Raw genomic sequence first — 72,089 nt, forward strand, 5'->3', positions numbered from 1 at the left:
TGAGTGAATATACAAATTCAACATACTACACCAAGGTAAGATTCCTCATTAGCCACTGAAATCCCTCAGAAGTGACAAGATAGGAGCTTTTGTTTACAGGGTGGAGCACAGCATTCTCACAAGCATTCACTATCTTTTACAACCTCCCATTGAAAAGTGTTTGGACAGCCAACAGTAGCATGGTTTAAATCCCAATCTAGGTCAGTGAGAAATTTTCAACCATTTTTTGGTTCCTTACTTTGTGGTTTCTCTTTTTGCCTTTCTTTTTGATCACGGTGACAGGAACAATGTCTTATTCATTTTTACCAGGGAAGAAAAAAAAAAAGTAACATAGCAGGAAAGGTAATGATTAATCCATTCTGCAAGAAAAAAGAAGTTCTGATTATGAACTTACTGGTATTATCTAACCAGTATAAATAGAAGCGTACTCAGAGAAGGCACAGGATGGAAAACGCATGATGAATTGTTAGGGCATGTTGAGTTGGTTCTGTCAATGCCTGCAGTCAGATGATTTCACTGGCTGTACAAGATGAAATCTCATATTTCAATGTATAAGTAAAAATGTCAAAGTTCAGCTGAAGCGGGGACGAATACAGAACAAATTTTGTGTGTATTTGTAACTAGGGCACCAGAGCAATAGAGGAAGCCAAAATGAGCCGGAAAAGCAAAAGGAGTTTAAAGGAGAAATTTGCCTTGAAGAACAGCTTGGTTAAAGAAGCCCTCTCAGAATTCCTGGGAACTTTTATATTGATAGTAAGTGTCAGCTGCTTTCCTTTCTTCCTACTAATCTAATGTTGGACAGTGCTTGTAAGGGGACATGTATGCTTTTTCCTGTACTGTACCAGCAGCGTGGTTACTGCCTGACAAACAGTGTACAGCCTTGAATGAATTGCTTCTATTTATGGTAAGTTTGTAATTCCTTTCTTCACCTGATGTAATTATCACTGGCTATTAAAACCAGATAGCTTTATGTATTACAATTGTCTGATAAGCATTTGATTTCATATAGGAGGAGTATTTCAGTAAACTACCACATTCTGAAAAATCTAGATATGCACAATGAATGTTAATAATACTCCTGCTTTTGTTTTTAAAAAACTCAGCAGTTTTTTCTACTTTCATTTCTATGCACAACTTCCAGTTGCTTTAACAAACATACTGTATTGCACATTAAGAACATTTTAGCTATTTTCCTGTGCAATATAGAAATTTAGCAGTGTGATTTGAAGTGAATTTATTGGGACCTGCATTGCTGAACCTCCAGAGATTTTGTAAGTTAACTATTTTTTTGTTTTGTTTTTAACTGTACTAAATAAATTATATACAGTTGCTTGGTCCTGTAGTACTGCTACAATTTAGGTAAATACCAAAAATCCCCATTTTCATAACCCCAGATATTTTTTTTTCTTAATTTCTTGCTCATTTTTTCTGTGCAGTTTGCACTGGGACACAGAGCTCTACCCTGTGATTTACCAGGGTAGAGAGCAGGCTCAGAAGCAGAGCTGGAAGTCGAGCAGCTGGACTATTTATGCCAAACTCTTTCTTCCTCCTTTTAGTCTGAACAAGACAGTCTTGCTTATTGCTAAATATTTCATCATAGTGAAAGGACAAAAAAATAAGAAGCAGGCATAGTACTGACATAGTATATTTTATAACTAACCATATTAGCTAAATTTCAAGTGATCTAAAAAATTCCAGTAGCTCATAAAATACATGAAAATAATGGTCTTTACGAAACTTCAGCCAACTGAAATGCACAGGCACTAAACTAACATTATTTTCAAATTTAATACCACCTATAAGACATTATTACACTAAGGAGCACATTTAGAAGCAAGGAGCACAAAGCACTTTACAAACATTAATGAATTAAGTGTCACAACACCCTGGTAAGGAGGGGAAATGTCATTATCTTCATTTTATATATTAGCAAACGTGATTACAGCAGACTGCACAGGAAGCCTGTGGCAGAACTCTGAATATAACCCAGATCACCTGACTTCCAGTACTCTGTCCTCGCCACAAGATCATCCTCCTCTTTCCATTAATACAATTAAGCAAGTGAAGAAAACGTATTAAAGTGCAGATTAGACCACAAATGCTATTATTTAATGTCCTGCTGCACAAGACTAAAAGGAAATGCAAACGCAGGGCCCATTTTCTAGTATATTCACCATATGAATATAGTAGAAAATGAAGCTACAAAAGCGTTGATAATCTGAGTTTCTCAATTCTATCTTACCTTTTCTAGTTTCAACCTTGTCTTAACGCAGAGAAGAGCCTCACATGGACTGAACTGTAGTTTTACTGTAGTTTTCTCAGTATGTGGATACCTCAATTTATGTTTAGACTGAGCAAGTTAGAGGCAGTACAAAGCATTTATTGTGAAGAAACTGTCTTTTCTGCTGTTATTTATTGCTGTTGCTTTTAGGCTTTGTCAGCTAGTAAGTAGTTTCTCTTTAAGAACATAAATATTAAACCCTTAACTTAAATTGGAGCTAATGAAAGGGGCACCCTGGTAAGTTGGAGGACAGAAATCCTTGAAAAACAGACACCATGTGTGCAAAAGAAGTGATAGCTTTCTTCCACCATCCTATTAGGATGTCTTAATCTTGTTACAAAGTGAAAGTGAGACAGGAGTTCCCGGCCTGCAGCACAGTTGATTCAGATCTTTGCTGAAAGCCGTTTCGTGTCACTGTGATGGGTTTTACAGGCTGTGGAAAGCACCTGTGTCAGGGAGCAAGGCAGGGACGAACCTTTTTATTACCCACAGGCTCTGTCTGGAAGTCAATGCTTACTGACCATACCTATATCTGCGACCAACCTGGCACCTCTGGAAGTTAGTTGGCTGAAATTCTGTCCCTCCAAATCACCTATTTCTGTTTTTTCTGGAGAACAACATCACAGACCACATACTATTAAGAGCATAAACTACTATCTTCAGTAACTCTCAAGCCTTGCAACATTATTTTCCAAACTGGAAAACGTACAAACTCTAAGATTAATTTCAGGACATCTAGAAAGTGAAATCACTCATCAGGCAAAACCCAAGCCTTCACCTGGGGGCAAGAAGGGCTCTGCCTGCAATGTTGAACAGATCTGAGACAACAAGCCTTGAGAAAGTTACTGGGTATACAGTTTGGATAACATCTCTTCTCATCCCTACTTAATATGCTGTGGTTTGCCTTGCAGCATGGTCTCAGAGCACGTAAACTGAATTCTTTTCAGATGAAACTAAAGTGGAAGATGAGCTCCAGAATCACAGCAAATGTGCTGACCATTAATGGATGCTCAGTCCAGTGGATCAGACTGCAGATACTCCTGAGTAACCCCTCCTGAGATATTCATAGTCAGGTTCTCTGAACAAGCTCTGTGCACTGCACAACTTGATGATACAGACATAGCCTGTGTGAGCCCCTCTCTCTGCTTATCAAAGCACCAGATTTCAACCTCTGAGGGTTCAGTGAGAAACACTAAACTCTAGAAACCTGGAAGTGCCCTGCTGTATAGAGGGATCGATGGTATAGAGAGCAGCTGCCATTATCACCTGTCTGGATAATCCTGCTGGTGATTGGGCTATTTTACTCTTAGACCTATTCTGCTAGGGGAACAAGTATTTCTTTCAGCATCAAGCCTTGAATTATTCCCCAAGGCATAGCACAGCTTCTCTAATTACACTCCAGAAGGAGAATTGGGGCAGAAACCCCAAAATGTACAGCCTATGTACAACAAAATGCAAATTGCATGTGGTTTTGGTTACACTGAGCTTTCAGTTACGGTCTTGAACTATATCGTATTCACTTTATACGGTTCCATCAAGCTGAAAAACTGTTGCACTTCACCTCTTAAGTGATTACTATAAAGCAAATTGAGTGATGCAGTTTTAACGTAACTTCCATTTGCAGTACAGGCAATGAGGAGCACACATTATACTATTTGTATTTGCGGATTATTTGTAAACTCCTGCCCATTTCTTGCATTTACTTTGGTGCTGTCACATGGTAAATCCCCAACCTGCAAAGTTTAATTGTGCCATTTGTAATTTAGAATAAGTTCCCATAACGTTTTCAGTGAACATTGGAAAGGATACAACTGTTTTTCAGGAAATGGATACTGAGTATCGTGGGTTTTACACCCTATGTTTGGAACCAACTTGCAGGACTGGTCCCTCCAGCCTACACCTATGCAGCAGGTCCCTGAGTGGGTACAAATGTGCCCGTTTGTACTGTGGTGGCTGAGAGGCCACTGTGCACACACATGTCCCACCCTCTGACACAGCCTCAGCCTTCTGTAGCTGGGGCTGCCCCTGAGGCCTCCCTTGAGAAAGAGCTCTCTGGAGAGTTTTTTGTTCTTCAGCATGTCTCCTGGTCTGGTACATTTCCTCTTGGGGCTCCTGTGAGTTCTCTGGGGGACAACATCTGGGTGCCAGCTCAAAAGAGTCAAGAAGCCATGCTGCGTCAGATAAATGACCTATGTGACTTTTCAGTGAGTCTGTCTGGAACTCACATATCCAACTGCCTCTCTGCTTTTCATCACGCTTCTCTCCATATTTCCCCTTTGGAACTTGGCTGCATTGCTCTCAAACAAAATGAGATTTACTCTGGCTTACACCATTAAGTATATCTGAGTTGGAACAGTTCCAAAAAGGGATGCCAAATGGGCCATGTGGCTTCCTTTACTGGCTACTGCTCACCTAACGTAGTTTGCATTTCATTTTCACTCTCAAAAGCGTCTTACTAAACACAGTTTCCCAGAAAGGAGCCAGTATCTCCTGAGTCCAGAGCGGCATACGCTTCCTTGCTGAAACAGAACACAGGCTTCCATTTAGCATATATAGACAAGTGGGTAAAATGTATATTCCTATCCCAAAGCTCGATCTCTAACTGGAGGTGGGGAGCCTCTTGTAAAACTCCCACTGAAGCAAATGTTTGTGTGTGTGTAGTGGATGCAGTGCATGAGCATGAACTGAATGCGTGACACCCCATGCTGCAAATAGTCCAACTACTGAGAAGGAAGGCTATTTATCTTTTGCTCATCAAAATCTTTTTGTGTGTTTTCCTATTCTGACCACTTCATTATGTAAGTTATCTCTCCTGCTTTGTTGTGGAGTTTAGTCTTGCCTGAAAAATCTTGAAGTATGACATTCCATGGATTTTCTCAGTCCAGAAGATTAAAATTTAAAGAACTTTTCCAGAGCTTTCTTTTTGTGGCCCTACATTCCAGTGCATGTTAATTACGATACTGTACAGTATTATTTCAAACACAAATTAGAATCCTCATTACATGATGTTATTACCACAATGAAAGCAAATGTAGCTTTTGATCATTTACTCCTTAAATAAGCTTTTAGCATTTAATACAAAATTACTGCTTAGAAATTTTAAACAAAGATAAATTCCACGTTCTAAATGTTTGTGAAAGGGAGACTCTTTCTTTGTATAGGATGAAATTGCTTACAGCGCATTTTGTATAAGGTAGAAAATTAAATAATCAGTAGCTTCTAACAGCTACCTTGTTTGCCATCAGCAGTGAATTTCCTGGAGGACAGAATCTTGCATAATTAGCTCTTAGTGAACTTAAGTTTGTCAAAGGTTATTAAAACTTACTTATAATTGGTATTTTGATATGTCACTTAACAGACTTTTAAATATTACATAAAGCTACAAATACTGTAGGCCTTAGCAACGTTTGCACTCTGAAAAGCAGCTCTTATATCCCAGAGATCCATACATTAGGGTCTCTAGCAGCAATACTATAGTATGAGCATTAAATAATAGAAGTCACTCATGAATCTAATATAACAGAATTTAATCCTGCACTTCCACACCAAAACCGCCCATCATAAGACGCTTCCTTTCCTTGTCATCACCAACTCAGAGTCCTTTCTGTTTCTGCAATTGTACCAGTTGCATATATTCTGATGACATGAAATTTTGCTAATGATTCTGCTGAAGGATGTGCAATCTCTTCCTCTTTTTTGCAACTGTATTAAATCGGCATCGCAAACAGAAGTCAAAGTGGTGACAAAGACCCTTAGGTAGTTAAGGAGGTGTTCTTCCACACTGGTATTATTTCTATAATTTTACTATTATCAAAACCAATTTTTTTTTTTCTAGACAACATTTCTGTTTTCCTGAAGTCGTTCTTTAATTCAGCTGAATAGTTAACAGTATGAAAGAACTGAAAGGAAGGTTACCTAATTGTTCTTTTACCCTGAAATGTTTATTACTGCAAATAATTCTGAAAAGTCACAGGAAATCTTTTGTTTTCAATACAAACTTAAGTTTTCCAGTATATGACATTTTAAACTTTCAGGTGACTCAGATGTTCTGTGTTGCATGAAAGTTTTAAAAGAGAATTATCTTCATCTTTGCAACATCAGCCCCAACACATAACTCAGCTCTCATTGTTCAACCAAGAAGTTCCAGTAAGTCGAACTTAATTTTCCAAGACCTTTTTCTGTAGATACACTTTTTTCCAGAAAGTTTGCATTTCTAGGACTGAAGTGTAGGCACTCTTCCTGAGCCTCACAGAAGAATTGCATCCTTCCAACATTCAACTGCAAGTGCAAAACTTGAATGTACATTTTACAGACACAAATTTACAGGCTGTTTTTTCAAAAGTTTCGCCAAATAAATAAAAAAAAGGTAATAAAGGTAATAGCTTTTTAAAACTGTCATAAACAGTTGGAGAACAGAATAAAAGATAGTAAGTGATGTTCATGCCATACGGTGAGTTTATATCTTTGTGATCTCAACACTTCAATAAACCATTCTGGCTAAAAGTGAATTCTAGTGAGCTCTCCAGTCCATGGTCTGGTTTAAAGGCAAACTTGACTCAGTTCTTCTAACCCATTCCTCAAAGGTTTCTTTATTATTAAAATCATTCAGCTTTTTTTTTTTTTTTTTTTCCAACAGAAAACAGCTTAGGAAGAGAACATACTGAGACTTTACTCATAACCGTGCACCTCCAACCATGAGGGCACAGCAAAGATCTAGCCACCCTGTTCCTGCACCCAAAGGAAACAGTAAAAGATACATGTACCCTCATACTCCTAAGAGAGGACAGAAAACCTCCTTCCTCAGCAACTGCAGTGCCTGCTTCTATAGTCTTTCTGAGTGGTACAATTCCATGAGCCCTGTTAGACTAAACACATTTTAAGAGTTTAGGAAGATTTTAATCTTTTCAGTTGATGTAGGAAGAAAAGCAGAGAAGCACATCTCAGCTCAAGAATGAATTAGTAACCTGGGAGGGAAGCAGGACCTGAATAGGCTCTTTTTCTCCTCAAGAAGCTACTAGGTAAGACTTTCTTCCCTTGCCCAGCCTTTTCTTCCTAGCCCCTTTGCAAGGGGCCATGTTTTACTCCTGAAAGTTTGTGTCTGAATAAGAAATGTTTCGTTTCCTTTCTCTCCTGAATTTTTAAAACTTAGTAAAAAAAAAAAAATCTTTACTGAAGAAACTGACTCAAGCCAGTTGCCCTGTATAATTCAGGAAAGAAAAGAATTTTATCATTTCAGGATGACGAGTACGCTATTAATCATAATAAAATATGAGAGAATGCAGAGCTTTGCATTCTCTCTAGGTGATTTCAAGCTCTTATGTCTCCTATTGCATGTGCAAAAGCAATAATAAAAATTTAAAAGCATCAGTTTATATAACACAGCATAGTCTGTCCCTCAGTATTTTCACTGTATTTTTTCCCACAGAGCAATCTGAACCAAATCTTTGTATGTTTTAAAAGCTTTATATACACAATTCATTCAAAGCCTTATTAAATTTACATTTATGTCTCCAAGTAGTAATGCTTTCTGTCATTAAAAAATGGTTTCAAAATGGCAATCATTTTAAGGCTTATGTCTCTACTATTTAATTAACTAAATGATATGGGGGTTTTTTTCAAGACCTTATTTTATTAGATAGCAAGCCTGAAAAAAATAAAGGGAAATCCATTTGAACCCAAGAGGATATTGGTTGTGTCCCAGGAGATCATCAGGAGAACGGATATAGCGATTTTTTTTATTACTTCAAGTTTGATTAAATCGTAGTGTATACAAATCCTCCCCACCCCCACCAAAATATGTAATTACTGATAAAATAAGAGCCATGTGCTTTTAAAGTATTTAAAAATTACTGGACTGGTCAGCTGTATTTTTATCTCACCTTAAAAATTTTAAGTACTATCTGATTTAACAAAAAATAGCAAATATTAAACATGAAATTAGATTAAGATTGTTCTTCCCTGGAAGAACAGGAGTTTCCTGCAACTTGAATTTTTGCAGAGCTAATGCCCCGAATTTTAGTAGATCTGATGTGTCTCTATTTTTGCTGCTGTTAGCATTACCATCCCTATCGAAAGAATGCTTAGGAGCCCAGTCTGAATTAAGGCCCTACATAATACAGAAATGTAGCAAACATATGGCTCGGTATGGAGGGTTGCTAATCCATTATAAAACACCTTATTATGAAATGCAATAGATAAATTCTTAAGCAGACTTGCTTTGTAAGTAAAGAGATTGGAAATGAAAGTGAGTTCTAAAATACACTCCAAATTAAAGACCTTTAGAAGGACATCAACAATTTAGTAATCAGCCTCCTATCTGAAAAGTTTACTCACTACTTTTATAAGCAACACCTAAACTAACCGTACGTGGAAATATTAATGGGGGGCAGGGAGAACTGTACAAGACTAAAGGAAACCACAACCAACCCTCTAACGTTTCCACAGGCAGTTTTGGTCAAAGAGATCCCTACCTGCATTGAAGGGCAAATGCAACCACTTCTCCCAACCCCCAAAAGACTCTCTGACTCTTCCCGCCTCTACCTGGCTTTTAAGGGACTAAATGTGCCTTGCTAAGTCCTACTACTTGGAGAAGGTACAGAGGGTTCCCTAAGAAGTGACATACCAGGGCTTGTTCTCATGTCCTCGAGTGTCCCAGCAGTATCGGTCTGCTTCCACACCCTCAGAAGGGTTCACTTTAGGACAGCAGAAGGACACCCACCGTAAGCACACAGCTTGAGCCTAACACACTGCGCTGCCCTGAGAGCCCTGACGGCACCGCGCAGCAACAGCCGCAGGTGTGGCAGAATCCAGAGCAGTACTGCAAGGCCGGCCAGTCTGAGAAAGGAGAGCAAAGTCATGGGCTAGCAGGAAATGCCTGTCTGGGGAACAGTAGGAGGACAGAGGTGGGAGTGTGGCGTGGGAAAGGGGCGGGGTTGCTGCCTTACCTGAAGAAAGGCATCCTTACAGAAAATTGGGAATTGGTGGAGGAATCCTTGGAGACTCTTCATAATTGTCTGTGGTTGTTTAAGTATGGTTCTGTCCTGAAAAATGACTAAAATAGAAATTCTGAACTATTTTTCTAGTGTTTCCTGATTGAAAGTGTACAGCTCATAATTAAAATGGTTTTTTTGTAACTGCTGACTCTGTATTCCTTGTAGCACACCACAATCTTGTATTCATGTAGAGCATCATCAGTTGTGTAGCCACTGAAGCCATACTGCAGGGACAGCTATGGTACCTCACTGTGGGGATGTAACGCACCACAGCTCCGCAGCTGGTGATGTACAAGATATAACAAAAGATATACCATTGTCTCCACACCGCTAAAAAGCGGGAGACTTGGCTGCTTCTTTAATGTTACAATAATAATGTGTAGCTCTGAATGCACACTACCACTAGATCTGTTCAATAAGAAGGGGCTTTTTTGAAATAAACATTCTGCTTTGAGATGTCTAAAGCTTTACAGGTCATGTAGAAAAATACACTCCCTAAAATTCTAGATTCAGATCTTGCAAGAAATCCTATTTACACTGAAAAAAGCTATTACAAGCGTTTGTAAAAAACTTGAAAATAGCACAGATAGAGGTAAATTATATTTATTCTCTCTGATGAGTGGGATAAAGTTCTGCAAGATTCCAGGGAGTAACAAGACATTACATTCATTGGAGGCCAGTTGTTTTCGTTTCCTAACATTAGCCTTGTTACCCAAGACAAAGAGAAGGATGTAATGTCTATGAAGCAAGTTTTTTGGCAGAGAATGTGCAGCCAGCTATTCCAAGTGAGTACTGAAGCTACTCCAGTAAATGTAAGCAGATCAGGCTTTAGACAACTGCAAAGATGAAAACCTGGTAATGTAAGATAAGATAAAGAGATCTGGCTAAATTCTGTAAATTAAACCCCCATCGACTCCATGTGCTTCAATCAATGAGTTTGTGTGGGTGCAGCTGATGGTTGAGCTTAGCCTAGAAATTTAGAATATTTAGTTACAACTTGATGATCTAGTTGGTCTCAACTCAGCCAAGCAAGGATTCACAGGCTATTAAATTGCTGCTCGTGTAATTACATGATTAGGTGATAGTTTCCAGTTATGTCAACCTAGCTACAGTAGGTATGAGAAAACACACCAAATGGGCCTGCAGTAGTGTTCATTCATCATACATGAGCAGGGAGTCTTTTACCAACGTCCACCAAGCAAGTGCAGCTGTGTTCTAGCTGGCTTGTACGCCGCCTTCTTTGCAGACTGAACTTTCTGAGACTGGTTAGCACAAAAGGGAGTATCTGGAGTTGCATATTTCACTATGACGTGGAGAGCAGAAGTTACTATGCAAGAGGACTACACAGCTGTTTCTGTATGATTCTCCTCAGTTCTGGTAATCAGGGAAGGGAGGCCACAGCCTCCTTCTGTTATTTCCTTCTCTCTTGTGAATTTGTAGTTGATACACACAGATGTGGTTACTGTCCCTTATCCTTTCTATACCCATCTCCCCTACTCCTCTTTTTTCATCATCCTTACAGAAAGGGGTAATATTTTCAAAAGAATGGCCTTTTCTTTGAATCTGCAAAACTCTGTCTATGCCATTTCAGAACACAAGTGCATACTTGCAGATCTAACTGCTTGCCTGAATGCAGACTGCACCCCAGAGTACACGGCGCCCCAGACCAACCTACTGAACTTGCTCCATATCTTTCATGAAATCTTGCTTGGTGCAACTTCTGGAATACTCCCTTTGAGAAGTCTGGAAAAGGAAGGCCAGCGCATGCTAACTCCACCTCCTCTAGACGTGCGCCCTAATTTTAAACTTTATAAATTCCAGCATACCCAGTCTTTCCATATTAATTAAACATACAGATATATGAGGAGTAGAATCGTCTCATATGAAGTTTGTAAAAAATGTTATTTCCGCTTCAAACAACTAAAAAACCATTTTGTTTTGGTTTTATATCTGTACGTGCATTTGGGCTTGCCAGTGCAATGGCTAGGAATGTGATACTAACAGCAATGAGAGAATGCCTAATATGTCATCCATTGCACAGCAGCTGACTGCGGCTTGGAATATGTCTCGTAACCTTCAATTATCCAGCCCAATAACCTACTGCTATCTAACACCACCCTACCCTTACCTAACCTGACAGCTGTAACGCTCTGGCACCAGACAGTGTTTTGTTTGCTTGCATGATTATAACCTCAAGGCAAGAACGGCACCTGGGTATATGACACAGTCTCAGGGCACTTTTATAACAGAAACTCCGTCTGCGTTGCAAAGCTGCTTAAGAGCGTAATTTTATTGAGAGCTTTTCTGTCACATTTTGGTATTAGCTAAAACCTGTGGGGAAACAATGGAAACAAAAGTATGATTTTGCCTGTTTAAATTATATCTATTCTAGCAGGACTTTCTTGTTAAACCTCAATCACCAAATATTTCCAGTACATTTCTAATGCAGGAGAGATTTTCCCATTACTTTGCAGTTTCTCAATGCAACTGCCTTGCAACTGAAAATAAGCATTTCTAAAAGAACTAAATCTTACATATTTAAATATGCATAGTTAGGAAGAATATTTGCAATACAGTCATTGGTGACACACACTATGGCAGAACACAGAAGCAAAGCAAGGAGATTAACCAAAGCAACTGCATTGGCTAAGATGGAATTAATTTGTAGGAAGAAAAAAAAAAAAACAACGGATTCCCATGTACCATCAAAGGAGGAATATATATATTTTTTGTATATCTATATATATCCAATTTAACATCCAAGTAATTAAGGTTGCTCAAGATAAATCTAGTCACATCCCAGAAATGGTATGATTCAGGTCACTTCTAGCTGCAGAGAAGCAAAAATTTTCAGACCGTAGATATTAATTGATATCTCCCATAGTGTGTTGGGTCCTTATTCAGGAAAGCACTTAGGCATATATTTAAAATTGAGATCTTCAAAGGCAGAAATTGATTTCTGGCAGAAATGGATCAGCTAGTCTATCTTAAACTAAAGTCCTTTTGTACCTTTGAAAAATCTTTCCTACCAACTTTAATAGGACCTAAACATATGCTTGAAGTTAAGCGGAAGCTTTAGGACTGAATAAACATCATCTTAAGCACACATTTAAATGCGTTGCTGAACTTCATTGTGAGGGGAACGAACACAAAATGAAAGCTAGTTTAAATCCACTGAGATCCAATGCGAATTATTCAGGTATTCCCACTTCACTTAAATGTTCAAGCTGCAGAGCCAGTGAAATATTTTGATAGACCAATATATGATATCAAGGCAGCATAACAGTAACACACACTCTAATCTCCAGAAAGTTGTCTCATCCAGAGTTTCAACGTTAAATATTAAAAGCTTTTTGAACTGCCTTTCATAACTTCTATAGTAATTATTTTCATTGCTTATAACAACAATCTGGAACTGAAAACTTACCACACAGAATTAATTCCCTCTTCACTTTCAGATGCAGAAATTTGTTTTAGAGGCTGTGGGATCTTGTTTAGGCTCTAAGTTCTGATGCGTATCCCACCATTGTACTTGAAAACTGTTTTCTGGGGGGGAGAGAGGTCCTTATTAGCAGACATTCTTCCTGGTCATAGAGCAGGGGAAAATAAAGAGCAAATGTTTATTGCAGCAAAGACAACAATGGCACACATGCCACTAATCTCAAATTCTAGCATTGTTTCGGTGCTTAACAACATTTTCAGCTATACCTGGACAGCAGCAGGAGTTGCAAACTAACCAGTAAGATTTGAAAGACACACTCATGGTTTCACATTTCTCTTTCCAAACACAGGCCCTTGGATGTGGGTGTGTGGGGCAGGCTGTCCTCAGCCGAGGAGCCCATGGTGGGCCCATGACAGTATCAGTTGGATTTGCAATAGCGGTCACCATAGCAGTGTATGTGTCTGGAGGGGTTTCTGGTAAGTGACTTTTTTTTTCTTATATGGCATTTATTGCCATGATTTTAAGGCTCTCATTAAATTAGTTCAATTTTATGATATAAACCATTATGTGTCTTGCAAGCACCATTACAGCAGAGCCTGGATCAGAATTTCTCTAGTAAATCTTTTGTGTTCTTGTTTCCTTCTATTCTTTGCGCTTGACAAAATCTTCCACCAAATTTTGACCTGAACTACAGTGTGGAAACCTTGGCAGACCCCTGGTTTTTATGGAAAGTGGTCCGTGCAAACCAGAAATCTGCTTGGTTTTGCTTTGAAAATTCTGTCAGTAGAGATGATCCTGGACAGCGCACACACCGTGTTTAAGGAAATAACCATGAAAGGCTTACAGAATCCAGCAGTCACCAGCTAAAATGGTTGCCAGCTAGGTAGAAGGTAGAATGACCCATAATGAGCAGGGTTCACCTTACAAAGTGCCATTTATCTCTTCATGTCCTATGACAAGCAGTAGCAAGTCTGCTCCTGCCTGCTTATTTGCAGAAGCAGCAGATCATAGAAAGCAGAAAGAGCAAAAAGATTCAGTACTAGAGATACATTCTGTGATACACTGTCAATGCACTGTCATTGCCCCTTGGTTTCTGCTATAACTTTTCCTCAATATATATTATCAGGAATCTTTCTTTTGTCTGCAGTTGGGCTACCTAATCATGTGCCATATTGGATGGTGCTTTGTCTCCTATTCCCACCATTAGTTTGGCCAAATTAATATCAGAAACACTAGCATAACTGCTTTTAACATTTAAATACTCCCTTTAAAATAGAAAATGATGGGTTGTAATAATACACAGTGTTGTGTATTATAATACACAATACTCCGTGTTGTATGTGGAGTTTATATTACCCTCTTAAAGGAAATGGTGTGGTTGTACTCCAGATCTCACAGAGGCATTTCTTACCCTTCATAAAGGGGGTAAAGCCGATCTGGGCAGGTATAACTAGGCTGTTATAAATAGTTGCTGTAGCAGAAATTACTGTGGCCATTTCTCTTCTCTTCTATAAATTCTTTTACAGAGACACCATGCATGAGCAGGTTTCTAAGTTCGCATTAGAAAGCGTTCAGAGTACTGCAAAACAGGCAGTCTTGTTACTGTCATTGAAACAGAGCAGAATGGTTTCACACAAAGTTAATTCAGCAGTACATTCCTATTATCTGAACAACTTTAAACTACAGCTTTTGGTTTACATGTAGGCAGGTAAACTCTTCTAATGCAGTATCATGAAAAAAACCTCTAAAGACACTAACCTGTCCTACATTTGTATCTTTAAGGGATATTAATCTCCATTATATAGAAGATTAGAGTTCAATCCCAGCAGGGCAGAGCAGTTGCAGATGTTGCAGTATTGTGCTTCCTGTGTTTTTCCCATGACAAAGGATTCTGCCTGCAGTGCGTTTTGTCTGTGAAAGAATAGGAACAGATATTTCAATAGGCTGTGACTATCCAACATACGATTACTGGTGGACACTTTAGAACATCAATTCCTATATAGGATTTGTTAGCAAATTCTGGGGCTCTTTGGCCATGAATTCTTATGTTTAAGTACTGCTAAAATGTTTTGCATCAGTTCTTTATGAAATTCTGAATTCACAGTAACGTAAAATATATAGTCTGCACACTTGGTGAATTTAAGCTCTTTCATCTAGAAAAATTCCCGGTTTTGCCCTTCCTCCATCTAAATTTCCTCAATGTCCAGATAATTTCCCACCATTTTTTCCAACTTAACATTTCAAACAAACTCAGGACTGCGATCACTGCAACTACAAAAGAATGGAGAACACACTGTCCAAAGCGGACTTTTTTTCTTTTTTTTTGTTAACCAGGAAACTACCAGTGACACAGGAACCAAGAATCTTTTAACTCCCCTATGTCAGCACGAGAGCCTTCAACTAGCCTTTTCCTTTCCAGATTTAATGTTAATCAGACATCTCTAATACTATTATGACTTGTCCTGGCCATCATAATCACCCTGTATTATATACAGGTGGGGAACAATATCAGGTGTTGAAAGAAAGGAAAATTATTCATTCCAACCAGAGTAAAGAACAAAAGACAAGACAACAATTTATCAAAATTCACATGAAGGGCTGTTAAATAAGGTGCCATCCATCTATTTGCTCTGTGCTGAAAAATTTGAAACACAGTGAGGAATTCAAAATTAATTCAAGACTGGTGCTACCAGGTCAGAGTTTTGGAAATGATACAAAGAAGTTTTTATCCAGCTTGTTATCTGTGTTTGTCAGTTCATTATGTATCAAAGGTGCCTGGATTTCATAAGATAATGACTCACTGACCTGAAGTGCAAACAAACACAGAAACTGTACATAGAGGCTCTTTCTCCATCACTAGCCTTTGACAGACAAAGGTCATGCTCTTTTAGTTATTTTCTTAAAGACAAAGGCCATTTTTTTCTGATAACCATACAGGCTGAAATGAGACTTTACCTGGAATGTAAGCAATGAATCTGCTATGTCCTTGCAAAGCTTGTGTTTTACTGTATTTTTACTGTGGAGTATCATTTCATCTGTTTATTTATCTGGCAATTTGTATTTCTTAAGTACCAACTACATATTTGTAAAAAATGAAGTTTTCCAAAAGCATTCAACACTTTTTCCATGTTGAAAAAAGATGTAGAGGGAAGTGACTAGCATGTGACATAATAAATATATTTTAGAAATAAAAATTGCCACAAAGAGTTCCAATGTTGTTGAAATCTTTTCTGTGTGTGAGTTCAGGTGTAGCTACTCTGAAATACAAAGGAAGGAAATTCCACAGGAAATAGAACTCTCTGTTTCAGCACAGCTACTTTATGAATTTCCTTATCATGGACCTTTCTCGGAGGGTGTAAGAGCTTGATGAAAATGAGTGATGAAGAACTACGCACTGCTGTTCCCAGATCCCATCTAGGCATAGCTCACCAACAGTCAGCATGAAGCTGGACAGCCCTAACATTATTTTATTTTATGTTCACGAAAACTGAGTTCCTAAGTAACCCCAGGTTGAAGATGGGGACATAAACATGACTTAAATCCAGGGTACTCCAAATCTGCCTCAAGATACGTGATCAAGCCAGTAACAGTCCTTAATCTTAATACATGCCTACTAAACTGAATGAATGCTCTGCTGCTCCAATCCTCCCTTAAAAATAAAAAGTCAAAGCCCTTGAGGTGAAAGAATATGTGCAGAATGATGGACCTTCTCATCAGAGCCATTAGGGCAGATTTAGACTTTTATCTAGAAAAGTTGTATATAGATCTATATATTATGCACTGCAGGACAGCAGTCTGATAAATAGCACAGTCTGCAAACATCAAGAGGGAAGCTGGATCTTTGTGGCTTTCCCCCTTCCTCCCTCTAATTTCATCCAATTTGTTTCAGTTTAATTGCAGTCAGCATTTAATTGCAAAATAACATCTAGAAGAGCATGTACTAGTCTCATACTCAAAAGTGCCCACATTTTTACAAATCCTTCATCTATTCTCATGTATCTGAGTAATCCATATGACTTATTTTGCGATTTATTTTTCAGGTGGTCACATAAACCCAGCCGTTTCGCTAGCCATGTGCGTGACTGGAAGATTAAGATGGACCAAATTACCAATTTACATATTAGCACAACTCCTGGGAGCATTTGTTGGAGCAGCGGCTGTCTTTGGGATTTATTATGGTGAGTACACCTTAGACATGCTCACAGGACAAACTAAAGGTTAGGCAGGCTCTAAGGCCCCAATTTTTTAGTGAATGCCAAGCAGGCAGAGGACTGTGTTCACACAGGGCTAATGACAGGACTGAAGCTAAAGCCATAAAGAAGAAAGAAAGAAGCATAAAGAGTTTGAAGGGAAAAAAAAAGCCTCAAGCATTCCAGGTATCCTACAACATTTCTGAAACACTAATACTCTAGGAAATGTTCTGAAATTTAGAAAAATTATTCATGGGAAATCAGATACTCTGAGATCATGTATTTCTCAGTAAGGATTTTAAATTACTTAATAGCCAGGATATAGGGCTATTCATCTTCCAAGCAAATTAGAAACATTAAAGACGTGATCCAAGTGCCTGTAGGCAAGTATCACCAACATCGTTCATTGAGATTACGGGATATGAGATCAGGTCCTTCCTGACTAAACTTCAGACCACCCTAGAGAGATAGCTCTCCAAGGCAATGAAGTCCAGGTAGAGTGATAAAAGAGTCACATATTGGAAGGGAAAAAAAAAAAAAAATCATTTTTAAAGGCACCCTTATCTTTGAGGCATATTTTTCTTACACAGTGTGCCACAAAACGAAAAAACTTAGAAACAGACTCTCTGACTTGATGAATCCATTTGGCCAGAGCTGAAATTTGTTTCAGTCACCTACTCCAAAACTGGACTTCTACCAATCCAGCCCATCTCCTCCAAAGCCTCTCTCTTATGGGCGTTATGCCTGCAGACGGGGGTGGGTCTAGGTGCACCAGAGAAAAAAATAAAGATGGAAATGCCTGTTATATATCAGCTAGGTTCTCAGTACCAGTGGTAATCATGAACAGAAAAATCTTCAGGAGCTGTGGTAACTGTTCTGGATTTGGTGGGATTTGTTTGGGTTTTGGGGTGGGGAGGAGTTGTTGTTTGTTTTAAGGTTAGCACTAGAATTTGGAAACAGTGGGATTCCAGAACAGGATTTCCATCCGAATCTAAGTCCTCCTCAAGCCAGACAGCCAGGATTAGTGCTGTGGCCAGCACGCAGCAGTACATCAGCACACACAGGGGGTTGGGGGTGGGTTCACTGCGTTCTGCCGAAGGGTAGCAGTAGGACAGGGAGCCAAGACAGGGAACTTAGGGCTACGGTTAGGGTTAGAGACTTCTTCCTGTTATTCAGGAGTGCCTATCTCTGCTCAGGTACTTTGCCCTCCTCTTGTTCCTACTAATTCCCAAACCTCTTCCATACTTTTTCCTTCTTGCAACTTGCAGGAGTGTCATGTACTCATTGAGGTCCGCTCAAAACTCACTGGTAGAAAAACAGACATAGGAGCTCAACACCTCCCTCTTCCCCATACACACATATCTGAGCAAGGTGCTTTCATTTTCAGTGATGTCCCTGAAAGAGTGAGGGAATATATATGCTAGGCTGCTGAACATGAGGCCTTTCTAAAGGTGTACAAAGTAATTCTCTTTTCCTTACTCTTTTTTTTTTCCTAATAGTTAAATTCAACAAAATAATCCAACACTTCAAAGTAGACAACAAAATATTCTCTGCACTCACGTCATGGCCTTAAGCAAAGCTAGAAAAAACATGGGCAAGGAGAAACAGATTTGTCTGCTAGCTTTGGGAGAAGCTAATGTTTGACTTCCATGGGAGATGGGGAGTTGTTTCTTTACTCACAAGTATCACCTCATCACTGGATCCACTAGTAAAATAAAGTCATAGCATTTGTTATTCTTGTCTGTCTATGCAGATTTTTGAGTGCTTTGCCTTAGTGCCTTCCTCTTTCTAACATTTCAGGGCTTGCCAAGGCAGCAAATTATTCTGACACAGAAGTCATATTACACTATTTAAAATAGGCTTTAAATATACTAACATAAATATACATGTATTTACAATATACATAAACCTTTACAATATATATAAAAATACACTAACTTAAATATACCAAGAACTGAAGTTTTGTGGCTAGTCTCTCCCCTCATATCTCGAATGACTAGCATAGCAGTTGTGTGTAAAACCCATGCAGAGTGAAAAATTCAAACTCCTTTAGAAGAGGAGGTGTCTCAGGAGAGTTCATTTCCAGAAGTCATTGCACAACTGTCAAATGGAATAGCAGTAATTCCTGGTGACTCTGAACCCAAACAGCACAATCAGGACGCTATGCATTCTTCGGGGCATCATGCCAAATACAACACCTCTTACAGAATAATGCAACTGTGTTCAGAATCAGAAAATGCTCCTTGACACTGAGTTTGGAGCAATGAGCAGGGGAAAAAACAGCCCCATTTTGAAAGATGTGATACATAAAACAAATACTTCAAGGCACAGGAGGAGAGATGAGACAGGAGGGTATGGTTAGTAAATCACCTCAAATCTGTTAACTGCACTACCAGAAAAAACAATTGGTTTCAGTTGAGAATGTGAAGTGCACAGACCTATCACATATATTCTAGTCCTAGAAAACCTAGTGCTTATGGAAAAGTGCAGCCAGGTAACGGCTGTTTTCTACAGATGCCTTTATGGAGTACAGCAACGGAACACTTGAGGTTACAGGACCTAATGCAACAGCACATATCTTTGCAACATACCCAGCTCCGTATCTGTCCCTCATAAATGGATTTGCAGATCAGGTAAGAGCATTTGCTGTCTTGATTCTACAAATTAAACAGACTGAAAACTGTGAAACCAAGCAGTAAAAAGAATACATAGATCTCTAACGGGTATGATGAATCTCACTGTTTTGGTCATACATCACTGAGTACAACACAATGAGAATGCAGTGCTGTTTGAGGGGGTTACATTTTAGTCATATTTTACAAGCAAGATAATTTCAAGTTGTTCTTTTCACATACATCATATTAATTGTTGCACTCTACATGTATTTAATGTAATATATGTAAGAGGTTTTCCCCAGCATAAATCAGTGCTTCTCCATAAACTTCAGCAGAGCTATGTACATAAAAATCCAGCCCATTTTGTGAACCTATTATTCCTTAGGTAATGCTTAAGCAGTCAGTTTAACACCTTGAACACCTGAGTTTTCTGCTACCATAAGCTTCCTCTCCAACCTTCTCTTTGCAAATAGATTTGTATTATTTGTTATTTTTAAATAATTGAATGTGAAAAAAATCTCCACTTTATTTCCAATCTGTATCCTCTAATCCCACTTATCCAACAGTGAAAAACGGAAGGTTCATATTTTCTATCTACTGCTAATCAATTTACCTGTCTTCTTCAGGCATACCTGAAACAAATACTGCATAAGTAAGTTACGAAAAACTAGGGATTGCTGGAGCACAGGAATTCCTTATGTAAAGGACTTGAAGGCTGTGCAATCTAGGTTCAAAAAAATCAAAACATTTTTCATCAAAAAGACAAAACATCAGAAAGACAATTCTGATCTTTGGATCAGTCAGTGGACTTTTTCCATAAGATCTTTTTACCTATGGATGTTTTAGAACAAAATTAAAAACAGATGAAATAAAAATAATTAAAAAAACCTCCATACTTAAACTCCTTTAAATCAGTACAGAAATTGAATGTTTTGACATCCCTGAAACTTCTGTCTGGTTTCCCCCAAGTTAATTATTAGCAAACCTGACATTTAATTTAAGCAGAGCAGCACTTCCACCAAAGTAATTGCAAGAAAATTTCCTTCATCAGCTCAATTCACGTATGCAATACAGAGTTCACTTGACAGTTACACATGCAACCTTAATTTAGGTAATTCCTAATTTTTTAGCTGCTCATTTTTGATTTTGTAGATTTGATTTTTTTTTCCTTATGTTATGCAATACCTGGATAAAGAGGTGCGCATTTAGTCTAATTTAGCAGCATTAGCTACAGTCACCTAAACACTTTTGTATCAAGGTAACTGATTGTATTAGCATAGCAAAACTACCAAAAATCAAGTAAATGGAACTGTTACATTGATAGGAAAAAAATGTGGAAACAAAGCATCACACCTCACACAGGAGACTCTGTGAATGCTCTATTCTTTCCATACCAGGTTGTTGCAGAATGTTTTTTTTCAAATGTCCTCAGCACATTTCTTGTATTTTTCCTTCAGCAAAGATATCAAAACTTCTCATTACTGTGAAGCACAGAGGCACTGGGTTCCTAATTTTGCTACTCTGTATAGTGGGATAAATCTAAATACCAGCTCTAAGCCACCACAATCCACAGAGCTGCCATAGCCCCTCTTTTCATTATTGAAAGGAATTTGCACATATTTATTCAATATTCTTTTCTTTGCATTGGCCAGGTGATGTCAACAGCTGTTCTTCTTCTGGCTATATTTGCTATTTTTGACACCAGAAATAACAGCGTACCAAAGGGCCTGGAGCCAATTGCAGTAGGACTTCTTATAATTGTTCTTACTTGCTCCTTGGGAATGAACAGTGGCTGTGCCATGAACCCGGCCAGGGATCTGGGCCCAAGGCTCTTCACAGCCATTGCAGGATGGGGGATGGAAGTATTCACGTAAGTATGCCTGGATTCGAAGTAAAATGCTCTCGGCTAAAATTGCTTCTAGGAAAGTAAGGTCCTGATTCAACATGGTACCAAGTCATACTTTATACACATATAGGTAATTCTTTGCATACCAGAAGCAGCTATTCATGCACTTTAAGGCAGACAACCTCTAGGAACTGGGCTTTATAAAGGATTTCCTGCTCCTAAGGCAAATCAAACACACATTATCTCTAATATCAATCATTGTTTCAAGCAGACCCTTCCTGAAATATTAGAGATTCTTAGAGGTCACTGAAAATATAAGAGTGCTTTCTTCGCTTGTCCTGCAGCTTTCAGAAAAAAAAAAAAAAAATCGTGAGAGAGTTAGGTGGGAATATTTATTGGGTGCTGTAAAAACACAGACATATCAGATTGATCTGGCCTATTATTACTACTGAGTTATTGCAGAAACATACAACAATCTAACAGCCTGACTTCCTGCCTGGCAGCGAAAGAGTGAATGAAAGCAAGCTCTCTTCATTTTCCCACATTTCAGAGCACAATCCCAAATCCCTATTGCATGCGTGTGTGCACGCACACACACATACTCTTGGCTTGCCAAATGCACAGCTAATTAGTTGCACATCAAATCCACAGCTTACACATATCCAGTGTAAGAGGCACTCTGGAATATCTAAGTAAGAGTAATCTGTCATCAGGAGGTAGATATTTTGGTTTATTTTTGTATAGTTTGTTTTTCCAGTTATTTACAAGTAGGAATCCCCAGAAGTACTGCAGACCACTAGAGAGCTCCAGTTAATAGAGATTTCACTTTAGCTACTTCACCAAGTACAGATAATCTGTATTTATTTACTATGACTTCCATCTATACACATCATGTGCCTTAGTAGAGGAGAGCAGTAGCAAAGCTTTTGTTGCACAAAAAAAGCTAGGCACGGCATAGAAGAAACAGAGACACAGTCACACCATAGGCCGGATCCAAAGCTCAGATATAACTCAGCTCTGGCGAGCCGCTGGGGGGAGGTCAGCTTCCTAGCCCAGTTGCCTCCAAACTTGTCCTCCCCAGCAGCTCTTACCACTGTACCATTAGACTGTGCTTTTTTAAGAACAGCAGCACACATTCTCCTCTCCTAGGATTCTTCTCTCTCATGTCTATTTAATTACAAGTAGGTGTTGACTATAGTGTCATGTGCTATAATCTGTAATATATCATGAGTTGGCTATTACACTGCTGAAAAAGTTTAGAAGCCTGATTGTACTGTGGTCTAGTCACAGAATACCTATGAACTCCCTTCCTCTGCAAAAGTAAGGTCTTAGTCATTTACATTTAAGAAATTACAAGAAAACTCTAAATCTGTACAAATATGGGCTCTTCCCTAGTTCAGTTTTAGGATTTACAGAGTGGGAATGCATTCCGACTGTAAAGACCATATGAAGAAATTTAAAAATGGGAACATAAAAAATGAGAGATGAGATCGTTGATCATTGTAAGAATAAACTTACAGCAGTCTCAGGGGTGTATAAGTTGAAAAAGAAGTCTTCCTCCCTGACATCAGTTATAAGGCTACAGCTATAACCAAGTTCACGGGAATGATACAATGGGAATATGTTCTCATCTATTTACAGCACAGATCCAGGTGGGACTTAGGAAGAACTTGAGCTTTGTTAGGTAACTGGAAGCTTTAGATCAGTAACAGGCCATGGGAGAGGTCTGAATGATTGTAGATAGGATCCTAAACCACCTAGTGCTCTGCTGTTGTCACACCTGCATGAGAGACTTCAGTGATGCAGCAACAGTTGACAGCTAAACCTTGGATGTCTCAGCTTAACTGGAATTCACAACCTTGAGGCAGGTGCTTAAGCTTCTCTAGTAAAAGGCATGCCCAGGAACTGGGCCCCAAACAGTGAAACCTCCACAGTGACACGAGGGGAGTGCTGCACAAACTGAGCCATAGGAAATCCTGAAGAGACATTGAACGTTCATCGGAGTAAGGATGGAAGTATCTCACAAGGTGACTGAGTCACACTGTCTGAATCCATGAGTGTTCGATTGATGCCTACAGAGCAGGCAGGGACCACCAGGAAAGCCTTATGTTGGAATAGAGCAGATACAGAAGGATGAGACTCTACACTCTGATTCCAAGCAAATACTGTAAACATTGAGATAATCAGTTCACAAGGGGAAAGTCCCCTCTACTCTTTGTGCTTGCAGGTCTGGTTTTATTATCTTCTCAGGGAGGGAACCGCGAGTAGACTATAGGGGAGTTCTTCTGCTGGGCCGTAGAGTTGTGCAGAGAATAGGAGGACAGTTGAGCAGGGGTTTTCTAAATATTGCTGTTACTGTATTTTGCACAAAGGCACTTGAAGGAGCGGTTTCCCTGAGAATCAAGCCAGGGGACACAGGGTATGGTGTGGTTTCCCCAGCCAGTGCAACACAACAGTCAGCATTGTGGCCTGCTCCTGCAAACTGCTCCTCAACCTGTTGCAAGTAGGTGTCCCAGATGGCAACTGTCCCCATCCTTAAAGGCAACTGCTGACTTCAGAGACTTAAATGTTTCTAATGTCCTAAAACCACAGAGATAACCAGGAGTCTTCCTTAAGCACATGCTTAATATTCTAATAAGCTTAAGAAAAGCTCTGGGTAGTGAAGTTTTGTCTGTAGTGAGAAAACAGCCAGAGCTTTGAGTACAAACACCAGACGCTGGGTTTTGACAAGCAGAGCAGAGCATGAAACAGCAATGGGAAAGTGAGAGACAGCTCTACAGGACAGCATCAGCACTTGATGCTAGCCATAGAATATTTCACCCTGGGTTTCTGAGGGGTTCTTTGGCACCTTTGCTGAGGCTGGGTCTGGCAGGGCAGCGGTAAGGACCGAGCGGCGGCAGACCCGGCCGCTGCCTGGAGCCGCCGGCGCGGTAACGCTGACACCTCGTGGCCGCCGGTCCCGGGGACAAGTCGGTTGACTCGTTGGGAAGGGTCAGGAGACACACCTCTTGTCTGCACAGGGACTTGGATGGCAAAGTGGCTTCTGAAATACTCTGCATTCTTCCCGGAGCATAGAACGGTAGCCAGACACCTCCCCCACTGCTGAATGCTTGGATTATCCCGGCATTTCTTAGAGCAACCGGTGTTAAATCACCATCCCGCAGCAGCTGTCTAGGTGAGACATGGATTTGCAGGTCTAAAATGGGCCAAAGTTCTCAGTCCATGTAGCTTCCACGCTGTAGTTTCCTGGAAATTTTTAACCGGTTAACCCAAGTGCTGTTTGCCAGGCCTGTGCACCGCCTCCTCCCCTTCCCAGCTGGCTCCCTCCTGTTCTGCCCAACAACAAAACCACCAGATGATGACGAAGGCATAGCTGGGTGTTTTCCTGATAACTTGGCAGCAAAGCTGTAAACTAGGTTAGAGCTGGGCCATCAGGGAACTGAGGTTACTTCAGTGAAAGGTGTCTGTTCTTGTCACAAAGTTCTTGCTCCTGTGAAGTCCTCCTCAGTCAGTGAAGGCGGACTGAGTGTCATGGAAACTTGTAATCAGCTGTGTCCTGATCCCATTTCAGCTTTGGCATTGCCCTCTATAAAGACTTTACACCCATCATCTTAGCAGAGGGTGTCTAAAGTGCAGCTGACAGCAGCTGCTGCAAATACAGGCCATGGGAAGGTCATGCAAGAGTCAACAAGGCGCATGTCAGTTCATGGAACAAGCTGAGACAGAAACCTGCCAAGAAACACTTTCATTATATGCCCACGGGCACACACAGGCACACACAGAGGAATACATGCAACTACTTGATACAGATTTTCTTGTGCTGATAAATTCAATAAAACCTTAGTCCATGCTTGTTCCAGAAATTCAGGGGCTCAACAGACATTCATGACTCAACAACAAACAGATCTATAAACTCAGTAGAACAATAGCAGGAGTTAGTTTATATCCTCAGGGCAAAATATAAATAATTCCAAAGGCAAAACATGCACATCCAAGGCATTTCTGAATGAGGAATAATATTATCATCAATAGGGCACTGTGATATTAGCCCTGTTCTATTCTTGTGTTGTGACTTAACCACAAGTTCACATCTGCATAAATCTGTACAACTGCTGAATCTATACAACTGCTGAATAATTATCCTTACAATTTAAAAATTCCCCTGGGAGCTTCCTGTAAAGTTTCTCCCACAGATGAATTTGTTGCTTTACATTTCTGGGAGAAAAAAATGTTACTTTTACATTTTCTGTATGCATGAAATCAAGGTGGCTGGGTTTTCACTGCAGACTCGCATATTCAATTAATAAAGCATGTTATCAAATCAAAACACCTTCGTGCACCAGGACAGTTAAGAAAGCCTGTGCTCTGAAACCAATATTCAGTAATTTACTGTCTGAATGTGGACCTCCAGGAAAGGGAACGCAATTCTACAAGCCCAAGTCTCCTGCACAAAGAGGTTGTTACTTATTGTTTTATACCATTTAATAGTGGACTTGTTTCTTTAAAAATGTTTCTAAATCTACACATTTAAAATTAAATCCTAGTAATTGTGCAAAGTAAATGTAACCATTTCAGTGGTGCCAATATGCTGGAATCTCTTGCTGAAGAAAGCAATTCTAAAAAAAAGTAAACTTTTAGGTGTATAAAACTTCTAAATGCTTATTTACCTCTTGCTGAAAGGTCCCACATTTTAAACACAGAGATGAGACACTACATCATGGAATTTGATTCTTGACCACTCTAGTCAAGTATAACCCACTTTACAGTCACTGTGTTATATTACATTCCTTAAGGCATACATATATATATATATACACTCAAAATCAAGTATAATCTATTATACTTGTCAAGAAGAACACTGTATATACTATTGCAGGCTTGAACCTGCAAATTTCCATGCAGATGAGACAACCCATTTTTGCAACACACATTTGCATCAATCACTCCTGAAAACCTATTCATGAGCATCTGGCAACAGCATCACTCCCGACTGCTGTGCAATAAATATGTCCCTGTTCATTTCATTGTAAGTCAATGAAGCCCATTTTCCGCAAGGGAGAAATTATCCCCTACCCCAAAACAAACATGCAGTAAAGAGGCCTTATTTCCTAAGGTGCAAGTACAGCACGTAGACCAGCATGCCTGGTGGTTGGTACCCAGCATTTCAGTCACCACAGGGGCAGGACAGACAGGGAAGTTTCTACAGAAATGCGAGACAAAACAGAAAGGTCTACAGTATAGTGTCATGCCACTGTATTTGTTGACTGCCAAATACAAGGTAGGACATTCACTAGAGTAACAAATAATGTTAAGTCTTGGGGTTTTTGTCTTACAGGGCTGGAAATAATTGGTGGTGGATCCCTATTGTTGCACCTATGCTGGGAGGTGTACTTGGAGCAATGATCTATATTGTTTTTATTGAAATTCATCACTCAGATACTCAGCCAGGAGAAGAAAATGATGTGTATGATAAATACGAACTGACCAATATGGAGTAAGAAGTGAAGAATTTTCTCATTTTGTTGTGCAATTTTTATGCAAATGATTGTTTGGACCATTTTATAAAACCTATATGCCTCAATTAGATATTCACATTTCAAAGCAGAAAATCTATATGGAAGACAATTTCAAAACTGACCTCTTTCCATGAAACATTGCACCGACCACTGGAGACTTGGGGTGGGAAGGGTAAATTGTTGGGTTTTTTATATGGCTTTCAGATCGAGTTATCTCCTAGATGAAATTGTAGTGAGATGATGCACTGACATGTTAATTCAACACATATGATCTTAATCGTGTTGCCTAATTACCTGAAAAGAGATGAGATATTGTTACAAAACTGCATGCATAGGAGTTAATTGGTTTAGTGCTGAATTAATGTGTAAGAGCGTCGCTCACTTCTTATAGCCATTATTTAAGAATGACTTGTCTGAAAATTAAAAACAATACCTGAATTGCCTAAATGTAAATTGAAGTAGTTTTTAATAACTTACTAAATTTTTATGGAGCCACTAACTGAACAGCAAGGAATCAATTCATCAGTGATGAGATTTAGTAACCCAAAATATGATCACAACAGGTAAAAACTGTGTGTTAAAGATCAACACCAAAAAGACAAAGCTGTACTTCTGCACAGGTTCTTCATAGCAATAATGTTCAGTTATTTTTAAACTATTTGCTTGACCTTTATGCTACCTAGATTAGTAATCTGAACCTCTTCTGCTTTGCTTTCTGGATGAAATTCATTCCTGTGGAGATGGGCCAGCAACAGAGGCTTACATTGTGCAGAGGTCAGCACAAGGCCTATTTCTGTATAAGCTTTAAAGAGGCCTTCTGCTGATGATCTGCACAGGGGGATTTAATCTGCTTTGTGGGAGTAATTTTTATTTTGGTAGCGGTAATTAAAATTAGAAACTGGTCTCAGAACTAGTACTAGATCTGAATTCCTCAAGAAAGGCCAGCTCCACTTCAGAGTTCTGAGGCATGGGCTCTCGCTCACTAAAGACAAGTGGTTGGAAATACACCACTTCCTAAATATCCAGCCTTGAAAAATGGAAGTATTTCTGCTTAATCATTGTGAATTGAATGTATCCAATTAAATAAAAGTTCATTTCTAAGATGTATACATAAATATATGGTTGATGGTAGTGATCATGAATAAATAGACGTCTTATTCAGTGATGCTGCTGAGCTATTTTCATGGCAAAACTCCAGCGTACCAGTTCAATGCACTCATTTTAGGGTGCTCTTCCTTTGGATTCCTACCAGTCTGCTCCCTAGAATTCCACACTATTTTCTGATTTCACTCCTGAAGGGAGGAACCCTTTGTGTTGCCAGTAATAGGCTGTGCACTTTGGTGAGGTAACCACAGAAGTGGTTTAGAAAATGCTGTGCTTAGAGTCTGCCTCAGCATTTGGGCAGACCAAGCCTGTGTCACTGCATGTCTTTATCATGCTCCCTGGTGTGCCACACAGAATTCATGGCAACAAAGGGATAGGATGAGCCAGTCAAGCAAAGTTTTGCTTGCTGCAGCTGTAAGTCAGATAATGCTGTATACTTGAGAGTGTATAATTACAATTTTAATTATGTTTTTAAAGAAAACTTACAGAACTGTAATGAACTCAGGTTGCACAGAGACCATATCAACCCTGTGCAAAGTGCTCATTTGATTCAGTATTTCTTTGCTGTGGGTTAGAAACTGATACAGCTATACCCATCCACATTTGACTGCATTGTGTCAGTCCTCAATCTGAACAGAGGCAGATACAGGAGAAGCAAGAGTACAATGCAGAAATTACTCCTAACTGTAGGCCTTATATTGGCAGCACAGACAAGCTAGTTCATCTGTCCTGTATATTGATGAATTGCACCACATAAAATAAGATGGTGTATAAAAGCAATTGCAGACTGAGCCTCCTTTTTCTCCCCCTTGCAACGAGTGCTGTCTCTCGCCCTTTGGTGATACCTGGCAGGAGCACTCCTAGGTGGCTGCCAACCATCTGTGTTTGGAGAGGGATTACATGGGTAGGACCAGTCAGAGGGCTGCCCTCAAGTCTGAAAGGCTGTTCCTCTACCACCAACGCCAACATCTAACATGAAATATCTGTGCAGATAACCAGAAGTAACCGATTTTGTCCAAAACATTAGTGGCAGGTTATCACTTACTGTGCTAGAATTTTGCATAGCCAGTAGGCTTCATATGCCTCATTATATTGCTTCCTTTAATACACCACGGAAAACATGGGGAAAAGCAGAATACAGGTCAGGAATAAGAAAGGGACAGTTTATTTATACAATTTACTGAGTGATCAGCCCACACTTACTGTGTGTGCATTGGCCAAGGTACATAAAGTTGTACATTCTCTCAAAATCCTTCTGATCACAACAGGTTCTGCCTGTAAATCAACATGAAATCTTGTCTCTACCACTTATGTCATTCCTATGCACTAAATTTCTGTATAAGTGATATTTACTTGTCTGAAGTTATCAACACGCAAATTGTAAGTAGTGACACACTAGCGTGATAACATAGCAATATCTAAAACATGCTCTCAACAAGTTGTCAATTCTGTGTTTGCTTAAAGAACTTATGTTAAAACTTTAATTAATCATTGAATATGTTTGTAAATTCTTTGAAGACACATGGTACTAATAACACAATTCATACTGACTTCGCAAAAGCCAGAATTTCACTCGGGAACAAGCTGTTATAGACCTGTCTCAGATTTGATATAATTTACATTTATAAGTGTAAGAATGAATTCCTGCTTTAGGGATAAAACTCAGTTGAGTCTTAAGTACAGAACCACAACCATGTCCGTAATATAATGGGAACAGTAACAATCATCTCATGCCATAATCTTACACAGACATCATGATCTGTTTTGCACAAAACAAAAAAGTATTTTTGCTTTGCATAAACTATGCAATTTTCTAATATCAACTGATATTCAGTGGTCGCACTCATGTTGAATTAATATAATTGAGTTGGCAACAAGAAACAGTTTTTCCAGCTGTAAGGCATTCTGGTTAATTAATTAATAATAATCAGGCTTGACCATTTTAATGTTGAAAAAAATTCATTTTGAGAGCATTGCTCGACTTTCAGTATGTGTTTGTTCTCTTTCTTTTTTTGGGCAATGTGTTTGTTCCTTAGAGCTAAACTTAGTAGCCAAGTAATCTGGAGAGCGATCCTGCAAATAGTACTGAGTTAAAGGTTGGCTACTGCATGGCGTTTCATAGAAGCCAGTGGAATTATTCACAACTGGAGGCAAGGATAAGTGCTCAGAGAATCGAGCTCAGAGTATAGTGGAAACTGTACTTTCTTGTAGTTTTGACTGTGGATCTGGATGAGTGTGTTGTGGTTCAAAATAAATACAGTCAATCCCTAATAAATGCATTCCAGTACTATTTTTATTAAAAAAAATCTCCCCTCTGGCACCTAAGGACATATTAAGAAATAAATAGCTGCCTGTTACGACCTACAACATTTTATAGCCTTGTGCTGGAAGAACACATTGACTAACAAGCTGTATTCCCAGAGCGCAGACCCTGTGGCTGCTTTGGTGGGTCAGAAGCAGTGCCAAAGCAGAGAAGTGCTCACAGATGAGTAATGGCCACTGCTGGGCCAGGAGGCACCCAGGCAACAACAAGGGGCCAGGCCCCTTGCCTCTGGACCTTCCCTGTTCCTGTCTGCAGCCTGCCCAGGGACGCCTTCTGCCACAGCTTTCCCACCAGGCTAACGATAGCCAGAACCTAGGTGGGATATTTTGCTGAAGTCCCTCTTCAGAGATTGCTTTTAAGGCATGCATATATCACATCTGATCTGGCCTACAGTGCTTACAAAATGCCCCAAGCTAATTTATCTATCTTCTGCTCTACAGATTTGTAACAGGGACATGCTTTGCTCATTTCATTTACAAAGCACATGAAAACCTGTTCTGTGGGTGCAAGAGGAAAGGGAAAGATTAAGACCAAATTTACTCAGGAAGTCACAAAAGAAAAAAACCAACTATTTGAAGTGGCAGCAGGCATTTTATCCTCCAACCATCCTGATGACCCTTACCTTCCCATTAGTCTTTCTGATTTTCTATTCTCCTTTCTTTCTCCTGCCAACAGTGTGCTGTGCTCTGTCTCTATACAGTACATCTCTAGAGATTTAAATACAGCATGCTTTTCTCAGTTACTTATGAACCTTAGAAAGTTCTCATGAGAGCAAATTCAAGTTTCACCTCACATGCTCATTTTTTGGCAGCTGCTTGCATTTTTTCCCCACTGTTCCCACCAAACAACCTTGTGCTGGAAAATACAACAATTAACTGTATCTTCCAGTAACAGCTGCTTTTTTTCTGTTTAGTACAATTGTTATTGCATAACAGATTACTTCTTTCAAACATGTACAATTTTTAAAGTCTTTGTTTTTCAAACTGTTATTAAAAATAGTGCAAGATCATCCAGGAAAAAATATTCTGTGCACATCAGTTAGTAGTTTGAATTTTATCTTCCAGTTTGTACTTACAATTTGTTTAAAAAACATTTATTATTATTGTACTGTGAATGTTACTGTCTTTCTGCTTATTTGCACACTCTAATGGCATAGTCTCAGAGGAGAAAGTGGTAGGTAAATATATTTAGCCATTGGTATTTCTTTGTATATTTGGATCAAATATTAAAGAAATCCAGGTAGTATGAAGCTAGACATGACACGCTTATGTAATTTTTCTCTCTTTGCTGACGACAACTTCCTTCAAAAGGTGTTACTAAGATAGGGAATATGAATGTTACAGCACCTTAAATCAGCAATGATCAAGCTTTCTGGATGGATGACCCAGTTAGCTCCTTTTCCATGACAGGGGAGGACAGACTAATGCAGTCCCTCTCTGACCTGTCTAGGGACTGAGCAGTCTGCTTTAAATTATTAGAAATCAAGTTTTCCTTTCACACTCCAAACATTGTTCCAGCCATCCAGAAATCGAGAGTAAGGATCCTGCTACATGCTACATTGACAAAGTGATGATAAAGAGAGAAAACTTCAAAAGCTGGTAAAACAAAGCAAGCTCTTTTGGCCAGAGGTCAGCCAAAAGGCTAATAGATAAATGCTTGGTTACTTCAGAAAATACTGTACGTTTTACTGGGGAACACAGAAATAAAGAGACAACAGTATGAAGTAACACCATCAGAAGATTTATCTTTTTGTTCACCTATCAGAAAACACATGTCTGCCTTGTATGCAAATTCTAACATTCTCAGTATCACCAAGAGGACCAGTCTGGGCACATTAATACTACTATTTACTCAGCATTAGTGACATAATAGTCTAATAGCTGAAGAATACTTTCCACACCCTCAGAAATAACAGTACTTTGTTTCCCTGCACAACTTCTCAGGAAACCTTGCCTGCCTTACAGTTATTAACAGGGCTGTGAATGAAAAAGCAACAAAGCAAACAATGTGTTAAGACTTGAAAAGTCAGCATCTGAATAGAAGGAAATGAACAATCTCAACCAGAACTGAACAGATGCAACACTTTCTATAGCATGACCAAGGCATCAAATAACAAAGGTGAAGCCAAAGAAGCAGCTCATGCTTGGCAACAAACATTGTTAAATTAAAGAGTCAGGTGTTTTGTCAATGCCTTTTAAATAGATTTACAAAAGAAACTCAATTTGAGAATAAAAGGACTAATTGGCAGTGGTGGTTTTTTCCATAGTAAAGGAGCAACATTTGATTATTTGAACATTTTCAGATTATTGAAAAAAAGTAGAAAAAAAAAAAGAGGAAAAAAATAATGCAAACCTCAGTGGGAAAAAGGAAAAGCACAGTAGTAATTTTCTTGAATTAATTGCCAGCCCTGTGAACCCTGCTGCAGCCCCTTACAAGAGGCAGTAAGGACCTTTCCATTAAAACTGCACAATACCAAGACCAGAATTGTTTTATCTTCATTTCCGTCTCAGATGTTGAAGACATTGGCAACTGATGGCTACACACTGCAGAAAACTTCTACTACATAACCATCCTGCCATCTAAGGAAGAAAGCCTGTTCGGCTTCAGAGCAGAGAGAATTTTGTCTCATACACGTGTAATCCCCAGTGGGTTCATGTTTTTCAGGCTATAGAAACAACACATGTTTTTGAAGATGCTAGCACTGAAGAACAGCTATCAGAAACACAAATAAAAAAAGACATGAATCCAGCTGCCAGATTACCATGGAATCCCAGGGGATAAAGCAAGCGCAAAGGCTACTCCAGCAAATCTTGGGGGAGGAAAGCAATAACACACAAACCTCGATTCAGAAACACATTGTCTTCACACCTATGAACAGTCTTCACAGAAGAATGCTTCAAAAGACGCAGGCCATTTGCAAATGCAATGTATATGCAGACACCACTAGCATTTCAGAGGTTTCTGATGCAAGAAAATGATGGCTGTACAAAATACGGATATGAACACACATACACTTCAATCTGCTCTGTCACAAAAAACCAAAATACTAAAAGCTACAGGATACTGGAAGCCATTATAAGGCCCGTTTGCTATCACAGGTGGTTCTTTGAAATTAAAGAAACACAAGAAACCAAAGAGTACAGCTTTAAAACAAAGGACAAAAATCTACCTAGAATATTTACCCGCTTGAAACTGGATCTGTAGCCTTTTCTTCTTCCAAGTCTTTTACCTGGTTTTCTAGTACAACTGGCAGCAGAACTCTGGCTCGCTCTCTCGGGCTCCTGTCTTGACCGTGTGCCACTGGTCTTTCATACCCATTAAGCACCAGGCCCAATCCAAAATATTCCATTTCCATGAAGCCAAAAAAAAGCAATTTCAAGACATTTTAAAATGCATACGGTTCCATACAATTTCAAAATGTATACTGTAGTATATAGGTTTCCAACAATTTGTCTGGCAATTACACTCTCTTTCCTTGCATTTGATCAGATGTGTTGCTAAGGGAGATCTACAGTACATGGGATTTGGATTTCCCCCAAGGGAAATCCTAGAAGAAGAGACATCACTCAGGCATTGGTGGATTTTAGTTGTTATACAAGATTGACCCTGAGAAACTGGGTAGTTAGCTACACCATGTTACAGGATATGATGCATAAATCAGTAAGAATCAGCTTGTCTTCCAGATTCTGGATGGAAAGTGTTTAAGGTTAACAGAGTTCTTATTTGTACATCTGGTTTCAGGTAATTTCATTGGAAATTAGAAAGCCATAAACAAACATATATCCCTAAAAAATATTAAGTAAAATTTAGAGCACAGCTATCCTGAAAAAAACCCAACACAAAACCTCTCTTCAGATGTAGAAACTTCACTCCATTCCCAAATAGCAAATGTGTACAGTTTATAAAAATGAAAAGTTGTAAAAGAACTCCTACGATCTGAGCTTTTTTGATGGTGTTTTAACATTATCATGACTGAGATAACCATGCACAAAAAGAATTAGGTTGCTTTACTTTCAAACTTATTTTTCCTTAATAGATTTGTAACATCATAGCTTCTGTCTATGGACTTTGCTTCTGTCATCATTTTTCCTGATGTTCCTGAAGGTGTTCTGCTCTGTTGCAACTTTTCTGAACTTTTCAATTTTTTATTTTTTTAAAAAAATAAACACAAACACAGTCATTTCTTGTGTGCTTTTATTTGGTCTGATAATAAATACATCCTCCTTCACGATCATGTCACTTCTCAGCTTTGGTATACCCAGTGAAGCTCCCTGACTCCATGCACGTGTGTGTCTCACTGTGGAAGAGCAATATGTTACACACCAGGCTTCCAAAAAATTGCAGCTGCTCAGTCAGCCCTAGAGGGCTTCATCCCACAGTCCTTACTCCTACAGTGGCTTTGGCAAGATTTTCACTGTCAGAACAGTCCTTTATTCTGTAGGACAGCTTTATCAAAAGCAACGTCTAGCACGAAGGCTGTAGTGGTACCTCAGCTTCACTATTACAAGAGGAAGATGATGGCCAGCCTACCTGGGAGGGGTGCAGTGCTGACTAAAGGTGTCCAGCTGGTCTGCAATAAGAGTCAGATAAAAGCTTAGACAGAAAAAAAATAATTCTTTTGTAGCAAATGTAGCACTAAAGGATAAGGAAGTATTTCAGGCATGCAGTTCCTCCACTGGGCACCTCTGACCAGGGTTTGTTACAAACACACACAGAAGAGATGAACACAAGTTGTTGAGGCTGCAGCCATAAGCATTTACCTGGCAAAGAGCAGTTCCTGGTGGAAGGCAGCACTTTAAAGAACCCTTTTTTTTCAGAACATCAATACTGCAACACCACCTAGAATAATTTCAGTCACTTATGTATCAAAAGTCACAATACTTCTAGGTTTTAATAATCAGCCCCATAGTCACCAGTAGATTTTTACGCTTTTTAAAAACAAAGCCCGTTTCTAAAAGTTTGATTTGGATAGGATGTTGTTTATCACCATTATTTACTATGGTTTTTTTTTTAAGACTGTGACACAGTGATACAAATGCTACAGAAATATATTATTTTGATATAAAATATACATAGTAAATGTGATGAGTATGGCAAGATCACATTAATTCAAAAAAATTATTTATCTGTCTCTAGTCTTGAAATAGATGGACTATGTACTTTATTAAGCTGTTTGCTTATTTGAATGTCTTAATTAGAACATTTTTCAAATGTTAACAGCTTGTTAAAAATTAATTTGCAAAGAGCAAGGTCTATTGATCCTACTGTTTTTACAGAGGTGGCTTCTGTTGTCAGCAGCAGTTTAAGTATGAAATGGAATGAGCAAATGTAAAGCAAATAGGAGGTGCCACACTGAGGTCACTCAGGTCCTCTGTGCCCATATGGGGAGGACAATGATTAGACTTCAAGGTCTGAGCGCAGACATATGTTTTTTACATGTTTGTATGATGTTAAGTGCAATGATGAGGCCCCATAGTATTGGAGATAACACAATAGACAGCTTCTCTGTGCTGCCCCTCAATAACTGTTGACCCCAAACTTAATTTGTTATTGTAGGGGAGATATATCAACCTACGCTATTTGTGCAGTCCTTGACCTCTCTTCTGAGACTGCTAATAATACAGTTTCTAACGAATGCTGAAAGTGATAGCTGCTTTTTGTGACTGGATGGACTTCCAGTAAACTGAGAATTTACTTGATGAAAACTTCTCCATACTCCATGAACAGAGTCTCAGAAGCAGATTCTTGTTCCCTGTTACACAGAGAAGCATTTAGCATAAGCTTACTAAGAGAAGAAATTGATTCTTTATATTTAACAACGAAAGCACAAAACTTACTTATACCCAGAGATATAAACACCTTGCACTAACTGCACCAATAATTGCAGTATTTGACAAATATGGTACACTTGGAAAGGTGGTTTGAGCAGGACTACTATGTTCATAGCCCATTACCAGGCTAAAAGTGTCCTTAATTGTATTGTTTGTGTGAGACTGAACTACTTCATGCTGCTTTTGGACAGTATGACTAGTATCTCTGGGGAGTATCATGAAAAGGTCATGTGTATCTCACAAGACTCTCCAATGTCCCTAGATTTTTAATAAACACATTAATCCATGCTAAGTAGCTCACATTCCAACTACAGTTCTATTTTTATGTTATTTGTTGTACTTCTATAAAAAAAAGTGTCACCAGTTTTGAAGTATTTTTAAAGATAGAGAAGAACAGCTACCTTTGTATGCAAGAGGCTGTTGGGGGAATGGGCTGCTTCCATTACACCACCAGCCACCAGCTAAGAGAGCTGCAGGGAAGGAGCCTGAACATGGTAAAGTGACCCATACAGTAACATGAGCTAAATGCTCTAGAGTGGTCTGGAGAACTCATTGTTAAGCCAATTGGTTGTTTTGGCCTCCTGGGAGCCTTAATAAAAATCTTTAAAGCAAAGCAAGTGCTCATTGAAATAACACATTGGAATATCTCATGTCAGCAACGATCTGATCTACTGGTTTACTCCTTAGTCAATATCTGAGATTTTCCTAAGGGATAACTACTTTTTCCTACTGCAGTGTCAAAGGGCCAAAATATTACAGAGACAGATTTGCCATGAAAAACAGAACAGCCCCTTAAAATGACTTCCATGTCCTGAATACCACAAAAGTAAGCTCTCTACAAAAGGGTGGAGAAAGCCATCAGCCATAGCTGGGACAAGGAGGGCTATGCAATCTGTAATAACTGCAGACAAATTGCAAAGACATTCTAAATTTAGCATCCAAGTTACAGAATCCTACACACAACTCTTTTCCTCAAGATTTGTACTGGAAAAAAGCATTTTCCTATGAACTCTGAGTGATGTTCTTCTGTGTATCCACATTCAGAACAGACTATATATAAAACAGTAATAAAGCTTTGCAGGTATAAAGCAGGCTGCTGGCATGAATGAAGTAAATGGAAGCATGACTGTTTAAATGCCAGCTAGGCCAAAATTTTGGTATCTACTAAATGTGCATTAAAACTGGGTCTTCATCCAGAATTACATTTTCTCATTTACAAGAAAGCTCCAAAAAAAAATATTTTCTTGATCAATTTTTCAAAAAGAGAGTATTTTTACTGTAATAAATTTGAATTTTCCTCTTTTCAGCCTATGAAAAGAACAGAATTAAAGGCACATATCATGCAAGATTTTAAACTTTTCCCCTATTAATTTTATTTTTTCCACCTTTGCAAACTCTATGTCTTCTCAGTGTTGAAGAAGTTTTAAAACAGTAGAGGAAAAATGAACACTACATCATCAAGGACTTAAAAGATTAAAAAATTAAAATATGTCAACGTATTGAAATTGTCTAGTTTCCAGGTGTTTTATATATAGATATTACGATAAGCAAATTCAGGAGCCCAGGAATTGAAAATCTAGTCCAAACAGAAGTCACTGGATTAAGCAATAACACATGGACAGAAAATATCCTGCAGAGACCAATTAGAAGAAAAATTATATAAACCAGGTAATAAAAAGAGGTAACTTGGGCTGTAGGTTCTCTACCCTTGTCATATATAGGAACACTATGAAAATTAAACATTATCAAAATATTTGATTATACTATGAGAAAAGATAGGCTGTGTAGACTAATATTGAAAGCTATATATAATGTATAGTCTTGGTACGTTGCCCAATGTTGCTCCCAAATGGCATTTGATCTTGTGGGATCACAAATTTTTTGTCACTCTAATTTCTTTCTTATCAACTAATGATTTTTAATCAGAGCAATGTTTCCACAGTACCATTTACCAATAGAGAATTATATATACTTAAGCATATTTTAATGAGAAACAGGATACCAAGTTTGATTACTTAATAGAAAATTATGTTTAGACCAAAGATATAATTAAAAACTAATGAATTCCCAGGATAACTGAAAATAATGCTACAATACAACCTGCATATTTCTGTTACAGAAACTTTTTGTTTTGCATAATGTTCAGAGAAAGACTTAAAACTCAAATCATGCTCTCACAAATTTGCATTGGCTTTAATAACAGTGATTAAAGCAAACTTATTCATTGTTTGAAGTACGCATAAGAGTATGAAAACATACTCCAAAATTCTCTAAACTCTGTGAATTATTAAAAATAAACTTATCCATGGTTTGAAGTTCACATAAGAAAATGAAAACATACTTCAAAATGCTCTAAAACTTGAGTCATACCAAATGGACTGAGCGTATCTCCAAATACGAGATATGCATTAGAATTTTTTGGTTCCTGAAAAACCTCTCTCAATATTTGGAGTCCACTGGAGGGTCATGATTTTAGAACTGCAGTCACAATTAACTGACTGGATCCGTATTTGCTATAGGAATTAATGCAGTGCATTAATTCAGGACTTTATTCCCACTGAAAGTAAACTCACTGATTTTAGCAAGTTTTATACCAGGTTCTCCATGGACACACACACAATATCTACCTGCTTTCTCTGTCTCAATACTTCCTAGGATAAAATTGCATTTTCTGAGGGATTCACATATTTCATGCATAATTAATCATTCTTTTCATACTAGATTGATTTGATCTCAACTTACAAGTTATACTTGCATACTTTAGTAGTTGCCCACTTACAATCATAGCAGTCAAAGTTATGTAGTCAATATCTAACTTGTTTATCTCACAATAATAGCCAGCACTGTCGGCAGTAAATAACCATTAGAATAGCGTGCTTCAGTCAAACTCTTTGGAAATGTGTAATATTTAAATGCGTTGCCTGCACTTCTGTTAACAACCCAGATTTAAAAAACTATAAACAGAGCGCTAAACATTTTTAACAGCTAACCCTCAGCAGATAGACCTCATTTGGAAGTAATTTATATTTTCTATAAACGTTAACCAATAAAGACCTGATGACACATTGTATTTAGTCTCAGTGAAACATGTTGCAGAAAATCTTGACACAGTTTACTTAACCCCTCTTATATACGTAAACCATATTTGACCTCCTCCAAGACACTTTCAAATATAATATTCATCTTCCCCATCTGGAAAAAAAAACAACCAGTACTCTCAAGATTATAATTTTATTATTATTTTCAGGCCCTTATGAGTGCAAAACCAATAGATGCACATAAATTAGAAAATCTGGTCAATTCAGTTTTGAAATATAAATAATATAAATTTTTATTTCCTTTCACAGTTTGAATTTGGTTTTTAAAAAATAGCCTGTAGTTTAGTCTCAAATTCCAGGCCACCAAACTACCACTGTCTGTTCTACGTGACATGAAAAATTTATCAAAAGCTGGGACTAAGTCTTTAAATAACAATGAAGTACTCCAGGCACTGAGTACTTTTTAAACGGTATACCTTTTATCTGAGAGCACATCTGAGAAGAAAACACAGCTGTCTCCTCAGTGTTGGGCTGCCCATATGGCAGAAGGCAAGTCACAACAGGGAGTCAGGTGCCTGATAAAGTCCATGGGTTCTGTGGAGAAAGACAGTGATACCTAAAATTATGATTGCTTATGATGAAATAAAGCTTAAAAGCTGTCAAGTATTTTGGAAGAGTGGTGAGAGCATATAAACTCCTGGAAACACAAGGCAGATACCCTCATCAGACTTGGCAGTCATTTTGTGACTACAGGAGACCTCTTCTCTCCTTTTTTAGGCTGACCAGCCATACTTGCCAAAAGGCAAAGAAAACAAGATGTAGCTGTGACCAAAAGGGAGGGAGGGACTTGGAGCAAAAATTCTCAAAAGTGGAAGTGCTAAATACCTGGACTGAACACACATACCTGTGTCCTCAGGTAGCTGAGCAGGATTTTTTAATCTAATAAAGCTGCAATTCTCCAAAAGCAGTACTACACTTTTTGCATGTCTGGCTGAAGATACAAGCTTGGGTCCCAGGACTTACATAGATGTATTAATAAGGCTTCAACTGGGGCTAATTAGCCTCACCTGTTCCTGAAGTTAATTGGCCAGGGTAGAACATCCTGATGGCACCATCATTTTGCCCCAGTTTGGGGGCTGGGCTGTTCTGTGGTAACTTTTGCGTTCACTTCACAAAGTAAAAACATGCTGTTACTTGTTGCTACTGTTTATAAATCTTGGTTAAGCAACTGAGGGCTGGATCCTAATTACCTTACTCTAGTGTGTGGCACTTCTCAGCCCTGCACCGGTTTCAAAACCAGTACCACAGAGTAAAACCCCCTCTCTGCAAATACATCCCCTTTCCATGAAAACTTCTTTTCCTGAAAACTATCATCTGCTATGAGAATGCCTGCAATCAAAGAACAAACTTCCTCCCTCATTGTCATCACTGCAGCCTACTTAAGGGAAACTATGATAAACACCAACTTCAGATCTGTTTTAGTTGCCTCAGAGAATCTTGTGATTCTTAAGCAATTCTGCTAGTTGAGTGGCACATTATACATGGGGGAGCTCAGGCCCAAAAAGCCACTTGCAGTGGCCTGTTCTTCTGCCTGAATTTCACCTGATGAAAATAGCATGCTAACTATGCCAGTCTCAGCACACAGACAGTCGGTGAACTTTGTCGTTAAGGTGTACATACGTTAGAGCTTTTGCTGGCCTGACTATGCTGGCAGGCAATGTGCATTTTGTTAAATGTAAAATCAATATAACTAGGCTGGCAAAAGCATTTTGATGTAGAATTCATCCAAATAGACTCATCATGGGAGGTAAAAACATAGCCAAGTGACAGTTCCTAAATTCTTTGTATCCTTAGCCATGGTTATTACTGCTGGTGCTACTGCGCTCTTTTCTGGGCAAACATGCTGCGTTATGCTGAAAGTGTTTTCAGCCAAGCAGAGAAATGTTTTACCAAAGCTATGCAAATCTGCAGTGGGGAAAATGGACTCATGCAACAGAGAGCTGTCCTATTATAAAACTTGGAGCAGTTTACAAAGCCTTATGCTAGTATAAAACACCACTGAAACATCACAGAAAGGCAGCAGATCTGCACAGTGTGTTGTCATACATTCAGAGAAACACATTCCACAGGCCCTAGATGAGTGAATCAGCACAGCATCTATGGCCTTAGATGTGGACTCTGACCTCTGAATCTATCCAAACCTTGCAAATGCAGGCCAAAGCTCCAAGTCAACAGAGAGTAGATTTAGCTTTACATCAACATGACTTACAATGTTTACCTAAAATTTGCAGAATAGGAATAGTCTTCAGAAAAAAGACAAGATGCAGTATAAAAGACTGTGACTTCATCTGGCATCTGAAGATTTCACAGGGTGGAAATCTGGAGAATGTCTTAGAGAATAATAAAGATTAACAGCTCAGCATCAGATATAGACCACTCTGCTGGGACTGTGTTCACGCCTGTTGCTCCATGTTTCCAATTAACTTGATTTTGGAGCAATGGATGCTGTCCAAAGATTTACATAAATAACAAATACAGTGAAAAGCACAGATTTCCTGGGGTGTTTTAATTTAACATTAACCAGATGCATTTGCAATAAAGGCTGAATTAAAAGTCTGGTGCCTTAAAGCAGGGAAACCATTTACAATGGGGAACTTCCTATGTAGAAGGAATACGTCCCAAGAGATTCATATGTTGGCTTGTAACTATGCAACATGGCCAATATTTTAAATGCTTTTAGCCAGGTCAAGCCCTATGGTGCATTCATCAGTCATTGGTATGAAAATCTGGTTATTAGGTTCCCCAAGGAATATGTATTTATTAAATGTTCACATTAGCATAACCTGCAGGGCCTGCTCAGGCACGGTCTATTGAAATGAATAGAATTCCTCCTGAAGAAGGTATCCTTCTATTTAGTTAGCCACCAAGTACTCCATGCTTTTTGCTCACAAATCTCACAGTGCTCTACAGTGCTCGGGGAGCACTGGTTAAATGGGAAAGCAGACAGAAGTAAACTGAGCTGGTGAAATTCATGTTTGGAAGAGCACAAGCAAGAGCAGGGCCTGGCAGAGATGTTGTCGAGGGCCCAATCTGCTGCATCATGCTATTGCACAAGAATGAAGGGAAAAACCTTTCAGTCAACAAGACTTTGAAGGGCAAAGGTGGGGAGGAATTTGCATACAAATAGGTATAAATAGCTGGGCATAGGCCGGCACTACTTTGGAAATTCATGTTTCCCTTCACATGTCTCTACATGTGATTACTATTTTGGCACCCTCCTAAATAATTTCAGATCAGACTAGTCATGTATTTTGCACGGAATGTCAGGATATTATACACTGGAAAAGGGACAGTATATTTTAATAGATTCGTGTAATTCATTAAGAACTAGTAACTTCTCACAGAAAACAATCTCACTGAGTCTGCTGAGACCCTATATTCTTTTTTTTTCACTTCCATGTTCTTCATTTATTAAGAAGATATGCATGACAGCAAGTTTTCTTGAAGGTCATTAGTTCCAATTCCTTCTCCTTCATCTGAAATCAGAAGCTGCTGACTGTGAAATTGTAATTCCTCACGATGAAAGAGAGAATATTTGCAATAGAACAATTAAAAGGAAGAATGTCTAAGGCCAGAATGAAGCATCAAGTTTTCAAAACAGAGAAGATACTGTGCTTAAAGGTATAAAAATTGTATTTTCTGAAGAGTTATAAAGACAACTGAATCTTTAACCAACGCTGGTATTTTCTGGCACTTCCTAGGACTTTTTCTGCAGCTTGCAGAAGTTTTCTGCAAATTACTCTGGAAATTTTCAAGAGCTCTCTTAGATTTCTCCTACTGCTTTCTAGGAATTACACCAGTCCATTTTAGCAATATTTCTGATGCTTTCTAGCAATTCATTCACTGCTTTCTAGAAACTTCCCCACTACTTCTGAGGGCTTCCCCATCTACACTCTAGAAATCCTGACACTTTCTAGGAATTCACCTGGTGCTTTCTAGGAATGTCCTGTCTGTTTTCTAGGAAATTTTCCTACACTTCCTTTGAATTTTCACAGAGTGCTCTAAGAATTCACATGCTGCTTTCTGGGGGTGTTCTTGATGCTTTCTAGTACTTCTCCTCCCACTTTCTATTAATTTTTTTGCAGCTTTCTAGAAATTCCCCTGGTCCTTTATAGGAATCTTTCCATCCTTTCTTGAACTCTCTGTCAGGGAGCAGTAAGAGAAGGGCTGCTTGGTGAGGGAAGCTGTAAGCAATCACAGCACAGACACCATGGCACCTGGCTGGGGCAAGCAGAGCACAGCTGGGACAGTGGCTGGTTCCATTAGCACCCAAGACATCGTTAGAGAAATGCAAGGTAGGACGTCATGTCCAAAGTCAGTCCAGGGATCCACATGAGTATTCAGGAACAGCAGGGAACAGAGTTTGAAACAAGCACACCTACTTGGTGTAGCTCATGCAGGCACATTTCGAGGACTAGAAAGCACTCTCACTGAAAAATTTCTACATTCAATTCCCTATCAAATGATGAATTTTTAACATGAGAAATTCTGAAATGTTAATTTCAGAATTTTCCATTTATAATCCATTACAGAATTTATTTAATAATGGGATGTAGGCAAACTGCTTCTTCTCCCCTCTGGAAATGCATGAGAAGTTATTCTGATACAAAATTATTTCATCATTACCTTAATTTAAAGGTATTGTTTCTCAGATTGTACTTTCTTCTGTTTAGCACATTACCTACATATCTTACTGGTCCTACAACACTTAAATCGTGCACTACAACTCATTTTCACCATTCCTGTTTAGTCCATATGTGGTAGAAAATAATTGTTAAAGGTTCCACTACACAATTCTTATACTTGCTGAGGTTTAAAGTTGATTAGTACAAATATCTGATAGGGTTTTCGCTACTACAGATGTGTTATTCAGTTCCTCTGTTAATTATAGACAGCCGGCCAGCCAACATTTTTCAAAATCTGTTAGACTGCCCTTGAACTCACACAAAGTCCAAGTTAATGTCTAGTGTGGGAGTGGAGATTAAATTTAAAGTCCTGTCTTGACATTTTAGGTGTATCCTCATTGCATAACAAAATATGAGACACATCTTACATAAAAGCACATTTTTCCTAAGAGTTCCTATTATAAATTTCATTATTCATTTAGTATTTCATATTTAAAAGGTGGGGACCAGTAAGTATTTAGCACGTACACGGACAAGAGAACAAACCTTCCTACACATCATTTGCCAGCTGCTACACAAGCTGTTGAAATACTTGCACATATTATTTTCATTGCTCTGTGTTGGATACTAAAGTTTGGACATTCCTCACTATAAAATCACTACAAAGTAAGGTAGAGACAGAATGCTGTCATGGAGGACAGAATTATTCACTGCCCCTCGGTATGAAATATACTGCAGTTGCTCTTGCAACTCAAATGGTGAAGCAGAAACTGTGACTCCGTAAACTTACTGTTCCCCTCAGCCAGGTTAGTTGAGACACGTTATGCACTAAATCCATCTTAAAAGGATAGTTGTCAGCTTCTTTAGATCTCAGACTCTGTGACCTATCTAACCTACATCTGAGGTCCCCTAAACAATGTTAAGATGTGAAACATAAATGTTCTAATGAAAGATTTTTTTCTCAAGTTTTGCACTGATTGTGAAGGACCTGTAAGCTATTTCTTTCAGCCTCCAATATAATATGAATTTGGAGTTTCTCTTCAGGGTATGTCATACATATAAGAACACAAAAATGAAAATGTAATCATGTAAAGTACTGATACTTTAAAAATACCTATTCTAATAATTTTATTGCTGTATTATTGCAAACAGTTGTTCATACAGTGGATAGTAAGGTGTTTAAAATTGTTTATGTAGATATGGCTTATGAATCATTCACACTAATCTTTGCTGCAGGAGCTCTAGGAGAGCAAAAAATCTGAGAGACAAAATCCCTCCAATTCAACCTACACTCATGGCCATCTAGAAAACTATGGCATGTCTCAGTTTTACTATTACCAGTCTCTTGATGTATTTGCAAAGGCAGTTAAGAAAACTGCCTTTAGTAAATGCAATTTCAAATTTCTAATAAAACCTCATTTCCAGCTCTTTATAGATCATTTGTATTAGTCTACAGCAGACTGAAACCTAGAGCACAAATCAGCCAAGGTGCCAAATAAGTTATGAAAAATATCTTCAAGAAATTGAGATGCTTTTAATAATGATCATTTGATTAGTATTCTTCTGAGATTATGGCTCTCCAACCAAATCATCAGCCTACCAAAAACCAGTAAAAGTCTGTAAAAGCATATGGACCTGATTCTGTTTTCATTTGCAATGTGATAAATCAGGAGTAAGCCCAATGAAAGCACTAAGGTTGCACTAATGCAAAACTTGTATAAGTGAATGGAAAATCAAGGCACTATTTCTACGGAATTGTCTATTTTTCTCAGAATACATACTGAGAAAACTTTACGTTTCTGACATATACATGTGAAATAGTTGTGATACCTAATTCTTTAACCCTCTGATTTCATATTCACATGATGAATCTACATTCTCGCAACAGAATAAATGTTCACAAACAGACATGTGGGTATTTTCTGATGAAAAGTAGACAAAACAGCATTTTTAGCATATGAACATGCTTGCCAGGATTCAGAACAAAACATTTACTTGCCAAGCTCTCCTCTCCAATCAGAAACATCATAAAATAGTCTTACATAACTGCCAACCAGATTTTCTTTTTAAATATAATTCAGTCTTTGTGTTATAGCCAAAACCAGTCTGTTTAACATGTATCTTCTCATCCTGTCTCCATATTTGATTACACAACAAGCTCCTGACTTAAAGACCATTGAAATGAATGGAAACATTAATATTCATTACAATTTAAATGTTTTACATTTGAATTACAGATATGGAGTAAGAAAAACTGATATAGTGTGGCCTTCTGTAGATTATCAGTGCACCAGTGGCAGATCTGTGAAGAACTGTGTGCTACGTACTTTTCCCTAGGTGACATGGGAGTTGGCCATCTCCTATTGCAAACAAGTACTGCCTGTATTTGAAGAGTCAAAGGTACTTTTTGTTTGCTCTCCCTGTTTGTTCTGTAATACACACAGAGGGTGGAAGACGGAGGGGTTTCTGTAGGCACTGGGAAATAACATGAGCTACAGTGGTCTACAAGCTTGCTCCCTGAACAGGACTCCATCCACTTCAATCAAATTGCACACACCTAACCGCGTGCAAACTGAGCCTTCAGCTGCACCTTTCTAAATAAAACCCTTCCTCCCACACAGTATCAATCAGCTGAATGGTGATGCAAAGAACTTTCCAGGAGAGGTTAGTTTAAAGGAATGACTATACCCTCCAGCTTGCCCGCCTTTCTTTTACAGAACTAATTATTTGAAATTCTGCCTACTGAAATGCTTTTTCTTGTCTCTAAATTTTAAGACAATTGTGTAACCATTTTGCTTCAATAAATGAATTTCTTAACAGCCAGTTAGGAAATCTCACAGTCCATTATTAATTAGCAAAAAAGTATCTTATGTAGAACCTAGATTATCTGGAGCATCAGGTACTGATTTAAAAAATAAAAACACCATAGTACTTATTTTTTCAAATTTTGCAAGGCAGAGTTGTAGGTCCAAAATTCTTCAGAGGTAGTCTCCAAGATAACGCTGCTCACCGGAATGGGAAATACATGCCCTGTATATCAGAGAAAGAGTGTACCATGTGTACTGAAAAGATGAGATTAAAAAGTGTTCAAAGAGCACTTTGTAAAAAGGGGTTGAGCCAAGACCATAGCTGGCATTGTGGCTTTGGTCTATTCCACTCTACAGAGCAGGGTCTGATCTGCACTTCATAGAACAAAAGTATGAGTGAAAAATTACCTCTCTGAAATGCACTTGAGCCTCTGCTGGTTATAAAGCCCTGAAAAGTCAAACAAGATGGACTTTTTTTATTTTAAAAAATCTAAAATTAATTTTTCCACAATAGCAATTACACCACTGTGATCAGTAATGAGGCGTTTTATGTTTGGATTTGCCTCACAAGAAATATTCAGCAATTTAGAAATTCTCATTTCTTTCCTTTTTGAACAGGAAACAAGATGGCTTTTCACACATAAAGCTGCTCTAACTCTAGGGCAAGGGAAAGAATTGTGAGACAGACATAATATAGAAAGGACAGCACACTTCAAAATTATGGCCAGTTTGCTGGACCTCCTGTCCCGTCTCTCAGCAGTTGCTAAAAAGCAGTCTGGGATGCAGCACTGTGCTTAGGAAGGGCAGGTAAGCAGCAGCTGCCCCATCTGGGTTCCTCCACAGTGCCAACAAGAAGTGTGACTGTAGCAGATGCAATCTAGGTTTTATATCAGCTGTTTCAGATCCTAATGATAGCAGTGGCACAGACCATGTAAGCCTTCTGGGAAGTCAAGCGACTCAAGCAGCTAACTTGTGCAAAAGCCTCCTGATTCCCAAGTTTGCTATACTGAAAGCTTGTGTGTGCTGCAGTCAAAGCTCCTACCTGCAACGTAACCGATCATTTGTGCTGCACGTTACCTTCATCATGATGCAGAATGAGAGTTTGGAAGTACCCTTGAGAGCTCCTAAATTGATCTTTTCCACTGGTTCAACCTTCATGTATGTGAGCTGATGCCATCAAAAATTAAGAAAATAACTTGAACTTTGACTCACAGTATCAGTTAACATAAATTGAAATGTGTGTAGCTTATTGGCATATCTACAGTTTAATCTCTTTCAGTGGACCTATGACTGATGTGACAACCTGAATAATACATGGGCAGTTTCTGCCTGAAGAATAATTGCAACTGGGCCAACTAGTGTCCTGAACCTTTTATTACAGACAGCTTTTCCCTCCATAAAACTCACTGGATGATACTTATCCCTTTGTGAAGCATGTTCTAGCATACCATTTGGCCAGTGGATGGGTGAGTGGTTTGTCCTGTCTTAGTCATCCTGAAGAAAAAAAAAAAACACACCAAAACCCAAAAGCACATTCTTCTGATTACAGCAGCTTTCCAGCACTTGCATTAATTATACAGACAGTGGAGGTTATGCTTTCTACTGATCCATGATTAGTATCAATAATTAGTCCATGGAAAATATAGACTACCTGTGAAATTCACTCTCACAGAAGAAACCAGAAACAAACAGGCCTTTTAAAAAGTTGGATTTAGAAGGTCTATATGGCTGGAAAACACACTTCTTGCCCTAAGGAATGAGATCCAATTTAAAAAAAACCACAACAGAACATAAAATGATAGCGAAAGAATGATCCTCCTCAGAGAAAGCTTTATAAACAGAGTGGTTTCTGAAAAAGAAGGTTTGGAAGCATAAACAAGGAATCTGCCTAGTGTGTTGAGGGGAACAGTGTTTTGCCTACATTTTTGGGGAAATAAAAAGGATTTAACCAATTAACTATCTGGCTTCAGCACTGATGTCTTTTAGTAATGGAAACAGCTTGTAAAATCGTGAACATACGGAGAGTACAGGCTGATGTCTACAAGTTTCAATAAAATACTCAGTACTGTTATATCTGAGAACTGAATATTTGTCTAATGGCAGAATGCAAGAAATTGCTTCTCCCTCTTGTTTAAGAAGGATTGTGAAGACTGGCTTGTGAGATGTCCTTATTTGCCCTATCAGGCAATTTGACAATATGCTTCAAGTCCTTAACACAGAGGTCATTGGCTTTCTGCTTCATAGAAATATTTAAAAGACTTGTGGTAAACTAGGAAGTAATTTCTCTGTGTTTTCCAGCATTAGGTTATTCTCCAGCCACCACTACAACATATTCTGTAGGTAATCTTTATGCTGATTTAGGAAAAAGGCTCCACAGCATGACCATGTCAGCTTTTAAAAGGTGAAACATGTTGGCTAACAAATACCATTTGTGCACATGAGACAGTGGTGAAATCAGAATTGTCCTCTCCAAAGTCTTTCAAATGCACCATATCTGAGAGAGAAAGACTACATTTAACTGTTTTAACAGTACTTGTCTTCATTTTCTTTCCCTTTAGGCTGAGCAGCATACCAGCTTCTGCATCTCCTGTGCATGATCAATTTAATTACCTGCCATTAGAAGACAGTTTTTAAAATGCCTGACAATATCAAGCTCTTTAGTAGCATTCTCCATCTGAAAATGGCAAACATTTTTGTAAGAACTGACCCAATAAAGCACTGCTGGGAAGCCACGGTGCAACAAAGACTTTCCCTGTGTTGTCCCTAATTTGCAGACAAACTCAAGCCAAGAGGAATTAGGTTCACAGAGATGGTCAGTGTCAAATCTGGAGTTAAAACTTAGGGTCAGAAATCCTTGCCCATTGATGCAAATTTTAGTATTTCACAGACTGCAATGGGACCCACTTCTCATGTTAGAGCGTGACTTTCCCTGTGTTCCAGACATGCACTGTTCTCTGAGACACAAGTGCCAGCTAACAGCAGAGTTTTTTAAAAGACGTGTTCAGGTACTTTCCCTTCAAAATTACATAGCATTTGCTTTTACTGCTGCACCTGTAGTGGCTTGAACTTCACAGGCTGTGCACAGTCTTGCTCCGGGGCCAACTTGTCTCGGCATTTCAGTCATGTCGCTGTGTAGCCACTAGATGTCATTTTATTAAGATTTTTTTCCTAGTCTGTGAGTTTGATTAGTGTTAGTAGGTAACTTCTTCATTTTGTTCTCATCTTAAATCATTTTAAATGAGAACTGGTGGTGCTGATGAATATTTTACCGAATTTAATGGTTATGTCTATTCTGTATTCCAAAATCTGAGCTCTTAAACACTGTGGCAAAGGTTAAATTACCCTCTTTATACAGAAAGTGTAAACGTCATCTAAATTTGTCTATCACATTTGAAATTTGGGATCAGAATTTTAGCTCCACAAAATCACACTTTTGCTTGTTTTGTAGTTCTGTTGTAACTTATGGAATTACAGAACTGGGAAACACTTGGCCCTCGGTGTACAGGAGAATCAGGGCTGATGGGAGTGAGCGTGTGGTGACTTTGGAAGAAAAACATGAAGCCTCAGCTGCCAGTTCCCATTCTTCTTTTGCTCAGTTCCTACAATGAGTCAGAAATGAGGCACCGGAGAATGAAAAGCAGAGAAATGAACACACTGAAAAAAAAGCAGTGCCACTTGCAGAGCAGACGGTGTCATTTTGTCCTGCTGTAACAGAGATGCTGTCAAGCACAGTGTTTATGGTTTAAAAGCTCCACATATTTTATCCTCAGGGTGATAACTCCCAGCTTTCTGATGCTTTTGACTTTGAACTTAGACTAAAAGTTCACTCTTGCAGAGGGTGACCCAGTTTGAAAAGCATTCTCCCCCTACAGCCAGACAGAAAGCTTTGCACAATTTTGCTACCAATATTAAAGAAAGCTGAAATCAAACTAGAAATAATAATCAGGGGAAAGGTAAGTCCATCTTACAAGAGGAGGCTCTAACAACATCTTATCCTGATAGTACAAAGAGTATGCTTGTTTTCTTTAAATACATCAGGGTGAGGGGTAAAAACCTGAGCAGAGAAGAAGCTATAAAAAATGTCCCCAACTTGAAGTAGGGGACAGCTGGGAAATCAGATGAAGGTTTCTACCTGGCAAGCCAGTGAAATTCCTCCCAGGAGAATGCAAGATGCAAGAAACTTTACTGACTCTTAAGCAGACATTGATAGCTATAGGGAGGAGAGGAATGACATGATACAAATGCCTGCAATGATCCAGGGGCATCATCTAGTCTGTAGTTTTACCTGATGACAGCTTAGCCACCACTGTGAAGAGCTGGCATGGAGACTGATTATTAAGCCCTGGGACTGGCAGACAACAGAAACATAAAATATTGGGAGAAATTCTAAGGGCTGTAGAATGTTCAAAAGACATGCAGAATGAAGAGATCTTATGTTGCTTTTATGGTTTATCCCAAAACATTGTGCACTTCAAAGCTACTACACTAACACTCTCAGGATGTTAGTTCCACCTATAAACTCATTTCTAAAGCGTTAATTGTCTTGTCTGCCTCAGTCCTCCTGATTTTTCTAGCTTCTAGTAACTGAGATTGCATTTCATGATTCTCAGCCTTATTAAATTAATGTTACAGTTTTGTATGCTACAGAAATAATACTTGTCATTATTTTAATTAAATTATTCATAAATGGTATTGGTTCCACTTCAGATGTACGTATAATGAGATCAGGACCAAGCAGATGTATCATTCATCATAAATTTTGATGTATTTTTTCTGTTAATCGGAGATACATGGAACCATTCACATTAGATGCAAATATTTCTAATTTATCTTCCTGCTTTTTGAAAAAAATACTTTCTTCTTCAAGCTAAAACAGGAAATCATTCTTTATTCATCTTTACACCTCATTTCAGGCAATTTTTTCCAGCCCTGCCATGGTTCTGAGAGTCTCCTTGCACAGACGCCTTGGTGTGCTGCAAAACACACTGAGAATAATGAGGAGGCTGCTTTTTTCTCCAGTGCTGTCACACATATGTTGTCAGCACTGTAGTACAAAACAAGATTAAGTCTGATATACTACCCTGCTACAATGCTATCCAGAGCACAGCCCAACATATGTAAATTTAAATATTTTTTTTTATAATGTTTCTTGCAGCTGGAAGATTGACTGTTTTAATAACACAGTTGTAAAGCAATGGGCCAAATTCAGCCATCCCACTGAGGCCAACAGGGCTTATCCAATTTACACTGTGGTAACTGAGCCATTTCTGACTCACACAAGGGAAATCAAGCAAAATTTGGCCCACAGTCCAAAAGGTAAAATGTTTTGGGGCATTTTCTGTCCTGCAAATTCATCATCTCACTGGTGGAGAATAGGTTAGTGAGATCCCATGCTTGGGTGCACTAACCTTCACCCCACAACAGAGTCTGCTTTGGGGGACAGGAAAAAGGACTGTAACAAGAGAGTTTGTGCCCTGGTTTGTTAATTTGTTGTAAGACTGGGACAGAGAATCAGGAAAGCTTCCCCCCTGCACAGTCAGAATGTGATGCAGCAGTTTACTGTTCTTTTAAAACTGGGGGTTGGACTGCGATAGAAATACACTGAAGTATGACCCAAATTGAAAATAACATGGAAAGCTACATCTTGAAAGGCTGGATTTAAAATTGTTCCCTTTCATTTCTGAGCACACAATAAAATGCCTTCTGTTACAAATAATTTAGTAATCTTTTTCTGCTCCTTCTTCCTTCTCAAATTCTCCTTTCCACTCTGATCTCTAGTTTAGGACCAAACAGTTGCAATAAAACTTTCAGGCACAACCCAAAGGAACAGTCCAACTGGATAATGGAGATCAGGTTGCCGAGTGTTAAACAGAGCTTTGTTGTGAGTTTAGTCAAAAGCTTTGCTGTCAGACTTCTTATAGCACAAAACACAGTGTCCAGATACAATAAAGATGGGCTTTAGCACAATGTTAATATGCACAGTGGATCTACAGGAAGTTAACTTGCTAGTATATCTGAGATGCCATCTAAAACTAATACACGGTAGTTGAGTTCTTTCATTAGAATTGATCATTTTCATTGATGGCGGCTTGTGGGAGGGAGGAGAGAAGCAAGAATAATGGCCATCTTTAAGGAATAAAGGTACATACACATTCACATGCATCACTTAAGAAACTACAACATAAATCAAAAACAATCCACAAATATCTACAAATTCTAGATAACAACAAAACGTATGGCAGACTCTTCATCTTCCTGCCACCGGATTATTTCCAGAAGCGATGAATGAAATGTATCTTCTACAATGATAATTTATCCATTGCATAGTTTAGCTGCAAAATCTCATGCATCTGTCCATACACCTTTTAAAGCAGGACAGTTAGCCTGCTACCTGCTCTCTCTGTATGTGTCTGTGTCCAGTTAATTGCTAACTTTTGCTAATCCACTTTCATATTTGTTGATAATCACTGTGATCAAGGATGCTAGAAGCACCTGTGGCAATCTGCATATAATTTAGCATAGGAGACAACAAGCAACATCTGAGAGCCCTAGTGGGAAAGGGGACTGGTGCCAACAATGGGGAGCACTGGTTCAAACATGGAAAATCTGCAGAAAATTAGGGAGAACAAATAGAAGAAGAGCTGTAATATCTCCGTTTTCACAGCCATACCTCTCAGATTCTGTCTTTTCTGATACAATCAGAGAATACAGATCATTGCTATTTGCAAATCATATTCTCTCCAGGTTGGAATTCTCTTTGGAGGGAGTTGCCAAAATCCAACCTTCTCTCCACAAAGCAGTCGTTATCAGATCATCTTCAAATAATTGTACCTTCATTTTTATGACTGTTAAAATGTTTCCTCAGTGATTAATTAGGCCCTACATACTGACAATCAGGGTATGTTGGGTAGTATTTTATTCTATAATGGATGCACTGTTAATAAATCACAACTGAAAACGAATTTTTTTTCACATTCTGTTCCTAATTTCTAAGGGTATTTCTCTCATATATCCTACCAGCACTCTTTGGTTTTTCTTAAACATGGAAGTCAGGGCACAGGATATGTTGCCACAAAATCACCATGCCTTTTCCCTCTTGTCAAGCTGTAGGAACCCTGCCTGTTAGCAGAGGCATTAGCCATTTTGTTCTCAGAGTTGCTAGAGCCTGTTAAAGATCAGACTGTGGTGTCTCATGGAAAAGTTACTTTTGTTCTTTCTGCTTTTTTTGTTGTCTCCCTTGGACCAAAAGTACATAGCTGTTAACTGTGTTTGCCTAAACAAAAGAGTGCCTGAACTGAAGGAAAGGGGCATTCACTAACAAGCAGAAAAGGATTCAAGGAGACAGCCAAGGTCATGTGGCCCGACAGGCCTCATCGTATTCAGTTTCACAACACTTGTTTCTTTTATCCGTTGCTTCTCGTGATTTTTCTACAAATCACACACAAATGAACTTCCATCAGTTCATCTCTCCTAGGAGGGGTTGGTGTGAAATCGTTGCTAAGACCTGCTGTTGTCTAGATCTGTTCTCTCCTGTTTTGTTTTGATGGTGGGGCATCAAATCATTACTTCAGACAGGTTTATGGCAATTTGATGACATATGAGTGAATAGAAAGGTCAAAATTTGGCTCCTAAAGTCTACAGTAATGATAGTCAATTCTTACATAGTGCATTGTAGCTATACAAGCACTTTCCAAGGGAATTTCAGTATTACTATTTCCATGTGACAGACAGCAAAACAGATGCATGACCATAGCCGAGCCAGGAAGAGAACTCTGAGCTCTGGCTGAGTGCCCTCTCTGTGCTGCATTTTAGTATTAGTTAAGGCAACAGTTAAGGTAAAACACTGCCCAGCAAATCACTGGTGTAGAAATATTTATAGGCCACAATTCAGCATAAGCCAGCACATTGCCACTGGCTTTATTAGAGTGATGTTTGCCTGTACCGCAGACAACGTGAGCCCTCAGTCCTTGGAAAGGGTGGTCCTTACTTCAGCAGCAGTCAGTGCCGTACAGTGAAGAGCACAAGGTGGGAAGAAGAGGTGCCTTTGAGAGTCAGGCAATCCGATCTTTTTAAGAGAGGAAAACAGTCTGCAACACTACACACAGCCACAACCAGTTGACTCCAACTGGCTCTAGTCAGGTCTTGTTCAGACGTTGCTGCGGGTGAGGGGGACCCACAAAATCACCCTGTCATGACTGATGGGGAATGCTACAATAAACAGTTACCTCCTGCCAGGATCGTGGAATTTTCTTTATGATTCTAGACAGTTTAGAGCTGTGAAAGGACATGAGTCTTAGAGAGCAAAACTCTCTTCTATAGATCAGTGAAACATACTCAGCACATTCTACAGTTAGGGGGATTTATAACTTCACTAACTAATCACTCAGATGTAGAAGCCACATGTGAGAGACAGTGGTGCAGTCCCACTACCCCCAAAGCCTTCACCTCTCTGTTCCAGAGGTCTGACTGTGCTGATCATGCCATTTGCTTAGCAAGATTGATTTTTGTGATATAACCACCCCATCTCCTGTGCATAGGACTGGAACCACCAACTAATTTTGCACAAGCTACACAACACAACCAGGAGACAGAAACCCAGAGGCTAAAATAGGGTAAGAAACTGGCCTGTAGATCACAGTAAGGCCTGCTCTCAGAGCACAGGGACTGACAATCAGATTAAGAGCCACTGTTCTGATCAGATAACAACAGATTCTAACCTTCAGTGTGAGATTTTAGCCCAGAACAGTACGATTGGTTTAAATATCCTGAATTAAGCGCCTGAATCAGGTCCAAAATGTGATGCAACTGGCTTCACACTTCTCCAAAACCCCGAGCGTCATTTTTTTGTGTTTCTAGCGCATTTTTTGTGCTGGAACTAAGACCACACGAGGGCAGCGTGGCGGGAGTAAAATCCAGGGATATGAATTAAACTGTAAACCTGAGTTTCCCACGTCTTCATGAAATACAGAGGTAGAGCTGTGTCTACTGAGAGAATTATCCCACAAACTAGAGATGAAAGTTAACACTTCTGTTCAGCTTCCTCTTTTTCTCCTCTGTCTTTTCTCCCTCCTCACATTTTATTTCCTTCTCACCTGCTGTGAATGTTCTCTTTGCTAGAGAGTGGCTCTGAAGTTCCTCAGAGATTGAGACTTCAGTGCACTTTGCTCTGCAAACATACAGTGACTGGGCTCCTAACAGGAGGGAAACTGTAAAAGATACGGAAAGTGATATCCCAGGCCTGCAATTTGGAGAGGTGAACATTTTGTACTGGAGCAAAGTCTCCCAGCTCTGTTGTTAAACACTCAGGGATTCCCTCATCTAAACCAAAAGGCAAACTCCCCTGTGAAAGCAAACAATGTCCTTGTCATAGCCAGGCATCATTTTCATATTATTTCCCTAGGCTAGGAAATATATTCTTCAGAAACTCTCAGCTAAGCCCCTTTTCCCCTCAAACCCTCTGCAGGGTTCATTTCTCTAACTCACTGGGACAGCTGTTCAAGTGTTTTTTCCAAGATGAAAGCAGCCAGAATTCTTAAAATCCTCCAGCTCAGTTTTACTGTGAACATGCAGTACGTACTTACGTAAACTTGAGAGCATTAATTTAAGTTTCTCTGCACTGTACCTGACCGATCATTTAGCTTCGCTATAATCTTAAATTGATAAATCTCTCTTTACCTTGAGTTTTGGTTTTGCAAGCAATTGATTATTTTAAAATTGATATTGCCATCCCATGCAGTTAGATGCAGTGATAAACAAAAGAGGTCTCTCTCAGATCCTTAAGGAAATGTACCAGTTTCTAATAATCACACTCAGTATCTTGTTCAAAGATGGATTGTTATCCATTACATGCTTTTTCTCCTGCTGTGCAATTCTTACTAAAGCATAGAATCATCTTCTGTTTCAACACGCACTGCATTACATCCCCTGTACCATCCATGCCAGACACAGCTGTGACACTGTATTCTTGAAGAAAGTAAGAAAATTAATAAGGTAGAACCTTTCTGTCTGAAACCCAGGTTGATCGGCTTCCACAAAATCACGCTTTCCTTCATGAGATCCTGCAAAATAGACTTACAGTGTTCTCAGTCATGACTGATGGTAAGAAAACAAGCCCACTAACTGCTGGTGTATATCATATACAGCTTTCCTTGAACAGCGGTTTTGTATTTGTCCCTGTATCTGATCAATTAAATCCCACGTTAGGCCTTAATTGTTATTTCTATTTCCTTCAAATTTCATGTCTTATTACATGGACCTGTTTTCCTGTACGAGGTCCAGCATGTAGAAGACTACTGTGCACATCTTAATCTGTACTTAAGCTTATGCGTTCATGGTGATAACAGGAAATCTGATCTCCCTCATACACAACTCCCTATTATTTCGTTCAGCCATAAAGCCACATTCAAAGTAACTGCTTGTTATAGGCAAAATACTGGTCTCCTTTAGGGAATGACAGACTAGCCTTTGGCTTAAAAATGGCCAGGATCTGGGCCTAAATCTTTTGTCTTTCTCTTCTGTCTCTGGTAGTTTGCTATAATTTGAGAGAAGCGGTTCTGCTGAGTTTGGGTAGATAAATGTTATGGTTGTCTCACAGGGAGAATAGCAGTTAGCTCATAATAGAGGCTTCTTATTTTACAGTTAAAAAAAGCCAATTCTGAGATCCTGTTAAATGCATATGTGACTTATTTATATAGCGTATTTTGTGTATTTTGGCACAAGAATGTGGTACGCAATGATCTTATTTAGCAATATTTTGAAGAACATGTCAATTTTGAAAAAACAGCTATTCAAATATGTGACAGAGTTGTGCCTTCTGTTGAAGAGGATATGAAATTGAGAAATGTTTGCTTGTGATATCTATCCAGTGTTTCTAAGGAGGGAATCTTCATTAACGTCTTTTTTCAATTTTCATTTTATAAAATAGTTTATGCCAAACTGGAACATATCATCAAGTAAGGCGAAGTTGGGTAAGCACATGTTTTTTGTATATAATAAGAAGTACATTGTGGTCTGAATTCTGTTCGGACTGAAGTTGTTTTACTAAGCTGCTTTTTTACAGAGAGGTTAGAATGAAGGCTTAAGTCAGCATAAGATCTCTTGTCACTTATGAATGAGAATATTAGTGAAAAGACTAATTGGTTCATATGAGAGGTTTAGGAATCTGCTCTTATATTTAATATCCAGGACTGGTCCTTCAAGTCAAAAAGAATTGACTCATCCTGGGACCCAAATATTGCAGTGTTGAGTCTCTATTATCTACTACACCAGAATGAGAATTGCTGACATGTAAATTTTACTTAGGTTTTAATAGGTCTTCCAATATAATTTAACATCAGTGAATTGAACTATTATTGAAAGGAAGGAAAAGGCTGTGGATTGTTTCTGTTTGGATAAAAAAAATATTTTCCTCGGTGACGTAGATGTCTATATTCTACTGAAATCCAAATGAGAATCTGTAGTTCTGCTGAAATTGTTAATGATGTACTCACTGTGTTTCCCTTCTTTTTTTACTAATAGATCTCTGTGTTTTCTTTTAAAGTTCTGTACAAAGTAAAAAAATCCAAAATGAGAGAGCACTAAATGCTGTTCAGGAACCATCCTAAAGCTGTTTTGTAATTTTAAATATTTAACATCCTGTTATAACATCAATGAATGGATACTTGGCAAGATTGACTAAAACAGATGTTAAAAGAGGAAAACTAGTAACATTTAACAGTGCAAAAGGGTTCTAACATGATTCAGAGCCTGTGGGAAATGTGATATGCTTGGTTATTGTTGTGTCTGCCAATTAAATAAAGCTCATCAAATTATTCATAGCAAATAAAGTCTGTTGCAAAATGAACCCGTTTTACTCGTAGCAGACTGTTCAAAGACACTTCAATTTCTCTAAATGCTTTTTTGTTTTGGTCTGGTAGGGAATAGAAGACCATCCACAACGGTCAGCAGTCCCTTTGACTGGTAATGTGCACAATATGATTTTTTCTGTCCTTTCCCTTGATGACAAACTTGGACATTTTGGAGGGAATTGATACTTTCTTATTTGTAAAGAACACCATATTTTCAATACAGTTTCCTAAGAGAGAAAATAAAAAAAGAAAGAGCACCAATACATCCTAACACCACTAAGAATAGATCCTAGCAATATATAAAAGCATGATAATAATTTCACATAACAACTAATGAAGAGAACACTTCTAGTATAAATGCTTCAAAGTTAGGAAAGAAAAAACTGTAGGGACTTAGAGTTCTGGTACCAGTCACACAACAACTGACAAATACTGAATAGTCATATCCAAGTTCACCATGAACACCTGAATATAGCACACTGAATACAGCACCTTTATTCTAGAGCACACAGTACTTCAAAATCCATATATATTTTTGTTCTCTGAATACAGCACTTCCCCACAGGTTTATGCTACAATTCACAAACCCATAGCCAAAAGGCTAAGGCAGTAGCTGCAGTTTGGAGATGGCAGCCTCATTCACTGAGGTATAAAGAAACTGGGGAGCTCAAACAACCACAGTATTAGTGCTGAGAAACATCTGCACCCAGACAATCTCCCACTCAGGTCCTGAACAAGCTACAGCCACTCAGAGATGGTGGAGAGCTGCACAGGAGTGTGGACTGTTTGTGCCACTGGATTACATTACTGGGTCAAGACTTCACCAGCTCTCTGTAGAAGGTTGTATCTTCTCGGTTTTGCTAACTACTGATCTGACTTCTAGGCACTTAAAAATATATTTTATATTAGCTGGAAATAAATTTCTGATTTTTCCTGACTATAAATCTGCTAACCAGTGAAGGAGAAAGCAGCTGCTTACACTTAGAAGAATGGAAATGCAGCTCTGCTTTGTAGTTGCTAAACTCAGTTTATCTACAGAAAAAAAATTCTCCAGCTCTACAGCGTAGTCTGCTTCAGGCTATATGAAAAGATCAGACAGTGCTTCTACTCACAACACAGAGACAAAGGTTAATGAAAGCCAAGGCCTTTGATTTAAAATCTGTTCCTTGCTGCCACTGTAACCATCCTCTGGATTAGCTAGGAGTGCTTTCTTGCCATGTGGCTCTCCCACAATTAGGACAGGTTCACATAAATAACTTTTTCATTTCACTGTTTGTGTTTAGACTATTCTGGTTTTTTAGAAACAGCAGTGCAGTTGAGCATCTAAGCTTAAAAGTGCTCTAGGTAGGTAGTTCAGGTGTTATACAATGGCCAGAGCACTGGAAACCAAGGATGATGCTGTAGCTAAAGAGCACAGTAGGAAAATAAAGCCTCTCAAAGCCTCTTGCTCATAACTTACACTGTTTCAGGCTTTCCCTCACCTTTTAGGCAGAATATGGACCTTTCCAAAAGAAGCTAGAACATAACTGAAACAAAATATAGAACCTTAAGAAACAATGCTTAGAATTTCTGGAATAGTTTATCAGACTTCTCAACAATTTAATCTCCTTCACTTCCAGAAATAAAACAAAGGGCATTCTGCTAGCTAGCCTCATTATACAGAAACAAGTATCCACAAAGCACTGGGCCTTCTGTTTCTAGTAAATCTCCACTCTCCCTTTGCTTCCCATTTTGCTCTGTCATTTTGTAATTCTTCTCAGTGGAAGTACCTTTTTCATCATAATCAGCAGTCACCAGCTTCCCAACCCATGAGCATACACCCTCTGTTCCCCAATAGTCTTTGTCCTTCATCAAACTACATCACTGAATGCCAACAGCTTCCCCTGTTCAGTGAACCCATGTTCTGGGTCTAAAATTATTTCTGTGATAGCACTTATACATACAGCACCTTTTGTCCCTTTTAAACAAGCTAAAGTTATACACGCTTTGTTCAGAGGTCATCTAGTCCACCATGGAAATGCAGCCAGTCATGGTCCACTTTCAGCCATGGTTTGAAATACAGCAGCAGTTAATAGTGCATAGCAATATTAGAGCAGTTTAGGTCAGCAAACTAGGAATGCAGTTGTTCCCAATGAAGCTGTTGCTGTATTTGAGGAAAGGAGTACGCAGAATAATTATTCGGTTTGGAGTTTGGCCAGGAGACCAAAATTAACAGCGTTCAGATTTCAGTAAAAATGTTCAAGTGTTTAAAACGGCCACAAATGATGTGGACCTAAGTTTTACATTTCATCTGAAAGATAAATGAGCAGGTCATTTTGCTGTCAATGGGTCCCTAATTGGTTTGCCTCAGAGCATTTTTTGATCAATACTTTCTACTTTGTATGACAAAGATTCTGCATTCATCATCTCTCAATCCTTCTACATTCAATGCCTTGCAATCCCTTAGTTATAAACCCTATGCTCTAATACAGCAAAAAATGGAGTAATTGTATTATAGTGTGTACATTGAAAAGCCTCTTTTTAAAAAAAAAAAAACAAAACAAACTAATAATTTTGTCTTATACCCATGAAGAAGACCAAGAACTTTCCATTCAATGGTTTTAGGGCAAATTAGGTTACTGCTAGGAGTTGCTTTTTCTGCTTTCTTAACAAAACAAAAATCAGAAAGAAAAGTGTCCTTTGCAATTTTAATTTGATGACTGACTGGGGATTTGGATGCCCCAGGATTATTTGGGGTTGTTCCATGTGAGTAATTGTTTCTATCCCTGTCCCATCTGGCACAGACAATCCTATGGATGCTCAACCCCTTCACCAGGGCATAGGGCAAGGGCTCAGCTTAGCCCTGTTAGTCCGTCTACTGAAGGTAAGGCTTCTATGAATCAGAGCTGGTAAATACTCTTGACATGAACACGGGCAAAACTGACACATCACTATATGCACAAGCAAAAGCCATAGTGCAGAGACAGTTACATGGACAACATTTTTATTCAAGGGAGAATCTTTCACTCACAGCAATCTGGAATATGCTGCAACCACATTAGTAACATGCTCTTTGCTAGGGTAGCACATCAAGATTGCTGCACCAGCAAAGCCGCATGACTGCAGACTTAGCCAGGCCTATAATCTACTTTTGATCTTGGTAGTAACCTCCCACTGACATAATTGATAGGTCTGGTTTTAGTCATGGAGTTCACAGAGGCTAACATTTACACTCCGACCCATAATTATATTTAGAATATACACACACCACTTCCTGCACAGAGAATAAAAAGCTGCACAGTACATCTTGCAGGAAGACCATAAAGATTCTACTCATCCATCCCTAAAAACGAAATTCCTTTTCAAAGCTTTCCATCATGCTGTGCAGTAGTTGTTAATATGTTGCCAACCTCCTACATGTATCATACAAAGACAACCAGGGAAATAACTAGGACAGAATTTCATTATCCAGGTAAAAATGTCGTTCCTTACAGCAGCCCAGTTATTGAGGAAGTACTGCATGTTACAAGATATGACCAAGATATTTCTTTCATCAAACATAATGAAGCTGGAGCAAGCAATGTGAGACTTAACATCTCTGTGACTTTTTACCTCAAGAGGCCAATACAAAGCAGAAGGCTTTTCCAAGTTACTTTATTATAAAAGTGAGTGAGTGATATGCATGCTTAAAGCATGCACTGAGGGAACAAGAGGCTGCAAAATATTAAAGCAACCCTAGACCACATTAGCATAGCTTTGATCTGCAAGAACAGTACTGGCAATAAACTTTAGCTTTGTACTGATTTTTTTAAACTTCATCATAGTTTCTTGTAATATCCTTTGTTGTGTCGAATCTTAACTTCAAACTCAGCATGCAAATTGCCCCATGTGTTTAAGTTTGGTCCTGATTTATACAAAAAACACATTCTGTTCCTTCAAAGGTTGACTGAATGAAGTCCAAGAACTGTAGTCAAAGGATGCTTTTTTGGTTTCAAGTTAGCAGTTGAAGTTAAAAGATTATGTTGCCTATACTTAAAATTGTTATACCATAGTAATCTAGAAAACTCACCATAAAAATTCCCTAATACTTGTGTGATAAAAATATTATTTGGGGGTATTTTTAAAGGGCCATCTGATTTGTCATCACCAAAGGAGGAAGAGGCACCAGAGTGCCTGCCCAGGAAAAAGAACATAATCACTTCTGAAATGTTCCATTTTCTATAGATCTGACTTTCTGTCACTCGAAACAGTACAACAGATCTTGAAAGAAATGGAAAAATGAAACCTGTTTCCCAGAAGGCATTATACTAACCACTGCAGCTCATGCACTTTTAATATATTTATGGTTTATATATGTCGTAGTAGTTCCTTCTTTGGCAGACCAAATTTTAAAGGAATTTTATTCAATTTCTTCTGGGGACTGAAAGTTATTCTCCTCATGAACCAGTCTGTTCCAGAAAAGGATCATAAAGGCATTTTGCTGTTGCTTGGACTGGAGGTGACTGGAGCTCCATAGTCCTGACTGACTTGGGAAGCCAGGGATGAGCGGTGCTGTGAGCTGGGTCCCCAGGGCCTGCCCCGCAGGCGCCACAGCCCAGAGGCAGTAAGCACCCAAGCACGTGGCTGTACAGCATCCTAGCACAGTTCTCCTGCCGCATATTGGGTTCATTCCTTCTGATACAAGGTCAACTCTTTAAAAACAGCTTTTCGGGGGATTCCTTCTCCGGAGCCACTAGTCTCAATGTACCCAGTTTGCCTCGGCAAAATCCAAACCCAATTTCCTTAACAGAAGAGCAACACTCCTATTCATAAGCACCAGTGAAACTAAGCAGCCTTGTAGGGAAGAACTTTCTTTCAGAAATGATAGTATACATGGACATTTTACACTTGCATTTTCTCATTTGGTACATTAGGAAACTGCCAACTTTATACAATGTCAGCTATTATCACATCCATAGTAACTGGGACATGTAATTAATTACTAGTAGCTATCACTACAAAGCCAAGTGTTTAACATAAAATTACTTACATGGTTTTGGTTTAGCAAATCACATGCACTGAATAAATCAGGAAATATTGTCTAAATCCATATTTTCAAGTTATTATCTAAATTCTTTGTTGTCATATTCTGTCATATTCATTTTGATAAGCACGTAATTTAACATCAGGTAATTTTTTCTTCTAAGATCATCTTCTCCCCAAAGCAATTCATTTTGCTTTCTTTTTTGTCTTGTGTTGTTTTATAAAATGAAGTCATCACCATGCAATCCAGACTAATAGCTCCCCTGACAATGTATCAACAAAATACAGGGATACGTGGCCCAAAAATGTAAGCAAATACAAGCAAAATACTGTATATCTAAACTTGCCTTACTTAGGCTGTCAAAATTCCTAATGAAGACTGGCTATATTTGATACACTCCATATCAGTATTAACAGCTTTCTAAGGGCTACAAGTGTAGTGATCTGCCAGTGATACAGCCTAGATATCCTTTGCTATGAAATCTAAAACATGATACACATATCCTGTAATTCCAAGTAAGAACTGAATTTCATTATGTATTTTGTTCCTCTCAAAGGGAACAGCCTTGAAAAAGGGAAAAGGGATATCATCAACCTACAGCTAAATCAAAAAGAATCTGCAAACTATACCAGTTCTTTGAGTTAGACCAACTCTGCCTAAGTCTAAATGGAAAAATAAAACTGGAGGGAAGGGATGGGCCATCCAGAGGGACCTTGACAGGCTTGACAGGTGGACCCATGTGAAACTCATGAAGTTCAACAAGGCCAAGTGCAAGGTCCTGCACATGAGTTGGGGCAATCCCAAGCACAAATACAGGCTGGGTGATGAGTGGATTGAGAGCAGCCCCGAGGAGAAGGACTTGGGGGTGTTAGTGGCTGGAAAACTGACTATGAGCTCTCACAACCCAGCAAGACAACGGTATCCTGGGCTGCACCCAGAGCAGTGTGGGCAGCAGGGTGAGGGGGGGGATTCTCCCCCTCTGCTCCACTCTCGTGAGACCCCCCTGCAGTGCTGGGTCCAGCTCTGGGGGCACCAACAGCAGAAGGACACGGACCTGCTCGAGCGGGGCCAGAGGAGGCCACAAAGATGCTCGGGGAGCTGGAGCACCCCCCTGTGAGGACAGGCTGAGAGAGTTGGGGGGGTTCAGCTGGAGAAGAGAAGGCTCCGGGAAGACCTTAGAGCGGCCTCCCAGGACTTAAAGGGGCTACAGGAAAGGTGGGGAGGGACTCTTGATCAGGGGTGTAGGGATAGAACAAGGGGTAATGGTTTTAAACTGAAAGAGGGGAGATTTAGATGAGATCTAAGGAAGAAATTCTTCCCTGTGAGGGTGGTGAGGCCCTGGCACAGGTTGCCCAGAGAAGCTGTGGCTGCCCCCTCCCTGGAAGGGTTCAAGGCCAGGTTGGACGGGGCTTTGGGCAACCTGGGCTAGTGGAAGGTGTCCCTGCCCAGGGCAGGGGGGGTGGAACTAGATGATCTTTAAGGTCCCTTCCAGCCCAAACCATTCTGTGATATGTGTTTATACATGACCTTAAACCCTCTCTTAAAGAGTTATTCTTCTGGAAATTACCCTATTGCCAAAACCCCACTTATTTTGAAATTGATTATTTTCAGAGGAAAGGAATTGGAAGTCAGTTAAAATCAGGAATATTCAGTTCCTTTGAAAGTCAGACCTGGGGTTATACCAGTCCAAATATTTAAGAGCTGTTCTTAAAGTTGGAGTATTTCTTTAAATGTTCAGGATTTTTGCTACTGTGAAATTTTCTAAGATTAATTCATAACAAAAATTTTCAGCACCTCACTGGGATCCCTAGGGACACTTCTAAAAGCTTTTATGCAGACTTTTCTTTTTTTTACTTTTAGTGAAAATTATGGAAAAATTCTGCACCCATCTCAAAATTTACATTGATATATGATCTATATAAGCATAATGGCATCCTGATTTCTTGATTTGAATTTCTTATTTCTGCAGCAAAAAGGAGTGGGAAAATGTGACATTAAATGTTCTGCTCAATACTCAGCCTTAAAGATTGAGTAAATGACTCATTCGAATTTTCGTGTTAACTTATCTCTTGACAAATACCATACGGAATGGACAGGCAAAAATAGAGGTAGCATTTTGAGGAATTTGTTTGCTGCCATTTGGAGACTGTCATTTTAGAGCAAATGGAATTCAGCTTTATCTCTTTTGCATTAACAAAACCTGATGTATTTAAAATGTAATAACTTTTGTAGAATTTTACATGGTAATTTCACTAATCTGGAACAGACAGACTGGAAGACACAATTTTTTAAGAAACAATATGCCATGTGGTTTTCAGAAACACAATAACCTCTTTTTCTAAAAAAAATTAAGAGGATTAAAATGGTCCTGTAGTTCTGTAAAGAAAAAAAATCCCAATTTTTTGTTGCACATTGCATTTTAAATATGTTTCAGATATAAGATTCATGGTACTGAGCAATGGTGCATCTTTATTAGACCTTCCATGTCAAAGTGAAAGTAATTCTAATGCATTTGTGTAATTATGTTTTAAGTAATTATAAGTAATATTTGGTTTAAGTAATTATAATGCATTTGTGTAATGCACCAGTAACACAAAAAACCCACAACATAATTCGCATTCTTATTCTGCTTTTCACAATGAGACTTCCCACAGTTCATTAGAAGAAACATATATACATAATTCGCGATTATTTCAGAAATGGTGCATTGGAGTAAGATGGTTTAACCACACAGAGTGCAGACTTTGACCTAACAAATATACAGTGTAAAGCATTTATCCAATGCTTTGACAAAGTTTTGAAAATCTTTTATTTAGTGCAATGTTTTTCAATCTTTTGACTTCCACTTCCCTTTCTTATTTTCTAGAGGAGTTGAAAGTCCATGCATAGCAAATTCAGAACTACCATGAATGGGCTTGCTTTTCTCAGTCACCTTTTATAGCATTTTAGGAAATTGTCCTAAGCCACTGGTGTAGGTTTGGAAGCATTGGGTTAGTGTACTGCAACAAAACAAATGTTTCTAGTTACAATTAGATTTTAGAGACTTATCTTCTACAGTATACCTTGTAGCTGAAAAACACTACTCTACACATTTTTAAGGAGGAGAGGGACTGAATTCTTCAGTGTGTCCAAGAAGTAAAAATATAAATTACAGAAGAGAAAAAAAGGAAACCAAGAACAGTTTGACAGCACTGATAAAAAAAATATGAAATTCTAATGGTTTATCCAACCTGTTTCACGCAAAACAATAGGAGAATTGGTATTGCCAGTTAATCATTGCTCATGTATAGGTGATTCCTAGAGAGTCTGATCCACTGTGCTAGATACTACACAAACATGTTGTGAAAATGCTCCTTTTGTCCAAAAATGGTTTTAGTTAATAGTAAGTTACAAGGCAAGTTTCTAAACTGTATCTTTAAAGGGGGACCACAAAAGACCAGCTCAGGATGTGTAAGACTTTTAGTTACCTTTTCAGCTGATTTGGATCCAGGTTCTGACACAGCACTGCCAGCCCTGCAGGCCTCAGTCCACGCTGGCTTCTTGGATTAAACAATGAGCAACAGCATTGCCAAAAATGTCACAGCACTGAATAAATATGACCAAACCCTGCATATTTCCCTGCAGTCCCCAAAGCCTCTTACCTGAGGCCTATTGCAGTGAAATATGCTGTGAATGCTTGGTGCTGCAGCCCTTTCATGCTGCTCATTGCTTTCACCCCAAGATGGCAGAAGGCGAGATACAGCTGGGGTCCCCACACTCAGTGGCAAGGTTGTCTTGTCAGACATCTGACCTGTTTGGAGAACATCTCCCTGGAGCCAAGTGGTGTGGTTAGACTGCAAAGACACACCTGAACTGGCACAGCTAATTCTGTAGGACCCTCCAGTGCCACAGCCCTGACCAGGGCTACACAGCCCAGGCTACTGCAGAGAGACAGATGTTTGTGGCAATTTACCTTAATGCCAGATCAGGTGCATCTACGTACCTCTCTATTTCTGTGTAGACCATCCCCCATTAAAGTGTTCCCCTCCAAAGAGCAAAGGAAATGAAATCTTCATTGTTGATTTGAAGTAATAAAATAAACCAAACCACTGATTGATATATTTTCCATATCCACTCTGGTTAGAAGAGAATGGTCTAGGTCTATCTTAATTTGTACTACCATGGCCAAACTTGTCAAATACCTTCATTTGAAAAGGCAGACACTTCTCACGTGTCTTTGAATGTGTACCAAATACAGATCTCTCTCCAAAAGCATATGTAAGTGAGAGCAGCAGGGTCATTCTCCTCACATGTGGTTTGGGTGCCATTGCATACCTACAATTTCAGGGTACAGAACACAGCTGAGGTGCTTACCTGAGGCTAATCCAGAACTTGCATTTTTGAAGCGTGTTCCTGCACTGCCAGATTAACTAGCTGTCAGGCCTGAACTGCAGAGCAGATTGGACCATCTGTGAGGGAATGTGACAAGAAAAGTTTCTATCCAATAGTCTGAATTCTTTCTCTGCAGGAAATTTTGGTACGAGATGTCAAATGCAATTTGGAAATTGAAAAAAATACATTAAATTTTGAAGTTATAATTAGAACACAGAAAAGAAAGGAATACATAGCAGGGCACTGAGCCCTGCTTGAACTAAGCTAATAAAACCTCCAGGGGAAAGGCTAGTTGTCTGGTTCTGTGCTCTTCCTAAGGGTAGCAGGAGGGTACCGCAGGCCAGTGCTGGCTGCCCTGGGTTTCATGCCACAGTGTAGAGTGAAGAAACACACAGACATGGAGGTACAGGTTCACAGTGCCACAGCAAGTAAGGGCTTAGAAAGGTTTGCATATCCCATGGATGATGCCTTTGCAGTGGGGCTCCTCCATAATAAATGTATTTTAGACTGCTTACCTATTCTCTGATCACCATAAACCTATTAGCTTGAAAATCCACAAGATCAATACCAGTGCTTTGCCTCCCAAGTTATTCAACAAATAATACGTCACCTCTTAAGGTTTTGGGAAAGACAACTGTACTGGGTCTGGCTGAGCCAGAATTGGTTTTCCCCTGTAGCAGCCCTCATGGTGCTATGTTTTATGTTGGGAGCTGGCAGGGTGCTGATAACACACTGGTGTTGTGGCTACTGCTGAGTAGTGCTTACACAGCACCAAGGCTCTTTCCAACATTTCCCACCCCCCCCACACCCCCCCAGTGGGACAGGGTGGGCAAGATCTTGGGAGGGGACACAACCAGGACAGCTGGCCCCAAGTGACCAAAGGGATGGAAGGGGGTGTGGTCACCCTTGGTCCTCCGAGGCAACTACTACATGTATTGGAGCCCTGCTTCCTGAGAAGGCCCGACATCGCCTGTTCATGGGAAGTAGAGAATAAATCTGTTTTCTTTTTTTTTGCTTCCATGCGCGGACATTTGCTTCGCTTCGCTTATATTAAAACTGCTTTTGTTTTACCCACAAGGGTTGGGGTTTTTTCCCTATCTTATTTTCTTTCCCCTCTCTGCCTTGTTGAGAAAAAAAGGGGGAAGGGAGGGGAAGTGATAGAGCGACTTGGTGGGTACCTGGCATTTAGCCAAGGTCAAACCACCACAACAACTATCAGGTCCCCCAGTCAGAAGCCCTAGAAAAAGCAGCACAGATTGAAACTGCAACCAAGCCCAGGGCAGAGGCACAAACTCAGGCAAATGCAGGAATCATGGCAGAAGTGGGGAGCCTGTGTGCAAATAAATCTGAGTTTGTTGGCTGTAGCAAAAAGCCTGAAGTTATCCACTGCAGCAGGTGATGGGAACACCACCCTTCTCAGTGGGTGTCATTGTTTCGCTATGAATGGAACCACGGCACACCTCACCCTTCGCTGACAACAACCAATATTTACTCAAAACCCACAGAAAGTTGATCAGCCCATGAGACTGTAAAAGACAGACAGTCATCAACTTTTTAGAGCTATTATTTTCGTTAGAAAGAAAACATCTGCCCCACAGAATGTGCAGGATCCCAATAGATCTGAGTAGGTGATGGGGGGAAGCAATGCCCCAACTGCAAAGGAGCAAAGCTGAGCTACAGCCAAACAGCACACGGCATGGCTGCCTCCCTGTGTTTACAGTCTGCCCTCGTCATGTCTGTGGTCTAAAAACAATAAATCTGAAGTTAAAGTTTTTGATGTGGGAACATATAACTGTGTGTGGGAAAATGTATTTTGTTAACATTTATGTTTGTTTAACAGGCATTCATTTCAAAGTGAGTTCTGAGACAAAAATAGCAGAAATATGCAAGGGGAAAAAAAAAAAAGTTCAACATTTTTCTTAAGCTTTGTTCCCATCTGTTAGATTGAAGTATTCAATTAAATACAAAACTATTATTTTGACTTATATAGCATCTTTCCCCCAGAAAATACAATGTCATTTACAGAGGATTCATTCAGTCTCACCACACTCCAGAAAAATAAGTACTATTAAACTCCCTTTAACAAATGGGACATCTAAGCCCGTGGAAAGTTGTGTGAATTCCCAGTGAGCTAACAGGAAATTAGGGACACAGAAAGAAACCAGATCCAAACACCTGGATCCTAATGTCATATTTTAAACATTGTTACTGCTTATGTTTTTAAGCTGAATGCTGTGGAATTGTTTAAAGGCATTGCTTAACAGACAATGAAACTGTTCAGAAAAAACAGCTTGAGGAAGCAAAGGGCTACTTTTCCTCGCTTTTTCACTTTCCAATCTGCAAACGATATTAAAGGTGGCATTAAATACACCTGCTTTGAGGGTATTTTTTTACCAGCTTTTTACCAGCTCGTGCTGCACAGGACATGGTACGTTATTTTTCTAAGTGAAGTCCTTTTAACAGTAAACAATACTACAGTCAGTGGGACACATATAGAGATTGCTTGAAAACCCCATAGTCAGGTGAGTTTGAACCGTGGCTCACCAGGGTCAGGGAGGAAGTGAAGAATAAGGGAGAGAACTGCCAATAGATAAAGATACAGAAAGAAAGACAGAATTAATTCTCAACAGCATGGAGTATTGGAAACAGAACAAAAGCAAAGACAAAACAGCTGGAAACTATAATACATACTGTCATTAGATTTTGTCATTAATAGTTCTGGGTTTTTTTTAAATGTGTAGCAACAGTCTGATGATCTACTGTAGCTGGGCTGTATCTTTAAACCACGTTTCTGGATAAGAAGTCAGAATCCTCTTTCCCTTTACTATTTACAAGAAAGGTAATGATAGCAGAAACTTACTGCACCTTGCACCAACAGCTTGGCACCAGTGCAGAATAATCCCATACCAGGAAATGTCTATGTCCATCTCTAGCCACAACAGCTTCATACAACATTATGCAAAGTGACTAGACAGAGGTAAATGAAGGGAATCCTCTCAGTGTTAGATCAAGATCTGGGACAACCTCTGTTATCAGCATCATGAATACAAATGCATCTGCCATGGTGAAACAACTCTGCATTACACTAGTGTACCTGACAGCAGAATCTGTATCTCAGAAATTGATTTTTACTTAGAAACCCAAAACCAGCAGTTTCTAAGTATGTACCTACTCTTAAGAAATAAATGTAATTTAATTTTTTAGAAATCACTCTATAATTTGGATGAGTCAAATCCCTGAAGACCAAAAGAGGACTGAAAACTAACTGTCTCTACCCTTATCCTTTTTCCAGAGTCAACCACCGTGATATGGCCATGGTCATACGCAGGGATGTATTCTTAGTGTTCAGAAAAGAAACATCTAAATGTCACTCTAGTAGAAAAACAAAAACTCCAAAATCAAAGTGAAATGGTAATTTTCCAGTTAAATCATGTCCTAGAGCTTTTAAGTAACTCTTAGCCTTCAAGAATAGAAAATAAATTGTATTTATGCACTTTAACATTTGAAAGAATGGGACAATCAATGAACTGCAGCTTACATTAGGAATTCATTTTGTGACTACATCCTGGTCTGTCTCTGAAAGACGGCTGAATTGCTCAGGATGAGAGGAACCATTATGACAGCCTAGTCTGACTCTTGTATAGAGTCTTAGCACTTCAGCCAAAACAGAGGTACTTGAGGGTAGCAAGGTTGTTCCCCCAGTGGATGACAGAATCCTGGCATTCCTCTCACTGTGAAAATGTGCAATTGTAGCATCAAAAAATCTACTACTTAGCTTGGTACTTGTAATTCTCTATCAGGGATTTGAAATTATTTTCAGTAACTATGTAGGCAAAACTTTTTAAGTATCTCTCTTACTTTAAAGAAAAGTTTCTGAGCTCTGAGCTCTCAAGTCACTTCTACAATATACCATACCCCTCTCTTTTAACATTGTACTGGATACTATTGTTCTGTCTCAGAAGGCATTATGGACTTCTGCAAACAGAATTTCCTTTTCTGGTGCAAACTCACACTGAAGTATAGGAGAAAATAAAATGAAAATAAAATTTAAGTAATCCCCAAATCCCAGGTCTTTAATGTCATATATCCAACACCTGAATGTATGTGAGTGAGAAATGAAGGCTGACATTCAACCCTGAATAAATATGCATGAAAGAAACTTGAAAAGTTGGTTTACACAGAAAATTGTGTATGTGTTTG

At 39.0% G+C, this 72,089-nt stretch overlaps 1 protein-coding gene across 2 annotated transcripts; it reads left to right on the top strand.

The window, feature by feature from the left end:
• The first annotated feature begins 295 nt into the window (after positions 1–295).
• Positions 296–28,047, top strand: AQP9 (aquaporin 9). 2 transcript variants are annotated; one of them, XM_074837103.1, is made up of 7 exons: positions 296–342; positions 625–753; positions 13,065–13,191; positions 16,756–16,893; positions 19,420–19,538; positions 21,173–21,390; positions 26,702–28,047. In XM_074837103.1, the coding sequence occupies exons 2-7, from the start codon at positions 652–654 to the stop codon at positions 26,862–26,864; spliced, it is 867 nt and encodes a 288-aa protein (XP_074693204.1). In that variant the 5' UTR covers positions 296–342; positions 625–651; the 3' UTR covers positions 26,865–28,047. The 2 variants fall into 2 exon arrangements, with proteins under 2 accessions (XP_074693204.1, XP_074693205.1); XM_074837104.1 differs by lacking the exons at positions 296–342; positions 625–753 and adding an exon at positions 830–904.
• The last annotated feature ends 44,042 nt before the right edge of the window (positions 28,048–72,089 follow it).

This window comes from Strix aluco, chromosome 12, assembly GCF_031877795.1.
Source record: "Strix aluco isolate bStrAlu1 chromosome 12, bStrAlu1.hap1, whole genome shotgun sequence".
Classification (NCBI taxonomy): domain Eukaryota; kingdom Metazoa; phylum Chordata; class Aves; order Strigiformes; family Strigidae; genus Strix; species Strix aluco.

Coding starts and splice junctions, on each gene's coding strand:
- AQP9 (XM_074837103.1), top strand. CDS start 652: ATGAGCCGGAAAAGCAAAAGGAGTTTAAAGGAGAAATTTGCCTTGAAG. Junction 754..13,064: donor TGGGAACTTTTATATTGATA/GTAAGTGTCAGC, acceptor TTCCAAACACAG/GCCCTTGGATGTGGGTGTGT. Junction 21,391..26,701: donor TGGGGGATGGAAGTATTCAC/GTAAGTATGCCT, acceptor TTTGTCTTACAG/GGCTGGAAATAATTGGTGGT.